We start from the raw sequence: 72,089 nt of genomic DNA on the forward strand, positions 1-72,089 counted from the left end.
TCTTCCTGGCATCCTTCGTCACATGCATGTAAACAGGAGAACCAAAAATCCTCAAATGGGAAATATCAAGCCTCTTACCAGAATAAGCCTCCTCGGGTGTACTCATGCCAAGTATCTTGTGAGGACAACAGTTCTGCACATATACTGCAGTATTGCATGCCTCTGCCCACAAGTGAAGGGGTAGGCCCTGATCATGCAACATCGCCCATGAAGCACCCACGATCGTTATGTTCTTATGCTCAGCAACCCCGTTTTGCTGTGGGTTATGGGGAGCTATGAGCTCCCTTCGAATCCCTTCTGCGCTGCAGAAGTCCTTGAACTCTCTAGAGATGAATTCACCACCATTATCGCTTCTAAGATCCTTCACCTTCTTCCCCGATTCCTTCTCGACTAGTGCTTTGAACTCACAGAACTTTGAGTATGTCTCGCTCTTCTTCTGCATGAAGAAGATCCATCACTTCCAAGAGAAATCATCAACAAAGATCACATAGTACTTGTGCTTTGCTATCGAAGCTACTGAGAAAGGTCCACACACGTCTGTGTGAATTCTCTCAAGGATCGTCGTGGCGTGACTATCCTTCTCGTGAAAGGTGGCTTTCACAAATTTTCCCAAAGTACACCCCTTGCACTAATCTGACTGCACAAGAGTGCCTTTAGGAAGCCCAGTAGAAATCTGCTGCAGTATCTTCAAGGCTCCATGGTGAAGGTGGCCCAATCTCCGGTGCTACAGCTCGCCATCATATTGGCTCACCAATCCTTCTGCCTTGCATGCCATCGTTGCGCAACCATCTACATGCAATTGATAAAGGTTCTTGACTCAAACCCCTATCTTATGGGTTTCTCCAGTTGTCTTACTACGTAGGAAAGCCTTTTCCTCGCTGAAAACAACATCATATCCCTTGTCTTCTAACATCGCCACAGAGATAAGATTCTTATTCAATCCTGGAACATGCATCACTTCCTTCAATACAAAGGTTTTACCAGACTCCCTCTCAAAGGAAATGGTACCGATACCGGTTGCATTGTATCTACCATCATCGCCCATCTCGATGTGCACTCCAAGATCTTTCTCATCCAGATCAGAAAACAAATCTCGATCTCCTGTCATGTGAAAAGATGCACCACTGTCCAAGAACCATAGTGATCCCATCACACTTGATACCAAGCATGTGATCACCGAAAAATCCAGCTCAAACTGCGATGCTAAGGCCTCTCCCACTGCAGATCTAGCAGCTTGCTTATTTTTTTCTTCTGCAGACAATTTGTGGCATAATGTCCGTGCTGGTGACAGTGAAAGCACTTCACCTTGGACATGTCCTACTTCTTGCCTTTCGCACTGGAATGAGAAGCTTTCTTTTTCTTCCCCTTCTTTGCTTTGGCAGCCAAAGCGCACTTTTCTTCATCATATGCCTTTGATGAAGATCCGTCCCTGGTATTCCGCCTGATCTCCTCTTGCACAAGATCAGACCAAAGTCTCTCCCATCCTAGCAATTTCTCCCAACCATTGACAGAGTCCTGATAGGAATGCCAACTCTTTGGAAGACCAAGGAGAGCCAAGCTCACCAATTCCTCATCATCGACAGTCACCCCCACACTTGCCAGCTCATCCCGGCATTAGGTGAACTTCGTGAGATACTTGGGCATACTGTCTCCTTTCTCACACTTAATGTTTCTGAGTTTATCCTTGAGCGCCAACTTCCTCTGGTCACTCTTGCTTTGGAATAAATCTGTCAACGCTTTCCGCATCAAGTATGGAGAAGCCTTTCCATGCAGGCTGGATACAATGTGATCCTTCACACCCTCCAACAGAATCCTTCGACACTTTGTTGTCTTCTTTTGCCAAGCCTCAATGTGAGCAGCATTAGTAGGCTTTGGGACCTCAGCCTCTATGAACTCCTTCAACCCATTGTCATCTAACACCGCCTCCATCCTGTCTTTCCATGCAATATAATTCGAGCTGCCTTCAAGGGCATACTCCAATCGCAATCCGTTGAAAGACATTTCAACTTTGACACCAAGAACACACTGCTGCAAATTCGAATTCCACCAGCTCAAAACTCAACTGCTTCTGATCTAAAATTCGTGAGAACAAAGTATTTCTCGTACAGAGATTGACTGTATGGGATTTTACCGGATATCTCACCTTCCAAAAGAAGGATGAATCCAGAGGCTACCTGGCCCGATTACAAACTCTGCCTGAAGAAATAAAATGTAATCACTTTCTGAATAATAGATCTGATGATCAACTTCGCTCTGATACCATGTAGAAACTTTTTCTACAAATCATCTAGCTCCAATACCATGTAGAAATTTTGAATAATATAACACTTATTCACAGAGATTATCCTGATTATACACTATTTGCAGAATGCATGCATAATACATAACCTCCTCTATGTTGATCATCAATTTGCGGAATTAAAACAATCGCATGCGCACATTGAAACACCTCAATCACACATATCAACACAGTATGTAATGGGGAAAGCATACAGCTGAAAACCCCCAACTATCTGTATATTATAATGATAGAGAACATGTAACAATACATAGTACAATACTCCTCACAAGTACTCAGTACTATCTCCACCTGTTACACACAAACTAGCTCAGATCTGAAACAAGTCACAGGTTCAAATCTCCTCCGCTGTTTGCCTGCCTCTACTACGCAATCCAATGTGAGAATAGATCTGATCCAAGCTCGTTTTCCCTTGGCTTGTACTGTGCAATCCTCATTGGCAATCTCCATCAATGATTGTGCAAATCTCATGCACAGCTATAGTCATAACTGATAGTAGTCTCACCCTTTCACCCACCTCTAACACTTGTCTCCACTGAACTGTCCATGCACTGAGTTAACTGATGTATTCTTTAGTATGCCCAATGGAATACTAGGCAATGATTTTAAGCTTGTTTTGTATGAAGGCATTGGTCTGCAATTCTTGAGACCTCACAGGGAGGATCTCATCTCCAGAAGGAGCCAGTGTTAGCTCTGCTATACAACGAGGATTTTCTATGGTCAGAGACAGGCTTGGTCTGCTCGGTTGTGCTCAAAAATGGATCCAAAAGTGCCCCAAAAGCCTTCAAAATCATCTTAAGGATCATTCAAAGTCAAAACCGTCGCAAGAGGAGAGCCCTTGGAAGAGCAGAAATACACTATCGGGAGGCTCAAAACACTATAAGATGGTGCAAAAGCATTTGCGCAGGCTTAAATGATGGTGGCACAACAGTCGTTATATCTAGCCGGTCAACTGTCCAAATCTAGTTGGCGGATCGCAATCGGCACAGGCAGGCAGTGTCAATTGGCGTGGACAGGAGAGGCATTGCGATCGCGATCGGCGATTAAATGTGAACCGTCGATCACGCGTACAGATCAATGGCCCAAAACACATCGGCGCTATCACAAAGGAGGACTTACGAAGGGGGCACAAGACATCGCCAATCAGTGATCGCCGATGATCAGATCGGCAGATCGCAATCGGGAAAACCAAAGGGTTAGGGCCTTTACATATGCATGCATAAGACCCGATGGGCCGGACCCGATAGCATTACAAATGGTTTCTTATGAAATTTCAAGTCCGCGCACAAGCCGTCTTCAATGTATTTGGTATATTTTTATTAGATAAATGAAAATATAAAGGGAACCTTGGAGCCTTGTGATTGCGATGAAGCTTGGACTCGAAAGGGTCTAGGAAGTGAATCCTATAATATTTGATGTCTGGATGGGGGCCATTTACAATGTTTTCTAGCATTTTTTAAAAGTTTCCAAACACAAAGGCCCAAAGACTTATTCCGCCATATAACAGCGCCCAGGGTACAGTTTGCCGAGAGACAAAGACAGAAGGTGGCCAGTATTCAGCATTCTGCGCTGGTAAATTTTCAACCACCGCATTCAACAAATAGGATGGCCGAGAAGGGAAAGGACATGCCTCAAGCAGATCACAAGCATTTATCAGTTATGGGGCTTGTTTCATATTACACTCCACCTATTCAGGAAGGACAACGGAGCATCCGGGAAGATCTATTTTGTCCATTGAAGCAGCAGATTGTAACAGAGACTCCATCAGAGAGTTAAAGCGGTTGGTGGCCCATTATGACCCCTCCACACATGGAACAACAAAATATCTTTGTAAAAGAAACTCTATATACACCCAGAAAAGAGATGTAATCAGGGTTGATGGTTGTAGCTTTGATGTTAGGTTCAACTTCTGGAGACTGTAACTACTTTGATACTTGCAGCGTCTGGTCTTCATTTTCAGCTAATACAAGCTTCTTTTGCTGTTAATTGCTCACTGTCCACTTCTATACTATTCTAGGTTGTGCCTGTTATGCATTTTTTCATGTGATCTTGATATTTAACATTAGAGGGGTTGTCATCCCACCTCTGTGTTGAAGTCTAGTATGTATCATTGAATGTGTTATGCAAGTTTCTATTTGCTTTGTGCCAGAGAGTTGTCATCCTGTCTGTGCATTAGGAAATAAATTTGCAGACCTCTTTACTGGTTGCAGCCGGCCATCACAGTGTCCTGTGCATTTGCTGGTGTGGTCAGTATTCTCCATGTTCACCTAATCCTCAAACTGTGAGTAATTGGTGGTCTAAAGCCTTGTAGTCTGGGGGTGTTCACCCATGTCTGGAGTTAAGCATAGTAGAGGTGTTTATCTTGCTTGAACAAGCATCGTTCCCTCCATTCATCCATTTCCAACATTTTGTTGAGTTTGTAATGTTCCCGAGCATTTCCGAGATACAACCTAGGAGAGTTTCTTGGGGTGATAACATTAATTGGCGCCTTTGCCGGGGAGAGGAGAATCAAAGCTCAGCTTCCCTGGGAGAACGACATGGCTTCAAACTTTGATGATAGACAAGGTTTGAACACATATTTTGGTTGTAATCATCTATCTGGTGACTCCACTTGAGGAAGACCATCCTTTGGCGACTCCACTTTGCAATTCTGGTGCAGTTGGTGAGGCATGTTCGAAGATATCTTCAGAAACCATCAGCTGAACTAGTGCCTGATCCTGAGAAGATCGTTCAGCAGAAGAAAATATCACAGGAAGGAGCATCAGGATCAGGTAAGCCTTACAATTTTTATGTATCTCTGTTAGTGTTGAAATACCTTTAGAGATTCATTCAGCTCCTTAGTTATTCATTTCCCTTTCGGACCTTAGATCAAAGAAGCACCCATGTTGTCCATCATATTACTTTGTTTCTATCATTCTTTTCATTGATTCATTTTACCCAGTCCACCAGTATCCCTTTCGTATACCTCATTCATGGCAGGCCAGCAAGCCCTCACAAAGATAGAACGAATAGTTGCTGCTAGGTATGGACCCTTAGTCTTGCCTACCCCTTTTAATGCCATGCCTGTAAGAGATTATCAAGAATTCATGCCAAAGTTTACTGGTGCAGAAGAAATATCAACTGAAGAGCATTTAGAGGCATTTTATAGCTATGCTGATAACTTGGATATCAATGAAGAGGATGTCTGGATGAGGGTTTTTGTTCAAAGCCTAGATGGGGAAGCTAGAAAATGGTTCAGAAATTTACCCCCTAGGTCTATTGCAGACATTGATGCTTTAGATGATGTATTTTTAAAGCACTGGGGAAATAATAAAGATCTGCTCTTTTATCATGATGAATTTGGGAACTTGCAGAGAGAAGATGGTGAGCTGTTGTCTGAATTTAACATCAAATTCAATCATATGTACAGCAGAATGCCAGCTGAAGTAAGACCCACCCCTGCTTCTGCCATGATTATTTATTCTAATGCCTTTGATTCTCAGTTCTGCCTGCTGTTAAGAGAAAGAAGATGCACTTCTTTGGCTGATATGCAATCTGCAGCCTTTGAAGTAGAAGCAAATATTATTGCTGCAGAGAGACTTGAAGGTGATGCCGAAAGCAGAAGTCAGGGAGATGAATCCTCATCATCCTATGATCCTAAAATAGATGAATTAGCTAGGATGACTGAGTTGTTGACCTCTGAGGTTTCCAAATTAAAAGCTGAGCAATATTCTAAGGAAGCAGGAGCTCATTGTTCCATTTCTTTTTCAACTCCAAATCTATACGATGGAGCAAATGAGCATTTGCAGATTTTGCAAAGAAATAAGGTTACAGATGAATATAAAGGGGTGAGGCCTCTTTTACAAAATATAGTCTCGGAAGAAGAGCTGCTTGAAGAAGAGGAGGAGGTCCATGGTTTGGAAGGTGCTCCTTTCCTAACAAGGGCTAATTATGAGAAAGAAATATCCAAAGGCACTGCTCAACAATTTGTTGTAGCTCGAGAACAACAAGTTGACTAGCAGTGGTAGCCAGCAGCAGATCCCTTCCTCCAAGAATTTTTGCCCAAGGCCAACTCATCTTCGCATGGCTATGCAGATCTGCAAATTAGTTAGCATGCTTTGGTCCCCAGTCCAGTGATTAAAAAGGGAGAGGAAAGCTCTCCATCATCTTATGTTTCTTTGTCTGCTCAAAAGACAATCCCTCACAATTGCCCCTTGAACATTGAGGTAGAACGAAATTCAATGATCAAGGCTGAGATTGATCAACTCAGTTTTGATATCCTGAAATCTGCTCAGATGGCTTCCACACAGAATGAAAGGGCAGCTTTACAGATGACAGAGGAAGAAAATGTTCAGTCATGGGACTCCTCCTTGGATGAGGATTGTTCAAAGAAAGATTCAGGAGCAGATGTTGTTTATGTGTCCCCTGCACAAAAATTCAATGGTGCCTCTTTCATATTAGTTGTGCAGGCTACAAAAGACACAGACATGTACACAACAACAGTGGCTATTCAGCAGGTGTACAAAGGCTCCTCTAAAGAGCATCCAAGGAGGAAAATACACAGAGAGGGAATGAAATTTGATCCCTATCTACCCACCAAGCTCAAATCTCCCAAACTGTTTGAGGTAGAGGATCAAATAAATCCTGTCTTGCTGATCTATGATGAACTGGATGACAGGCAGCAATTTTGGTGGCTCAGCAAATGGGCAATTTTTGAAGTTTAATTTTTTCAGGTTTTAGTGATTGTAAGCAGTTTCTTGTTCAGTTTTTAGTATATGCTTAGTTAGACTCCATGCCCAATGGAATACTAGGCAATGTTTTAGGCTTTTTTTGTATGAAGGCATCGGTCTGCAGTTCTTGAGACCTCACAGGGAGGATCTCATCCATAGAAGGAGCCAGTGTTAGCTCTGCTATACAACGAGGATTTTCTATGGTCAGAGACAGGCTTGGTCTGCTCGATTGTGCTAAAAAATGGATCCAAAAGTGCCCCAAAAGCCTTCAAAATCATCTTAAGGATCATTCAAAGTCAAAACCATCGCAAGAGGAGAGCCCTTGGAAGAGCGGAAATACACTATCGGGAGGCTCAAAACACTATAAAATCGTGCAAAAGCATTTGCGCAGGCTTAAACAATGGTGGCACAACAGTCGTTAGATCTGGCCGGTCAATGGTCCAGATCTAGTCGGCGGATTGCAATCAGCACAGGCAGGCAGTGTCAATCGGCATGGATAGGAGAGGCATTGCGATCGTGATCGGCGATTAAATGTGAACTGTAGATCACGCGTACAGATCAACGGCCCAAAACGCATCAGCGCTATCACAGAGGAGGACTTACGAAGGGGGCACAAGACATCACCAATCAGTGATCACCGATGATAAATGAAAATATAAAGGGAACCTTGGAGCCTTGCGATTGCGATAAAGCCTGGACCCGAAAGGGTCCAGGAAGTGAATCCTATAATATTTGAAGTCTGGAGGGGGGCCATTTGCAATGTTTTCCAGCATTTTTTAAAAGTTTCCAAACACAAAGGCCCAAAGAATTATACCGCCATATAACAACGCCCAGGGTACAATTTTCTGAGAGACAGAGACAGAAGGTGGCCAGTATTCAGCATTCTACGCAGTTAATTTTCAACCACCGCATTCAACAAACAGGATGGCCGAGAAGGGAAAGGACATGCCTCGAGCAGATCACAAGCATTTATCAGTTATGGGGCTTGTTTCATATTACACTCCACCTGTTCAGGAAGGACAACTGAGCATCCGAGAAGATCTATTTTGTCCACTGAAGCAGCAGATTATAACAAAGACTCCATCAAAGAGTTAAAGCAGTTGGTGGCCCATTATGACCCCTCCACACATGGAACAACATAATATCTTTGTAAAAGAAACTCTATATATACCCAGAAAAGAGATGTAATCAGGGTTGATGGTTGTAGTTTTGATGTTAGGTTCAACTTCTGGAGACTGTAACTACTTTGATACTTGCAGCGTCTGGTCTTCATTTTCAGTTAATACAAGCTTCTTTTGCTGTTAATTGCTCACTGTCCACTTCTATTCTGTTCTAGGTTGTGCCTGTTATGCATTTGTTCATGTGATCTTGATATTTAGCATTAGAGGGGCTGTCATCCCACCTCTGTGTTGAAGTCTAGTATGTATCATTGAATGTGTTATGCAGGTTTCTGTTTGCTTAGTGCCAAAGAGCTGTCATCCTGTCTATGTGTTAGGAAATAGATTTGCAGACCTCTTTACTGGTTGCAGCCGGCCATCACAGGGTCCTGTGCATTTGCTGGTGTGGTCAGTATTCTCCATGTTCACCCAATCCTCAAACTGTGAGTAATTGGTGGTCTAAAGCCTTGTAGTCTGGGGGTGTTCACCCATGTTCTGTGTTAAGCATAGTAGAAGTGGTTATCTGGCTTGAACAAGCACCATTCCCTCCTTTCATCCATTTCCAACATTTTGTTGAGTTTGTAATGTTCCCGAGCATCTCCGAGATACAACCTAGGAGAGTTTCTTGGGGTGATAACAGGTCCTCCTAAACCTCTAGTTTCCATTCTTTGTCCTTAGTCAGGTTGATGGTAATGTCTAGTCTGATTATATCCTAGTTGATTAAAGCCTTCCATTACAACATCAATTCCTTCAGGTCCCTATACCTTAAATGAATTAAATTTCCATTCACGCATCAATTCTAATGCGCAACAATCGTGGATATCATGCCCCACTGACTTACAAAAATCACAAAATAGAGTGTAGGAAATCACTTCATACATATGCATCATCACATAGTTATGTGGGGTGTGGCCCCATACTTAGAAACTTCACACCACAACCCTCTACCACGTGCAAGTAGATTCACTATGTCAATCGCCATATAGTCTATCAACAACTTGTAGTCATTTCAGTGGTGACCTTTTTTCCGGAAAATGGTGCACCACATTTCCTCTCGCTTCTCTTTCCCTTTGGTTAGATATTGTAGTTGAAGAGTCAATGCAGCTAGTTGTGACTACACTTGTGCCATCCCATCATTCTCTCCATTCCAAATTGTGAACCTTCCATCTTTAGCATGAACTCCTATGCTTCTAGCTGCGAGCCAACTCACTATTGCATCGACGATATCCTGATATGTGGTAGCAGTCCAATGATGAACCACTCCTTATGTTGTGCATCTAGAATCTCAAATGTTAGCCTATCCTTCAAAATCTTAAATTGCAGGTCAAAATCCCACACAGACTCGCTTGAACCTTACTTGATCTTCTTCTACTCAGTTTTACATTGAGATTTAGATTTTGGCTTATGAAAATCCCTGATGAAAGCCTGCTTAATATCATTTAACATCCTATTATGTCTATTTGATATCACGCTCTTAAATTTCATGTACCATGTCAATGCATGTTCTCTTAAGGTAGCTTCTAACTGTGCAATCTTTTTCACCTCATCCTAGACCTGTGTGGCTATCCATATGGCCTTAAAAATGAATAAATGTTATTATTCTCCTCATTCACAACACCATGGAACATAGGTGTACTTAACTCTATACCTACCATTATACTCTGCACAATACTTCTTGAGGAAGCACTCATAGTCATACCCACTAAACTACTAGAAGATTGTGCACTTGTCTGCACACCAAATTGAACTTAGGCACCTTGTGCTATTCTACCTACTTCTTGACCAACTCCACTACTATTAGGACCTCCACCACCTTAACTGTAATTTTCTACACTATTCATTACAATGTTTTGATTATTTATCTCTATATTTGTATACGCACACATGGCTGTGGTTTTGACACCAGGTATGGTCTCACTCTATTGTCCCAGGTCCAGTGACTTCATGCTACATGGACTTAGCTACCCCTCTTGCTTTGCTTCAGCGTGTGGGGTACCAAACTACATTCCCTCATAACTCTAGTCATTCACACTACTCCTTGTTCTTTGATGGGCCTTTCCTTTCCCCTCTACCCAGGATTCTCCTTTCAACAGGAATCTACGTTGACTGACCTTCTCTCGCATCACCCCATTGAAACCTTCATCCACTCCTCATGATGTCACCCTCAAAACCCTCTATCTCCATACTATCTTTTCTTTCTCACCTACACAGTCCCTTACTTACTATCATCCTCCACCGCATTTTTCCCACCCTTTCTCCTTCCTCTTCTTTCACACTACCTCTTATTTCTTCTCCACTTTCCCATAGCACACAAGCGATTTAGCCACTCATGCTATCTAACTCCATGGGAAAAACTATGTGGTCACACAACAACATCTTAATGGATAATGGCATTGACCATATAAATCTGCCTTTTGGTGCTTTAAGGAATTTCCTTCATGTTGCACTATAAGAGACTATCACTTCAATTATGAATTCAATAATATAACCTTCCAACGCACTTTCAAACTAGAAATCTATAACGCGTGAAACTTTGTTACTTACCACTTGCAACTATCATACCTCCTCCAAAGTCCACTTCATTGGTCCCTTGTGGCAATATGTCAGATTATTTTCCTTCTACTATTGAACCCATTTCATTAGAATATTCAAAAATTCTCTAATGAAGGTTTCATGAAGTTCAATAAACACATACTTCTACAACCATTTCTCTGTGCTTTGTCTTTTATCCTTGATTTCTTTTGCTACAAACTCATGCTTCTTCTTCTTAAAACACCGACTAAACTCTTCCTTGGTGGGATTCCATGGTTTCCACATCTCTATCACAAAACAACACATCATACAATGATCTTGGTCCCAACATCGAAACCATTTGTTGGTGTGGAGGATTCTTAAAAATTCTGGATTTCCTACGCAGTCAGCCAACAAACCCACTCAGAATCATCCCTTTCATCATCACCCACAAAGTGGATGAAGTCTCACCCAATATGCTACGGGGGACTACTGGAACCAGGTTTCTGTTGTTAGATGGAATTAATAGAATTTTGTGACACTAGAACTTCAGCTTACAGCGCAAGGCTTCAGACATCTATCAATGAGACACTTGGTTGTCATGATGGGACTACAAGCTGCATGGGTTTCACAACTTCTTGCACTCACTAGTTAGCATGCATCATTACCTACAACGATACTATGGCCGAAGTATATTATCCTTCTCATCAACTGTTTCGATATTAGTAAGGCGACTTAGCATTCATCACAAATATGCTTTAACATAATAAAACTAATACAAGGCTATTGATCCTCCCAACCATTCGAGACATTAGGAGACAGTGGTTCAACATGATATCATTAAACAGATAATGAAAAATAGATAGTAACAACAACACCACAACACATTTATACACCCATATAGAGGAGGCAATCCATTGTTATTTCCATTACTTCATCATCAAACAAAAAAAAGGTGTAATGCAATACAATAGAGGTCCTTCAGAACTTGGCTCACCAGCCTTAATTATTTGTTCAAGGCACAATACAATAACCATTACAATATAAAAACATAGCATACTCCACTATACATTGTTTCTCTTACACCTATGTTGCACAACAACTACAGACACATATAGTTAACATCTAGACTCCGACCATTGTAGCAAAAGACATGATCTCAACAACTCCTCCTTCTTCTCCAGCCCAACCCTTGAATTATCTCGCAGAAGTCCTCTTATTGATCCATCATAGCTTCTCAATCTTCTTCGACCAACTTCCCCACTCTTCTAGTTGTCCTCCACACTCGCTAACCATCTGTGATATTTTCAACAACTTCTCTCTATTTGTCCCACGCCACTTAACCATCTAGTTGAACCCACTGCAAATATCTACCACCAACTCGTCACCACTCTGCTGACTTCCTCCCTTCTGAAAATATCTCCAGATTCTCCTACCACAACATCCTTCCTCTCAAATTCGCCAACATCTGCAAAATCCTAACTATCAGTTTTGTTCGCACATGTCATGCCTATTGGACATTGTTGCCTCCTACATGTGGTACCTCTCTGAATCATGTCTCTCTCTTATGCACCAATCCTTACTACTACGCGTTGGATACTTCTCTCTTGTGCCCCTCTCTCTTTTGCGTTGTCCCCTACAATAATACTTAGTAAAATTTTCAAAAAGAATTGGCTTCCAATACTTAATGTGCACCTAAGAGGTTGGTAAGCTCTAAATGCACATTAATTCTCTTATTGTACGAAGAGGCACATTCTATCAAATGGATTGTGTTATAAAAAAATAAAGCTATCTATTCATGTGGTAAACATCCTTCATATTGTTAAAGTCCAGTGATACAAAAAGTCAATATTCTCATCAATTTAGAGCTTTATTCAACTTTTAGACAAGCTAAGTCATTTCAAAATGGACAAAACCCTTAACAACATTATTTCACCATATAGAGATATGAGACCATGTCAGAACTCTTCCCATACTTAAATTTTCTGTCAAATTCTCATCATATTTATGACTGGTAAAAAAATATCCATTCATTATTAAATTAACTTATTCCCAAAATAATAAACCAAAAATATAAACATAAATTAATAAATATATATATATATATATATATATAATTTAAAGTCCCAAATTACCCGGATAAGAAATTAACATATCACTTATGTGAAACAAGAAACACCTATTTTTTTAATAAAAAATGCCTCTAAACAGCTAAAAGACGAACTTCATTTAGGGATATATGAACACTTTATTAACTTAGTTTATGGATATGTAAATACCTTATCTCCTTGTTCAAACTTGAAACCCGAGAGCCAAAGAAAATAAGACAATTAGTTGTTACGACCAACTTTAAGTTCCAACGACACTATTGGTAATTGGCGCCTTTTGCATCATACAGAATGCCACGTGCTGTGGTAGGAATATAGTTCTGACGTGGCGCAGCTGCCTACTCGACACCCACGTGAGAGGTCTCATTTAATTAAAAAATGAAACCCAGTGGGATTTGATTAGGCAGCCGAGCAGATCGGGGTGGGCGATATATTCATTGATACGGTGCTACAATATCGGGAATCCATACAGTTTGCATGGAGAGAGTACCGGCAGATTAGTTTCGTGTTCTTAGCCTGAAATAAGGGGCTGTCGTGGCGAAGGGGTGGTTTCATTCTATTAATAATTGCGGTGCCTAATTTCAGACTTGGATGGACTGCCACGTAGTGCACAGATATCAAACTGTCCTCATTTTGATTTGGCGACAGCTACATAGGGTGATATTACACTTTCGCGTTGTTGGGATTTTGGGGATTAATGGGTTCACGGATTAGTGATATTACATTTTAGTTTAAGGGCTTTACTCAATGAATCTATGATATATCAGGGGAGTTCGTGACATATTAAACAACACTCTTAATTTGATTACATATTGGAAAATATTCTAAAAATCAAGTTATTTAACCCTTACTAATAAGAACTCAATACACTTTAATTTATAAAAAAAAAACTAATTTTACTAGATATTGTAGGTATCCATTTTTTATTAACATTTTTTATACCCCTTCATATTTTTTCAATAACTTTCAGCTCTATTTTTTATTTGTTGCCAATATAAAAACTCTTTACCCCCTATATATCCCCCAATATATTATGTCTTTTTCCTCAATATATATCCTCAATATGAAACTTACGTGGTATAGTATTTCTCATGCAGTGAAGCCCCGTGGGTTATATGCGCACAATATAAATTCATTTCTTGCCCAGTATTGGTCTGCGTTGCCCCTTTTTTTGGTTCCATTTTTTTCCCCGTTGGCAATCCCAATTTAGGACCCTGCTTTTCTACGATTGTCTATAAAAGCCCAAACTTTTGCTAGTGATAGAATGGTTTTGTGTCTTTTTCGTGATTTTTCGATGTTATAACAACATTACACAGTTGTTGTGACATACTTTATGGACATCTAGATGGGGTATGTACCTTAGAAAGGTAGTGTGGTATCACATATCAAGCCTCCCAGCATAATGCTCTTAAATAATAGAAGAGATTGTTCAGTTAGGCCTCAGGACTAGTGTTGGTCATGATGATGATGCTTACAATATGGCTTATCAATCTGACTCTTCTTGAGAACTCTTCAATTTGAGATGTGATGTTGTATTGGTTGTACAATTATGAATATCTCCCTAGTTAAGAGGGAGTGTTGGTCTTCATAATTGTTGTACTCATTTCACTATGTATCTTATGTAACAAATAATAATGGAAGAAAAAAATATTATTATCAAAGCATGGGTTCCATGCTCATTATTGATGGTCTTCTAGGTAAAAACATGTTCTTCAGGCTTCTAGGGTTTGTTAGGTCTTAGGATTTATTGTTATGAATCAACATCATGTTTATAAGACCCTTCCAGGTAATTTGTAATTGTAAAAAGAATTATTTTTTAGTCTAGAAAGTCCTGGAATCTCCAAAAGTACAAGTCGGCCCTGGGATCCTCAATTCAACCTAAAGGAGGGAATTTGACCCCTTGAGAAGGCTATAAAAGGAAGAAATTCGACCTCATTTGGACACACTCACTCACAAGTTTGATCTATCAAGGAAAGAGTTTGATATGTCGCTGGGAAGTTGGGAAAAGGAGACCGAAATTCTAGGAGAAGCCAGGAGGATGAAATTTATTGTTTTTGGGATCTATCTCTCACACGTGTGAAGAAGCTAGGGTTTATTCATCCAGAAAGAGGCCAAAGTTATAGATCTGAATTGTTGGGGAGCGAAGTTGTTGTTGGGGAGTAGAATTATAGGAACAAGTTGTTGGATAGAGTGAAATCCTTCTCTTGACCTTGTTGACCTTTGAGAGAGCTATTTTTCTCTAGGAAGGTCTCAAAAGGAAGATAGGTTAGGGTTTCTACAGCAATTGTTGCAACGAAGTTGATGGATCAAGTAGTTGGGTGGTTGTTGGCAAGTTGAAGTTGCAAGAAAGAAGTAGTTTGAGGGAAGGTCTTGAGGAAGGGTTCACTTGGTACTGGGAGAAGGACTTGGTTTAGGAATTGGGTCATTGTATCTCATTTGAAGCATATTCTGAGAAGAGAAGAGTTTACGGGTTTTCCCCTTGGAGGGATTTTGCCTTGTTTGAGAGCCTATATCTATGTCCTCTTTTGTTGTTATTGTTTCTTGATATTGTTTGATGAAAAGATCTAAATAAAGAACATAAAGAAGATACCTAAGTTTCACAAGCAAGTATAAAAGTTGAATAAAATAAGTTATAATTGCTGCCACTTTACATTTTCTAACAACCTGCTTAGGTATCCGATCCTTAAATTCCTGCACAAAAATTGTCACCTTAGACAATCCATCAAAGCGAAGCGTGTTATGCACCTTGATTCCTACCCAATGCACTACCCTGGTGATATGTGCACATCGTCGAGTGTTGACCTCATGCAGTGTATTCTACCAGTTTTCTAGCGCCTTTTTAGACTCAAAAGTGCATGGCCCGACACTATGCCAACTCAGTACTCCATTAGCAGTACGGTTCACATAATCCTCCCAACGAGTTGTCACATTGTAAATATATCCTAATTCTTCCCTACTCAACTCACCTTTAACTAGTTTTGTATATCGGTCTCCTTCCTGTGAATCCAAAAGGTGTTGTAACTCAAATATCCCCAGCTTCGAAGATCACCTGCCTCTTCTTCAAATTAATAATCATTTGATTATATAAATCCAAATCAATCCCCAATAGAGCTAGCTATGGATTGGTGTCGTCATCGATCTCTATAACTTCGAAATCAACAGTACTTGTAACTCCATCAATCTACCAATGGGGAAGATACGATGTTGGTTAGCTAATCTAGTTTAATAGAAGATCATGTTAACTTTGGTTTTCCCATCATTTCCCACATAATTTTTGGTAAAATATTCACATCAGACCCCAAGTCCAATAATATGTTATCCATTTCATATTTTTCTCCAGTGCGCCAAATCTAAATTCCTTACTTGTTCTCTTCCTGTGTGCTACCTGATTTACTATGCCACAGTGATGCTCACATGGTAGCTACTTCAATTTCCTTAGCACATTGTTCTACCATTTTCCTAAATTTCTCCAACACCCATTCATTCTTCACCAACTCAAGATAGCTTTGGAGCAGGTTTCAGAATGGATTTGCTTCTATCTAGGCTCCTTGTAGACAATGTCATCATAGATAGCTGGTATTGTTTCTTCTCAAACTATGTGTGATCTATCCCATTCTACAACAATTATCTCCCTTCGAGCTTCTTTGTAGGTTTCTTTCTCTCAGATAGGATCAACCTTCAGAGGAGGTTTAGTCTAACACCCTCCTCCCACATCTACCCAAGCAACCGGCCAGCCGAGGTAAACATGCGATGAGAGGCCACTATGATAAGATTCAACCTCCTTGGTGACTTTAAGGAAATGGAATCTACAGAATATCTCACACAGTCATCCAACATCATCCACATAACCTTCAGAAGACAAGTCAGCCACTTAGACTTCCTATCCCTGGGTCCCACTGCTATTTGAAAGACTTAGGGCAGGGTAACGCTCCCTAGACACTACCCAGGCGAGTTAGTTTCAGGACTAACGCTCCCCAAACACTACCCAAGTGCTTTATAACGCTTCCCAGACACTTCCCAGACGAGTTAATCTCAGCGCTAATGCTAGCGTTCTAAGATTTGAGCCACCTTTTTCACCCCAGAGCCCTGGACACTGCCCAGAATGGAATAATCATTTAGAATTAGTAAGGATATAAGGTGACAAGGATACAAAAGCAATAATATGAACAAAATCATAACCAGACCCCTACTAGACATGACAGGCATTTCGTCAAACATATCATCATGTAACCTACAGGTGTAAACAACATAATCAAGTGTAGGGATCTCATACTTATCTGAGAATTGCCATGAACCATTGCTTCCTCATGTCTTTTCTTGCCTTATCACTTATTGGGTCATAAATACAATATCCATTCAAACACAAGTAAAAACATGCTGAGAGCCAAACATGGCTGTTGCCATTAAATGTACATATAACCAACATAATAGGAACATAAATACAATGGACATATCAGCCATCAAAATCCATATATATATATATATATATATATATATATATATATATATATATATATATATATATATATATATATATATCAGTACATTTTCACATGAAAATCAAGGGAATGAATTTCTCATTAATAAATGCATTGAACCAAATGGTGATGGGACTACCACGTTCCACTCGACCATATATTGGCTGATCCAAGTCTCTCTTCAGCGAATCAGCCCCATGCCATATTCCAAGCATGGATGTGGGACTCATAGAACACATCAAAAACACCAATCGATGTGGATGCCACCGGAGTTCTCCGCTTACACCGTGAGGAATTTGAGTGCATCCTAGTCTCTCAGGCTTTACTGTGCATCCACAATCTGATCCAGGGATCACTAGGTCCTACACAGAGACATACTCTCCAGGATTTACTTTGCATTCCATACCAGAATCACTAGGCCCAACAGAGAGAAAATCCACCTCTTGGCTTTACCGTATATCCCGCCATTCACCGAAAAGGATTCCTAGGCCCACTGAGGCACACAATCTGGCTTTACCACAACCCACAGTCTGGTTTAGGGGTTACTAGGCTAGTGGCTTCATGCATCCTCAGTCTAGTTTAGGGACCACTACCACCATGTGTTTGTCAATTCAGAGATCCACCCCACTCAGCTTCGAATCCAATCCGGCCATCCCCCACAAAACGCATGAGAGAACCCATCTCATCAAAGCTATCAGGAAATGGCAAGGCTAGGCTGAAAATACTGTCACACCTGGAAAAACCCATGCCATGGTAGAAAATAAACACATGCAATCCCATGCATGCCAAATCTAGCAAGGAAAATACACATGCAAGTTGATACCTGCAATGAAGCTTGTTGTAGTTGCTTGATCCTGCCTTTCCCTGCTTGATATTTGCTTCCTCTTGCCTTCTTTGCCTTTCTTGCTCCAATGCCAAAGTGCTCCAAGAAAACTCTAAGTGTCCAAGAGTATGGGAGAGAGAGAGAGAGAATAATGAGATAGCTCCAAAGCTAAACTGACCAAGTCTTGCCCAATGATCCTTAAAAGCCTTTTTATTAATGAGGCCTCTATTTTCTTCATTTTCCATTATTTTCCTTCAATTTCCTCCTCACAAGCAACCTGTGACCTTTCACCTTCATTTTATCCTAATCTCCATTATTTGCATAAATAATTGTTCCAAAATACTTTTTTGCCTCTTTAATGCCTTAGACACTACCTTTGCCAATTTCCTTAGCCATAAACAACCAAATGAACACCCCCTAGGATGTCTTGCTCACCATTCAGCTTGGAATATGTGTCCCATCATCCATGGTATTTATATAATTTTACATGGAATTTTCACTAGGGATGTTACATTTAGGCACCTTTTTAACCCACTATGGTTTCAGAGTTCCAGGCATTGCAACATCCACTCCACTTCTGACACCTCCTCGAGTTACCACACCAAACTGTTGTTGGGCTCTATAGGGCTCGATGGCTATCATTTGTATGTTTGGCCCCTTCTTCTCTTGCCATTTGGAAATCAGTTGTTGGAAATTATTAGTAGAATGGTCCAACGCCCTACAAAATTTACGCGTACAATAGGGATTAGGGAAATCCTGTGCATGGTGTCCATGTTGACCACAATTGTAGAAAAAAATCATTCCTTGACCTCTTCCAAATCCTCCTCTTCCTTGGGTTGTTCCTCCTAAACCTCTAGTTGACATTCTTTGTTCTCGGTCGGGTTGATGGTGATGTCTGGTATAATTATATCCTAGTTGATTGAAGTTTCCATTACAGCTTCAGTTCCTTTGGGTCCCTATACCTGAAATGAATTGAATGTCCATTCCTGCATCAATTCTAATGCACGACAGTGGTGGATATCATTCCCCATTGAGTTACAAAAATCACGAAATAGAGTGTAGGCAATCGTATCATACTTATGCATCATCAGATAGTTATGTGGGGTGTGGTACCATACTCAGAAAACTTCACACCACAACCCTCTACCCTATGCAAGCAGATTCACTATGTTAGTTTCCATATGGTCTATCAATAACTAGCATTCATTTCAAGGGAAACCTTCTATCTAGAAAATGGTGCACCACACTTCCTCTCACTTCTCTTTCCCTTTAGTTAGATCTTGTAGCTGAAGAGCCAACTCAGCTAGTTATGATTATACTTGTGCCATCCTACTATTCTCTCCATTCCAGACTGGCAAACCTTCCATCTTTAGCACGAGCTCCAATGCCTCTGACTATGAGCCAATTCGCTATTGCGTCAACGTATCCTGATATGTGGTAGCAATCCAATGATGAACCACTCCTTATGTTGTGCATATGCAATTTCAAACGTTAGCCTATCCTTCAAAATCTTAAATCGCAAGTCAAAATCCCACACATACTCGCTTGAACCTTACTTGATCTTCTTCTACTCAGTAATACATTGAGATTCATATTTTGGCTTTTGAAACTCCCTGGTGAAAGTATGCTTAATATCATTTAACATCCTATTATGTCTAGTTGGGGTCATGCTTTAAATTTAATGTACCAAGTCAATGCATGATCTCTAAAGGTAGCTTCTAGTTGTGCATTATTTTTCACCTTGTCCTAGACCCACGTGGCTATCCATATGGCCTTACAAATGAATAAATGTTGTTTTGTGTCCTCATTCACAACAACATGGAACATAGGTGTCCTTAACTCTACACTTGCCATTGTACTTTGCACAATACTTCTTCATGAAGTACTCACAGTCACACCCGCTAAACCACTAGAAGATTGTGAACTTGTTTGTGCACCAAATTAAACTTAGGCACGTTGTGTTGCTCCACCTATTACTTGACCGAATCCACTACTATTAGGACCTCTGCCTCCTTAACTGTAATAATCTACACTATTCATTACAATGTGTTGAGTGCTTACCTTTATATTTGTAGACGCACACAAGATTGTGGGTTTGACACCAGGTATAGTCTCACTCTATTGTCCCAAGTCCAGTGAATTCATGCTACATTGACTTAGATTCTCATCTTCCCCTGCTTCAATGCGTGGGGTACCAAACTATGTTCCCTCATAACTCTAGTCACTCACACTACTCCTTGTCCTCTAATGGCATTTCCTTGCCCCTCTCCTCGGGCTTCTCCTTTCAACAAGCATCGACGTTGACTGACCTCCTCTCGCATCACCCCATTAAAACCTCCATCCACTCCTCCAGATGCTACCCTCAAAAAGCTTTGTCTCTATACTATCTCTTCTTTCTCACCTACACAGTCCCTTACTTACTATCATCCTCCACTGCATTTTTCCCACCCTTTCTCCTTCCTCTTCTTTCACACTACCTGTTGTTTCTTCCCCACTTTCCTATAGCACACAAGTGATTTAGCCACTCATGTTATCTAATTCCAAGGGAAAAACTTTGTGGTCACACAACAACATCTTAATGGGTAATGGCATTAATCGTATAAATCTTCCTTGTGGTCCTTTCATGAATTTCCTTTGCGCTGCACTATAAGATACTATCGCTTCAATTGTGAATTCAACAATATAACCTTCCAACGCACTTTCAAACCAGAAATCTACAATGCATGAAAATTTGTTACTTACCGCTTGCAACTGTCATACCTCCTCCAGAGTCCACTGCCTTGGTCCCTTGTGGGGATACGTTAGATTATTTTCCTTCTACTATTGTACCCATTTCATTAGAATATTCATAAATTCTCCAGAGAAGGTTTCATGAAGTTCAATAAACACATACTTCTACAACCATTTCTCTGTGCATAGTCTTTTATCCTTGAATTTTTTTGTTGCAAACTCATGCTCCTTCCTATTAAAACACTGATTAATATCTTCCTTGGTGGGATTACATGTTTTCCACATCTCTATCACAAAACAATCCATCATACAACGATCTTGGCCCCAACAGTGGAACCATTTGTTGGCGTGTGAGATTCTTACAAACTTGGGTTTTCCTGTGTAGTTGGCCAACAAACCTGCTAAGCATCATCCCTTTCAGCATCACCCACAAAGTGGATGAAGTCTCACCCGAGATGTTACGGGGGATTGTTGGAACTAGGTTTCTGTTGTTGGATGGAATCAATAGAATTTTGTGACACTACAACTTCAAATTACAGCGCAAGGCTTCAGACATCTATCAACCAAACACTTGGTAGTCGTGTTGGGACTACATGATGCATGGGAGTTCACAGCTTCTTGCACTCACTAGTTAATGTGCAGGTCATTACCTACTGTGGGACTATGGCTGAAGTATAATTTCCTTCTCATCAATTGTTTCAATATCAGTAAAGCAACTTACCATTCATCACAAATATGCTTTAACATAATAAAACTAATACAATGCTATTGATCCTCCAGCCATTCAAGACATTAGGAGACACTGGTTCAATATGATATCATTAAATAGGTAATGAAAAATAGACAGTAACAACAACACTACAACACATTTATACACCCATATAGAGGATGCAATCCATTTTTCTTTCCATTACTTCATCATCAAACAAAAAAATTGTGTAATGTGCTACAATAGAGGTCCTACAAAATCGACTCACTAGCCTTCAGTGTTTGTTCAGGGCATAGTACAATAACCATTACAATATAAAAATATAACATACTCCACTATAGATTGTTTCTTTTACACCTATGTTGCATAATAGCTAAAAACACATATAGTTAACATCTAGACTTCGACCCCTATAGCAAGAGACATGATCTCAATAACCCCTCCTTCTTCTCCAACCCAACCCTCGAAATATCTCGGACAAGTCCTCTTATTAATCCATCATAGATTCTCTATCTTCTCCGTCCAACTTCCCCACTCTTCTAGTTGTCCTCCACACTCGCTAACCATATGTGATATTTTCTAACAACTTCTCTCTAGTTGTCCTACACCACTTAACCATCTAGATGAACCCACTAAAAATATCTACCACCAATTCGTCACCACTCTGTTGACTTCCTCCCTTCTGTAAATATCTCTAGATTCTCCTGCCACAACATCCTTCCTCTCCTTCCCCATCATCTGCAAAATCCTAACTATCGATTGTATTCATAAATGTCCTACTTATTGGACATTGTTTCCTCCTACACGTGGTACCTCTTTGTGTTGCGTCTCTCTCTTCTATACCAGTCTTTACTACTACACGTTGGCTACTTCTCTTCCGTGCCACTTTCTCTTCTATACGATGCCCTGCAATAATACTTAATAAAAATTTCAAAAAAATTGGCCTCACTTGATGTGCACCTAAAACGTTGGTAACCTCTGAATGCACCTTGATTCTCTTGTTGTACGAAGAAGCACATTCTATCAAATGGATTGTGTTATAAAAAAATAGAGCTATCTATTCTTGTGGTAAACTTCCTTCTAATTGTTAGAGTTTAGTGATACAAAAAGTCAAAGTTCTCATCAATTTAGAGCTCTATTTGACTTTTTGACAAGCTAACTCAATTTGAGAGTGGATATTTCCACTATTATTCATATTATTTGAAACTTTTGGATATGAACTATGTGGAAGTTTTCCTTGTCCGACGTTTCGAGTGGACACTCCACCCATCTTCAAGGACTAAAAAGTAGATAGATATTAGCGTGAGCGCTAATCAACCTTTTAAATAATGAAACACTGGGATAACAATCAATGGAGCAAAAACATTAAAAATATTAAAAATTATTAAAAATTAAAAATTATGAAGAGAAGGGATGGAGGGTCAACAAATTTTAAAGGAGATGACAAAGATTAATGGTCAAAGAAATGCATACCGGAATAAATAAATAAATAAATGAGAAATTAGACGAAAAATAAATTAGAAGTTATATTCCATTGATAATTATTATTGAACCGTAAAAGCTTTTAAAACATGGTAATTACTATTAAGGGGAATGGTATAGAAATTTAAATTTAAATTTAATTCTTGATAAATTAAGTCAAAGTTTGAAGATATATTATTATATATATATTTATTCCATTAATTTCATTTTTATTAAATAAAAGAATTTCCAAATATTAAACATTATTAAATGGTTAATAGTTTAGATAAATTATAATAAAAAGATTCAATGGCCAGGGACAAAAGAGAAAGTTTTATAAATAAATTTATTTATAATAATCTAAAAATATATATATTTAGATTAATAGCCTAAATTATATATATATAGAAGTACTGAGTCAAGTCTAAAAATATTTTAATATAAGAAAAAAAATTAATTTATATTAATATAAGAGGAATTTTAATTTATTTAATATTGTTTTTTTGAATTTTAATTTATTTAATATTGTTTTTTGGAATTTTACTATACGTATATAAAAACGTTTTTTATTTTTATTTTATTCGGGATACTAAGTAAAATTTTGTCTATAATGCGACTTTTTGAGATTCCGGTGACGGAATCCGGCGGAAGAAATTGAGATGAAATCATGATTTGTTGCAGTTAAAATGGTTTTTTAACTGCATATTCGGATTCAGCACCCTGAAAAACCCCTGGGACGGTTTCATTGTGCAGAAATTAGCTATCAAACTTGGATTCCAATAAATTACTGCTGGATTTTCACCGGAAAAAATCGCCGGAAAAGCTTTCAAAAAGTCGCGTTAAAGACTACTCCAAAAAAAAATGGGGGAATTATATTATTTATAGGATTAATAGCATAAATGATTTAGGGATATATATTTGGACATGGAAAAAATAAAAAATTCATCCTTATAAATGAAATAATAATAAAAAAAACAAATTTAAGGGGTTTAAAGATAGAGGGGGAAAGAAACATAGAAAAAGAAAGGAGGGAGGGAGGAAGGGCAGGGGGGTGACGGACGAAGAGGGGGTTAAGAAGAAGAAAGTTGAAGGATTATAGGATTTCAAGAGTGGCTAAGCTTATAGCCATCTTCCCTCAGCTTATAGCCATATTCCCTGTTGAAATTATTGGGATGCTTTTCAATTTCTAAAGCTTCCCTAATGATACAAGAGTTATGAAAAGGGATACAAGCTAGGGGACGAGCCTGATCAAAGAAAATGAGGTGCTTGGTATTATGAGAGTGCTCAGCTATGGCAGATTTAGCCACTCTTCGATGGGTGTTGTCTGCAATGTGCTCCTTGAGGCAGGTAGAGATTGAACGACCAGTTTGGCCAATGTAAGACTTCCCACATGAACAAGGGATTTGGTAGACACTTGATCCTTGCATGGGGTTTGACTTATCTTTGGCTGATCGGAATAACTCCCTAAGGGTTCTATGGGGTTTGAAGACGGTCTTGATGTTCTTTTTGGATAGAATCTTGGCAATGACATCGATGGTTCCTTTTATGTAAGGGAGAGAGACTTGGTTTACATGCAGGGAGGGGTCAGAGGGGTTGGATTTAGGATGAGAGGTGGCAAGGAAAGCCTTATGAATTTGAGAGGCCGAGTAGCCATAAGGTTTGAAAGCTTAGATTAGATAGGAATTTTTTGAGGGAAGGAATTAGGGAGCCGAGATTTGAAGGGCTTGAGAGATAAGGGTCTTCAACACACCAGACTTTTGGGAAGGGTGGTGGTGAGAGCGAGCATGGAGATAACAATCAATATGGGTTTTCTTTCGATAAAATTGGTGAGAAAGGGTACCATCGAGCAGACGAGAAACAAGAACATTCCAAAAAGTCTAGTGTACTGAAGACCCTTATCTCTCGCGCCCTTAAACTATCATCTCCCAAGTTCCTTCCCTCAGAAAAAGACCACCTAACCCAAGCTTTCAAAGCTAATGGCTACTCAGCCTCTCAAATTCATAAGGCTTTCCTTGCCTCCTCTCATGCTAAATCCAACCCGTCCTTGCATGTAAACCAAGTCTCTCTCCCTTACATAAAATCAACCGCCGATGTCATTACCAAGATTCTATCCAAAAAGAACATCTCATTGCTAAAGCACCTCACCATTGGGAGGTTACAGGGTCAATTCTCTTCGATGCCCTTTGGGTTAGGCGGGTCAATTTTCTTCGATGCCCTTGGGGTTAGGCTCTCATGGGTTACTTTAATTGGTCGACATCCCATTGCTAAAACACCTCACCATTGGGAGGTCACAGGGTCAATTCTCTTCGATGCCCTTGGGGTTAGGTGTGTCAATTCTCCTCGATGCCCTTGGGGTTAGGCACCTCACCATTGGGAGGTCACAGGGTCAATTCTCTTCGATGCCCTTGGGGTTATGTGGGTCAATTCTCCTCGATGCCCTTGGGATTAGTCTCTGATTAGTTTGAACAACATGATGTAATCCCTTCCGGTGGATTTCTCCTAATTTTCCTTGTGAAAAAAAAATAAAATTAATATGAACACTCTAATTAACTTAATTTATGGATGTATTTACTAACTTAGTTTATGGATGTGTAAATACCTTATCTCCCTCTCCTTGTCCTTGTTCAAACTTGAAACCTCACAGCAAAGGAAAAAAACACAATTAGTTGTTACGACCAACTTAAGTTCTTTTTCCGATGAATTGGCACCTTTGCGCCACGTAAGTTCCAACAACACTATTGGTAATTGGTGCCTTTTGCATCATACAGAATGCCACGTGGTGTGGTACGAGTACAATTCTGAGGTGGCGCAGTTGCCTACTCGACACCCACGTGAGAGGTCTCAAATGAGTTAAAAAATGAAACCCAGTGGGATTTGATTAGGCTGCCGAGCAGATCGGGGTTGGCGATATATTTATTGATAAGTGTTAAAATATCGGGAATCCAGACAATTTGCATGGAGAGAGGACCGGACGATTAGTGGTCGTGTTCTTAGCCTGGAATAAGGGGCAGTCGTGGCGAAGGGGTGGTTTCATTCTATTAATAACTGCGGTGCCTAATTTTCAGACTTGAAGGACTGGACTGCCAGGTTGTGCACAAATATCAAACTCCCCTCATTTTGATTTGGCCACAGCCAGATAGGATGGCATTACACGTCAGTGCTGCCTGGACTTCGGGGATTAATGCATGGGATGGTTATATGCGCACAATATAAATTCATTTCTTGCCCAGTATTAGCCTGCGTTGCCCCTTTTCCTGGTTCCAATTTTTTTTTTTCTTTCCGCGGGCGATCCCAATATAGGACCCTGTGCTTTTCTGCTATTATATGTAAAAAGCCCAAACGCTTGCCGTAATAGAATGGCCTGTGCCTTTTTTGAGATTTTTCGATGTTATAGCAGCATTATATAGTTGCAGTGACCGTCACTTTCTTATGCTTTTCTTTGTATTTTTTTTTCCTCCAGAGTTCGAACTTAGGAAATTTGAACAGCATCAGCGATGACGTCTTCTCGTCTTGTTGCGGCTGCCATTGCAGCGGGCAACTTTTTACAAGGATGGGACGGTGCTGCTATTGCTGGTAAGTAGCAGGAGACCCTTTTCTGCATTTGCATGTTTCGTGCTTTAATTTAAATGTCTTTAATGGCGTTTCCATATGTGAGGTTTACGTTGGGATCTGTGGTAATAGGGATTTTTGTTTTTGATAGCTTTGGTTTGGATTTTGACACTGCCTGGATTAGCCTAAATCAAGCACATTGCATGTGCTAGTGGACGGACCTAATTATGGGAGAGGTTACTTACAGGTTCTTGTATTGATATGTGTTACAGATCAGCTTTCTAGGATCTAATTTGAGTGAATATAAAAAATTCCATTGATTTCTCTGTCTGAAAGTATCAGGCATTCCCTGATACTTTTGTGATGCAATCTTTTATGAATTTGTAAAGTTTAAGTTGAATTTCATTAATAATAATAACTTTATATTAAATTTATGAATTAGCTACTAGCTCTATGATTTTTTTCTGTGTAGCCACGAATTCTTCTCCTTTTAGATTTGAATATTTTCTTCGTATGAGAAAGATCACTACTTTTTAGATTTAAATCTACTGTACTGAACAATATTATCAGTTATCTTTTGGATTTTGAAGTGATAAAGCTTGGATTTCAAACTTCTTGGCGTGAGAATTGCAGTTAGCAGAGGCCCTATCCTTTATATTTAGGGTTTAAATCCATCTTTTCAAACTATCCATTCGATGTTTACTTTTTGCCAAATCAACACTCTTTTGTCAATTGATTCTTTTAATTCCATTTTTTATCATTATTATTCTTTGGTGGTAACAGTGTCCCTTTTCATTATGGGCGTATCATAATGAAATATCCTCTTTCAATTTCGCAAAAGTTTATAAGTAAAGTTTATGTGATTAGTGGGTATAGTTTGAGTTGGTTAAGAATATGTGTTTTTTAGAAGTCATTTTTCAAGATGAGCATACATATGTTAATGAAAATTCTTTGGTGGTAACAGTGTCCCTTTTCATTATGGGCGTATGATAATGAAATATCCTCTTTCAATTTCGCAAAAGTTTATAAGTAAAGTTTATGTGATTATTGGGTATAGTTTGAGTTGGTTAAGAATATGTGTTTTTTTAAGAAGTCATTTTTCAAGATGAGCATACATATGTTAATGAAAATGCAATTTTTATTTTTCAAGATGAGTCATAGAATCATCTCTGTTTTAGAAGATAAATTAATGTTAGCCTCTTGTGACATGGTTCAAGAGATAGGTATCCTTAAAATATGACCTAATGTTTGGATGTAGTCTTTTGCCCAGTCACAAATTACTGTTAATATTGGTGGCATTCCCTAAATCACAAATTACTGTTAATATTGGTGGCATTCCCTAAAATAAGATATAATATCTCTAGAAGTCCAGACCCATTTCAGCTGTATATACTAACTCCACCCATTTTTTATTAATCTATATATATATATATATATATTATAACCTTACTGCATTGTAAGAATTGTCACAAATTTCCCAGTAGGGGAAATTTCACATCTAATAAGCCTGAAGTTTTCCCCTCAGTTACATCTAATTTGTGATTAGACATGACACACTGAAAGTTGGTATATTTTGCAGGAGCTTTGTTATATATTAAGCCAGAGTTTCATCTGGAACATGCGCCAGCGATCGAGGGCCTGATAATATCTTGCAGTGTTATTGGAGCCCTCTGCAGCACATCGATAGCAGGACTTTTGGCTGACAAATATGGCAGGCGAACAGTCTTATTCATAGCCGGAGTTCTGTATTGGCTCGGTGGTTCTGGAATGGCTGTAACACCAAATATTTATGCACTCATTGCATTTCGCTTTGCGGTTGGCTGTGCCTATGGTTTATCTGCAACTGTTGTTCCTCTTCTTATAGCCGAGACAGCTCCTCCAGATATTCGAGGGCAACTAGCAACCCTTCCACAGCTAAGCAATTCAGGAGGAACTTTCTCTGGTTATTGTATGGCCTTTCTGTTATCTCGCGGGAATGCACCTAGTTGGAGGGTTATGACAGCAGCCTTGATGGGCCCTTCAATAATCTATGTAGCCTTATGTGTGTTCTACATTCCAGAGTCTCCAAGATGGCTTGTAAGCAAGGGAAAGATGATTGCTGCTAAAAAAGTGCTGCAGAATCTCCTCAACAAAGAAAATGTTGCAGGTAAAGCTTAGAAATATTGCATAGATTGAACTAATAGAATAGAACCTTGTGCTATATTTTCATATAAGACATCGTGTAACTAATGCTTTGAGTTTGGCTTTTGGTTATACAGCGGAGCTTGCCTTGTTGGTAGAAGGACTAGGCAGCGGATCCGAGGCTACCATAGAGGAGTATGTAGTAGAGCATGCAGAAAACACAACGGAAGTTGTAGGGCAGAAGCAAGAAGGCCAAGGAATTCACTTGTATGGTATTGAGGATAACGAATCATGGATAGCAAAGCCAGCTTCTGAGATGGAATCAGAACAAATTTTGTCTAGATATGGAAGCCAGACAATGTCTAGATTTGGCAGCCAACTTGAGCCTCAAGCATTATACCCTTTAATGGACCCTACAGTGGCTCTCATTGGAAGTTTCCAGCATCCACATCCTCCAAATATTAATGAGCCTGATCAATCTGGTAACAATGGTGAATATTCACGGTGGGATGAAGAGAATCAAGCAGATCATCATGATGCTGAAGGTGATGAAGAAATTGCGAGCAATATGGAGGAGTCAATGCCTACTACTCCCTTGTTACAACATGATTCGGGACTTGATATGGCTAACAGTAATCAGGCCGATAGTCTAAGGACTCCTTTACTCTCCCAAACCAACTCAGAGTATACTCCAAATAGATCAGGCAGCAGGGGAAGAGTTAATTGGGGTGGTGAATTACCTACAAATATGAAATATCCCAGTAGGAACAGTGCCAATATGAACAGTTGGCTTTCCAGCTCAGCTGAGCAAGGCATGGGATTGGGAGGTGGCTGGCAACTGGCCTGGCAATGGGAAAAGTCCGATGAACCCAATCAGACTGGTAGTCTGAAGAGAGTTTTTCTTTTCCCTGAATCTGGTCCTCATCCACCCTCAGCTATTAGCTCTATGAGGTCAATATCCAATCTAGAAGGAGGAGAAGCTGTTCAGGTTGCTGCTTTGGTGGGTGAGCCAGCCTTGTGCTTGACAGAAAGAAATGTGGATCCCTCTGTGTCTGCAGCAGAAGGAACCATCTGTGGACCTGCAATTCTGCACCCGTCACAAATGGCTGAAAAGGGTATATCATGGTCTGATTTCGCTGACATCAGAGTAAGAAGAGCGCTTATAGTGGGGATGTCTCTCCAACTACTCCAGCAGGTAAATTCATTCTTTTATGACATAACATAGCCATTTTTAGTCTTACAGCATGCTATTGGTTATGTTCGATGCATGTCTAAGTGCAGACTTTGTTTCGGTACAGCTTTGTGGCATCGGTGCAGTCCTTAATTTCACACCTCAAATACTTGAACAGTCTGGAGTTGACACCCTGTTAGTTCAAGCAGGCATTAAGGCAGAGTCTGCTTCACTTTTGGCAAGTGCAGTTACATGTCTGCCAATGTTGCCCTTTATAATGCTTGCAATGTTTCTGATGGACCGTGCTGGAAGAAGGTAAATGCTAATGCTTCACGTACATCTAATAGCGTATTGAAAATTTAAATCCTAGTGTACACAAGAATGAAATCATGTCTTGGTGCATATCTCCATTATCTACTTGGATTATTTCATTTTCAGCTTAAAGCAATTTGTAGTGTTTTGGGAAAAGTATATATATAGTGTGAAGCAATGTCACATGGTTTGGGTTTGAGTTAAGGTTTGGTTATGATTAGGTTCAGTTTGAGTTGGAATTTTTTTTTATGAAGTTCAGATAAGGTTAGCTATTAGGTTCGTGTATATATATATATATATATATGATAAAATAGTAAGAAATCAATCAGTAAACATCAAAATGTTATCACGGACATGCAAATCGTAAAGATAAATTTCAAGTTTGAGTTGTGACATAAAATTATGCGTCAGCTTTGAGGTGCGATAAGGTTCCAGAACCTCAATTTTTTTTTTAAGATTTACCAAAATTCGAACCTCAAAATTAAAGTTCCAAAACCTTCTGACATATCTCTCAAAAAAATAGAGTTGACATATCTAAGCTCTGAATAATATATTGCTATGTTATCGGAAACCGATTTTAAAGGGGCTGTTTCTGGCAGAAACCCATCCCAATCCCGAACCACTCAAGAAACCTGTTGCTGGCATCCGCTTCCTTTTTCTGGTTGGGAACTTGAGAGAAATGCACATAGAAACCAGAGATTTGAATTAGGCGCATTTCTGTTGGCCATTTTTGTATTCTGGTAATATAGATATGTAGTATGAATGATTTCCCTGTTCTGGTTATACGAAGGTTCTTAACTGGATTTCTACCATTCTTTTTATGTGGATGCAGGCAAATCCTCCTATCCACCACTCCGGTACTATTCATTACATTGCTTACAATTGCCTTGGTAAATAAATTGCTTCAACCAGGGATTGTCCAAGGAGTTATATCAGTTGTAGGCCTGATGGTATTCTTTTGTGCCTTCAACATGGGATTTGGTGCAGTGCCAAACATTTTCTGTTCGGAAATCTTTCCAACAAGAGTTAGAGGAATGTGCTTGGCTCTGTGTGTTATAGTCACATTTTCTTCAAACATGCTTATCATATTCCTTTTTCCTACCATGAACAAGGCCTTGGGAACACCAGGTGTTTTTGGATTTTTCTGTATTATGAGTGTGTTTTCTTGGATATTTATCTTCCTTAAGGTTCCAGAGACCAAAGGATTTCCTTTGGAAGTTATCACAGAGTTCTTTGCTGTATCCACATCTCCAGCTGTAAAGGAAGGTGCATAGATCAACCAGAAACTCGGCACTAAATGATGGACCTAGATTTGCTGATTGTAAAATATTATGGGCACGGTTTTGCGTAATTCAAAGCAAAAGCAGAAAGTTGAGCGAGAATAATGTTCAGCGCTACTCTATTTCCTTTTTTCCAAATTGCAGCCTCAGCTTCTCTGCAATGACTGGTTCAGAAGCAGCTTTTGGTATTTACCTTATTCAATGTATTTTATCTTAGGAGGTTTTAGGTTGAGGGCAATTGACTTTAAATTTCTTGTGAAGGCAAAGGGCAAGGGCAGACCAGTATACGATCAGTCACTAGTAGCATACATTACCTTCGAAGACTTTGAAGCTTTTATTGACAATTGCCATACGGCATTTGGATTTGAATTGTCCAGTTCTGTAAACGTGATCGAAGCACTATAGGCATCATTAGATTGAGAAAAAAATTGCTTGAATCTGCAACTTGGATTGCTATAATGTATTCAATTGGCCAAAGAATTAAGAGAAGGCAGTAGGCAGTTTGTTTGAATCTGGATACCTTCTCTACAACAGACAAACGTGTCTATTACAGGTTTCCTGCAGACTTGCCCATAAACAAGAAATATATTAACACCCCTAATTCACATGGAACGGAAAGATTGTTCAGCTTGCAATAACACGAGCTTGGAATTTGAAGGTCAACCATGTCCTCCAGCTAAACTTTAATGCCATTGTTTTAAATGCATTTTACACAACCAAAAAAATAATCAAATACATACACCCCCAGTCAATCTTTATGTAGTAAACCTTGTCAAAATCAATTTTGTAAATGTACCATTTGACTAGTTTCTTGGTTTCCCTTGCTCTTTCCTTGTTTGATCATATTGCACAATCTTAGAATCATATTGCACTCTGTTATTGCAAACTACTCTTACGATATTTTTCTGATGAAAAAGATTTGGTTCTCTTTGGCTTTGAGACGTTGATCCTTAAGAAAATTCTCTTTTGCTTTTCACCCATGTGGTATTCTTCCTGCCTTAAGAGATTTCCTTGACTTTTGCTTTCCACATTATTGATATGTTACAGAGACAAATTTCTAATTCTAAAGGTGAAAAATTAAGGTTGTAATGATTATTTCAGTGGACTCCACAAACTCCTTTCAAGGACCATGGTTGTGAGGATAAACTCCTTCCAAGAACCATGGGAAGTGAGGTTCAACAAGTCGTTTGACTTTGTTACTGAATTCCCCTTAAGATAGAACTTCTAGAGTTGCTCATGGAGGTAGCGAATTGCAATACCTTATAAAGAGATGCAAACTTCAAGGTTGCAGGGATTACAAACACATTCAATAACATTGTATACATATTCACATAATTTTCTCTCATAATATAAACAATTTAAATATAAAAATCCATTCAACAATTGACATTATCGTAAAGAATAAGATTAAAATTCTATGATATTCTTTGAGTTTCTACACTATCAGAGCTAGAATAACATAGTTATTTATGACAGGCAGGTTTGCATAACATAGTTATTTTAGTCACAATTGATGACAGACAGGTTTGCATTATTCTTTATTAGTAGCCATCGAAGAGAGAGGCAGGCTTGTATTATTGTTATTATTATTCTTTTCTTATCTGCATTTTACAAAGATCGTTGCCCGGAAGAATGTCTGATAGCTTGGAACCTGAAAGAGTGTTCTCTGGCACCAGTAGGTTTTCACAGATTTGATTATCCAAATGTTGTCAAATTGGAAGTACTGGTTACTTTGAAGGTATGTCTGATAGCTTGGATCCTGAAAGAGTGTTCTTTGGCACCAGTAGGTTTTCACAGAATCGATTATCCAAATGTTGTCAAATTGGAAGTACTGGTTACTTTGGAGGTATCTTGTACTCTGTAAATTGTGCTGTTTGAGTACATGGAACATGACCTTGTTATATGCTTTGGGATCAAGTTCATTGAATGAGCAACTAATGTAGCCATATCTGATCCGATTGATCGATCAACTAATGCAGCCATATAAATTGAATGGATGGTAAACATTGATAGGCATCAAAATACATATTCCATTATACATTTCACATTGATAGAAAGTATCAAAGCTTAAAAATCCAAGAATACCTTTTTGAAGAGTTTAGAAGTGACCATAGTGGTTAAATATAGGTGTGTTAATGCTTCTTAGTGTTGTCTTTTGAGATAAATCTAGGTCAATTAGTTATGCCAAAGCATCTATAATGTTTTGTTGTTTTAAATGGTTGGATGACCAGTGAACAATTTATAAACAGGTGCTTCAAACTTATAGATTTCCAAATAAAATAAAAGGCTGTTCTTTAACTGCACATAGTTAATTTGATTTTAATGGGGTGGAAAAGTAGAACATGAAGTATAATTCATTTAATATTCAAATTGAATACTTAATCAATTATAAGAAGAAATTAAGAAAACAATGTTTTCTTAATCACCAAAATATAATTAAACTGTTTACATATATCTAATGTAATTTATAATTAAAGAGGAACTTAGAATAACAAACAGTTGTAATTTTTTCATAGAGGATCCAAAATGAGAGTGAAATTCAGTTAAATTTTGAATCGGATAACTGTAAAAGACTTAATTTATATGAAGAAAACATATTGAAAGAACAACATGAAATATAACTCATTGAGAAACAGACCATATGAGATAAATCCAAAATCTTTTATTATTCCAAAAAAATGCTCCAGCTTAATACAAATATGCTTGATAGCTTGTTCAAGGGTTCAACCTATAATAACTCAAAGAATGAGTTATTTATACAAAAATATGAAAAAGATCTATATTCTGTTGGAACAGTCTACCAAAATAGGATAATATTACAAAAATAGGACAATATTGTAGGAACCAAGAAACTACTGAAGAGGTGGCTCTATCTTTTTGGAATCTGCTGATGATCTGGCCTGAAAAAGCTGATGAGCTGTCATATTGTTAGGATCAGAAATCACTCAATTGTTTCACACAATTGATCCCATCTTTGTTCACTTGGGATTTCCACATTCACCATCTTTCTAAATGTTTCATTCACTTTAGTATACATCTCAAAATTTGGCTTGGTGAGAAATAAATGTCTAATTTCATGCATGATGGTTAAATCAAACTCTAAGGCTTCTAGAAAGGCTTTCCCTGTTATCTGTCCTTTGATTCCTGCAAACTTGGCTATGTCTACTGCAATTGTATATAATTTCTTGCAATAATCTTTTAATTTGATCAACTTATCATTTAGATCTATCAATCCTGGTAGTCCCTTTCGATTTAAAACATTAAACTTTGAATGAAACCTTTGGACAACAATATCCGGGGTTTGACATTTTGTCTATAACTCGTTAATCAAATTCCTATTTTGTAAGACCTTCTTAATTTCTAAGATGGTAGTTGTTATGTCAGAAATATTTATCCCTTCTATCTCTTCTTTGCTTTTTGAATTTAACACTTTGATCATATGTGTGGCTTCTGCTGGCTTGGTCTTCAAGGCTGTTTTTTGTTTTTCTATCACTGCTCTGCGTTTGGGGATGAGTTCTTGTTGTTCAAAAATAATTTCTATGGATGGCCATACATCTATCATTGATTGGCTGATATGTGTCCAAATAGTTTCCTTGGCATGGGCCAAAGTATCTGCCATTAGGGACTCACTTTCCAACTTCTGGATCTTAAGTTCCAATTTGTGCGACTTCTGCATCCCCTGCACATACAAAGTATCATTTTTGACTTTTTGCAATTCTAAACTCTAGAACTTTTGCAGTAACTTTTCATTCCCCTGTTCCTATATGGCCAATTCTTGTGATAATCTTGTTGGATAAGTTGTTGTTGATGTAGACTCAATGGTTGTTGATGATGAACTAGGCTTTGTACCTACAACTACTATTGGGATTGCTGTGACTGGAACCATAGCAAGTTGTGTTGCTTCCTTCTCCTTTAGTAACTCTTCAATATGCTCTTCCATTTTCTTTAGCTGTATATTTTGCTCTGTAATAAGTTTGAGCATGTCCTCCTTTTGATGTTCATTTTTTGCTATGTCCTTTGTTAGAGGATCTTCTGTAGAAGGAAACTTCAACTATTTTTTGAGGGCAACAATGTCTGCATCTTTCTTTTTGAGGAGTAACTCTACAACTTTTACATCTTTGGGATCATATCCTGCTTTAATTACAAAATCTTCTAATGCCTTTACTGTTATCTTTGGCTAAGGAAGGAATCTTTTCTAACTTAAGTTGAGACTGAACATTGGATAGGATAGTCCTAAGTTTAGAAAGAGACATAGTTGTAGTTATCATGGTGGAAAACAACATCTCACCACTCTGTCTATGAATATCCATCTGGTCAATTGGATGAATTTGACTGGTATCAAATGAAAACACAATCTTTTTATAATCTGATGGTGATTTAGGAAATGGAATTTGAGCTTGCAAGAAAGCCATTTGCATTCTGCCTTTCACTATCAAAAGCAGAAAGAAGCCTATGCTGGGAAGTTTATGTTTGTTTCCAGAATTCGCCGTATACATTAGATTTCAAAGTCTCATTCTTTTGTTTAATCTCAAGGAACCTTGAGAAGATGCTATGATCATCTGAAGCACTAGTTCCTGTGGACTAAATGATTTCTAGAGGTTCCCTAGAAGGTGAAGTTCTAGGAGGAGTGGTTGAAACACTAAATCCTGCTGATATAGAAACTTCTGAATATCCTAGATCAATTATTACTGGTTGAGTTTATTTTGTTGAAGTAACCAAGCCACCTTTGGCTTCTTCTGTTGAAAAATGAATCCTTTCATAATCTCCTCAGTGGATGAAGTCTCCTCTCTCACCCTTTTTTGTTGCTTGCTCCGAGCAACTGGAGTTTATTCAGTAGGGTTGGATACAACCTATTCATCTGCCTCTTGAAGTGTCCCATCAACCCACTGCTCTTGATTCATGAACTTTTCTATTTCTAGTCTTCGAGTATGATTATAAGGAGTAATTTTTAAATCAATTCTCAAGGCAGAAATAATACCAAAAGGATCATAAGACCAGGTGAAGCTGGGCTGGAAATTCATCTTCTTTAACAATGTATCTGCCTCAACACCAGTTGATCTAGTATTGCAAATGAATGATCCAATATTTGCCTTGATCTTGAATTGAGATTTCCTTTTGCCTGAGACAAAGTGCAGGGCGTCAATGTTGATCATCTGCCTAATATATTCCAGAGAAAAGATTCTCATGAGAACATACTTGGGCAACTTTTATGATGCAAGCTCACAACCATATACTCTTATCTCTGTATAGTTATGGTATAAATGCCAATCACCAGTTTTAGTCTGCTCACTTAAGTGTAAAATCCTCTTAATTTCATCTCCAATCCTTGGCTCTGTCTGATTGTTGAGGAGTTGTGCCATTGGATGTATGAATGTATCTATACAATCTGATAATAAAGAGCTGGTAGAAGTTGTCCTACTTATTTTGGTGCAATGAATCACTGATTTATTCACTCCTTGTTCATCTTGTTTGTTGAGTTTGATAGGTATAAGATCTCCCGCTAAAAAAGAATCATGTGAACAATTACAGAGTTGTAGATGAACACTCCCTGTGCAGTAAAATTCATGAATTGTTCATGTATATTATCAGCCAGGAATTGACTATAATTATACATGAATGTTGGTTGCTGATCTTTGTTAAAGATGGAAAGGAATCCAAGGATAGTTTCATCAACAGACTGGTCATCTAGATATTCTAATAAGTAGGAAAGCATAGAAATACAATGTTTGGAGGCTTCAGGAAACATGGAAAATGAGTAGGGTGGATTTCTTTTTGGTAATTCGGCATCCTCAGGTAAAAATATTTCAAAGATTTGGGCTCTCTGTGGAAAGGTTAACTTATGGTACAGATCCATAAGTGCTGCTGGTGAAAAATGGCTAAGAGAGTCTAATTGAGGGATTAGGAGCATCTGGTTTATGGTTTCAACAAAGATGGTGATCAAAATGTCTCCATTCTGAGCCACCACTACTCTTTTTACAAGGTCATATTTGGCTTGGCACCAAGTAATTAGGTCAAGGAAATCATGTGTTTTTGGGAAGCTGAAGAAAGGTAACAAATATTCCCAAAATCTGATCAGGTCTTGTTGATCAAGGTATTTTTGTTTTAGCCATAGGTGTAGTTCATGGAAATCGAACTCACACTTGGCATCTGCAATCTTGAATAAGGAATCGACAAGGGGAACATGGTCAAGATCGGGCTGGGTGGTAGTAACAATGCCTTCTTATGCACTCTGCTTTTAAGCTTTCCCTTTAGGGGCCATGCTGATAGACAAAAGAAAGAGTGATCAGCCGAATGGATTGGCCAGACAACAAGAAGTTCCGAGCAGGAAACTGTTTGACCTACAAATGACAGTAAAAGTTAGAGAAAAGTGACAAAAAGATGGGTATGAGTTTATTTATAACATGTCAAGATGGGCTAATGGTTTTATTTAAGACCATAGAGGCTTTAATGCATAGGAGTGGAGCTGCAACGGGCGAATAGAAACAAGTATAGCGACAGGGCGATGGGCACGTGAGGTGGAAATGGGTAGGATGACTTGGCAATGGGAAAATGAGGTGGCGGCATTGGATTGGTCAAGGGATAACGGTCAAGGCACGGGATGGGGGATCGTTGGCGGAAGAAAACCGTGAGCGGATTGCAGAGGGGGTAGGGAATGGTTTGTGGTTTTGAGCGTGGGGGGAGGCGCGAAGCTATAGGGGGGTGACACATAGGGTTGGGGCGTCCGCCATTAAAACCACTTCGCGGACCCCCCCATTGCGTTAATGTGAAATGGTCGAGGTGGGTGCAAAGTTCCTCTCCACCATTGATTTGGGCGGGGAGTAGATCGGCCATTGATTGATGTGTGCTCTCTATTGCAAGCGAACATGATATTTTGTCGCTTAGTGACTTTGGCTTATATCAAATATATGCATCATATACAATAAAGTCTAATGTCATAAGATTATAACAAGGAGTAATACCTTATTAAGTAATTTAATCAATATTTAATAAAAAAATTAAAATTTTTCTGATGTGACGCATTTAAACGAGCTTCCCTTGCATTTATTCTATTTATTTGAAATTGAAGCCTTTATTTCCTTTTGCTTCCCTAACATTTTTTATTTTCTTTTACCTTCTTTCTTTAGGGCAATTAACTCCTAACATTTTATTGATATGGATGCATATAAAATATATAATTGTCCTAACATTTTTTTTTCTTTATTTTTCATCCATGTCTTAACTTAACATTTTGAATTTATTTCTGACTAATATACTAACTTATCAAAACCAAATAATGTTACAACATCAGCTCTAGCTGGGGACTACTTCCCCCTGTGGGATGCAGATAACAAGCAGATCCAATTGCCTTCTCTTCGGGCTATGGAGTCTCTGCTGAAACAATTACACACTTGCAATTTTTTCAAAATATAATTAACTCTTTGGATATTCATAGATGATGAATTAATGGATGGAAATCTAATACTGGATATAATGTTTCAGATATTTCCCATTGACTGGCAATGAGAAATATTGTCCTTCCAAATTCTGTAGGGTGAATGTATTATTTCCTTTGACTTCTGCAATGCTAAATGGACCAAGCTAGAGGTTGTCAAATTTTGCATGCTTGCCTTTATCCTCCTTCCTTGTATCCCATCTAAGCACCAGGTCTCCTTTCTTGAAATTTCTTTCTCTGGCTTTTATGTCAAACAAATCCTTCATCTTGTTTCGATATTTCCTTAGCTTGTACTGAATTTCATCTGTGTTCTCATTTAATTCAATGATTTGATTAATCCTTCTTGAGAAATCATCTTTTTCTTCCTAGGATTCCTGAAGGAACCTCATAACTGGTAAAGCCAAATGAGTGGGAAAAACTGCTTCCTTACCATAGATTAACTGGAAAGGAGATTTGCTTGTCGCCCTCTTAGGAGAAACTCTGTTTGCCCAAATTGCATGGATCAGGTGATTGCCCCAACTCTTTTTATGGTCTTCAAGAGTCTTCTTAATGACCTTAACTAAGCTCTTGTTGGAGGACTTTACTAGCCCATTACCCTGTGGATAGTATGGTGTAGAATGATGTAACAAGATTGAATACCTTTGACAAAACTCACCATTTTAACACTGCTAAAAGTTGCTGCATTGTCTATAACAATTTGTTGAGGACATCCAAATTTTGATAAAATATTTTCCTTAGGAATTTAATTACAACAGTATTAGTTGCATTTTTAACAGGTATAGCCCCTACCCATTTGGTGAAATAGTCTGTAGCAGTTAGAATCCATCTATGTTGATTACTTGATTGTGGATGAATCTCCCCTATGAAGTCCAATCCCCATTGTAGGAAAGGTGCTTGAACCAATATAGGAACAAGAGGGAGTGCTGACAACTTCTGTTTTCCTGCAAATATTTGACATTCTAACTCTTTCTCCAACTTCTTTAAACAGGGCGGGCCAATAGAAATATGCCTTTAAAACTTTGTAAGTTGTTGCTCTCCAAGCATAGTGTCCACCACAAAACCCTTCATGGAACTGATCTATAATTCACTCTGTTTCATTTTCAGTCAAACAGAGAAGAAGGATATTGACAAGATCCTTCCAGTATAGATTACCATTGATAATACATTATTTAACTGCTTTAAGCTTCAGGGCTTTACACTGCTTCCAGTAAAGTTCAGATGGACATTGAAAATCTCTAAGAAACTGCACAATATCAGAATACCAATCAGTGAGTAGATATTTCTGATCTATATGAAAGAGAATTGTTTGATCTGAAGAAGGAGGTTCTTGTGGATTCTCTTCTAAATTTTGAGAAGGTTCTTGTGGATTCTCCCCTTCTGCATTTAAGGAAGGTTCTTTTGGATTCTTCTTAGATGAAAGTTCTGAAATGAAATTATTCCCAATACTTTGCAATTAGATTCAACCAACAATTTGGCCAAACCTTGACCTTTCATTAACTTTGTGGCCTTGATCTCAAGATCAAATTCAAGAATTTTGGCAATCAATTTGCCTCTTCTTGCATCAGTGTCAGGTTGGGTCAAAACAATTTTGACAACATGATTAGGGACATAGGTTGTAATGTGTGAATGCAAGACATAGGATCTAAAGGCTTTGAGGGCTTGGATTAAAGCATAAGCTTGATTTTCAATAATGTCATATTTAAGCTCAGCATCCCTCGTAACTTTACTAAAGAAGGCTATGGGCTGGTCATCACCATTTATATTCTTCTGTAAAAGTACAACTGCTCAGGTTGTCTCTGATGCAAAAGAAAATATGCTAAAAGGGGAGGAGTAATAAGGACTGACTAATGTAGGGGCTTCAAATACTGCATTTTTGACCTGATCAAAAGCATATACGACAGAATCTATCCATTTCACTTCATTGTTCTTCTCTAACATATTAGTTATGTCTTTTACTATCTCTGTATAATTAGGGATAAACCTTTTGAGAAAATTAATTTTTCCAAGGAAGGTTTGTATCTCCTTCTTATTTCTAGGCAAGGACAAAGTTTGAATATCTGAAACTCTCTTTGGATCAATGACAACTCCTTCCTTGGAGATAATATTCCCTAGTAATTTCCCTTCCTTTACAACAAATAAAGACTTCTTTGGATTTATGGATATGCCATATTTTCTGCACCTGTCAAAAACCTTGCTCAAGTGTTTTAAATGACTTTTATTAGAATCAGAGAAAATAGTTAAATCATCTAGATAAATGATAGTAAATTCAGATGTCTTACCAAAAAATAATAGATCCATGGTTCTCTGGAAAGTGGCTCCACCATTTTTCAGTCCAAATGGCATCCTGGCATACATGAATGTACCCCAGGGAGTAGTAAAAGCGGTTTTGTCTTGGTCAGTTTGACTCATCATAATCTGGTTGTAACTAGAAAATCCATCTAGCATAGAAATCCTATTTGCACATGAAACTTTCTGAAGTAGATGGCCCATTTTGGGCAATGGGTAATTATCCTTTAAAGATGATCTGTTCATATTTCAGAAGTCTACACATAACCTAATTTCACCATTTTTCTTTCTGACATGAACTAAATTAGCCACCCAGTTAGAATACCTCAAAGGCACTATGATATGAGCATCAAGCAACTTTTTAAGTTCTTTCTCAATGGTTCAAAGAAGTATGGGATTGATTCTTCTTAATTTTTGTTGGAAGGGCTTTGCTTATGGTTTTAAAGGAATTTTATGCTCAATCAAGGATGTATCATAAGTTTTCAACCCATTATAAGACTAGGCAAAAACATCTTTGTAATTTTTAAGAAGATTCAAGTATTTGTTTTTGACATCCAAAGGCAAAGATGATGATAATTTAACATTTTTCACTTCATCTAAAGTCCCGATATTGCACTCTTCAATTTATTCTTGAGGTGAATTAGAAAAGGGGTTCTTAGAGATATCATTATTATCAAATAGCTTTTCCAATGGAACTAATCCTTTGGGAATAAAATTATTAGATAAATGAATGATATTATGATCAAGAATCTTAGGACTAAATGAAGTTTCTGAGCTCTGTTGATTTGATTCTTGGACATCTTTTTGATCTTCTTCGATTTGCATATTTGAAAATTCATCAATGACTTGAAGAAAATGTTTTAACTGTTGATCATCCTCAAAAATCTGCCCATGTTTAAGGTTATCGGGAATTGATATTCTGTACTTGACTTGAATATGATATTCCAACAATACTGGCTCAGGGATTTTGAAAGAGCTTGCTGAAACAACAAGTGAATCAACATGCATATTCTCATCTCTGGGTATAGTAGTTATGTTAAATCCTTGAAAGAAATTTTCAATTGTATCCCAAACTTCATTTCTATAAGATCTAAGTCTTGGGTGCTTTGTTTGACACAAGTTTCTAACTTGCTTGACTATTAGTTCGGAATTAGAAAAGACACTCAATTTTTGAACCTTTAGACTCTTAGCTAGTTCAAGACCAAGAAGAAAAGTCTCATACTCAAACACATTATTGGTGACTCGAAATTCAATTTTACATGACTGAGTAATATTTTCTTTATTTGGTGAGATTAAAACAATCCCTGCTCCTGCTTCTTGTTTTGAGCAAAAACCATCAAAACAAAGTTTCCAAATATTTGATTTTACAATTTTAGGTTTGGAAACTGTATTTTCAATGGCAAGTTGAGTGTTTGATGAATTTTGTAATGACAATTGAAAGCAACCAAACTCCTGATCTACTGTATAGATGGGGTGATTTTTTTCTTAATCAGACCTGCAAACAATATGGAGGAACCTAACTTCCCTATATAACCTTAAATATTCACCTCCATAGACTGGAATAATAGCAAAAGAGATGTCCATCTGAAGTGATCCTCCAAGTTTAGCACAACATGATCTAGATAGGAGCATACCAAGCTTGGTTGGAATATTAGTGGCAACTATGTCTAAGACTATACTCTTAACAGGTATTTGGACTAGGGTGACAACTAGGTCTTTGATTAGTCTTAGGCATGGTACTTTCTTTAAATCAAAGGTGTAGAGGTCATGATAGGAACAAGTAACTTCTAACTGGAGCCGGTCCATAATTAACTTTGGCATAAGGTTATGAGAAGCTCCAGAGTCCAACATGCAATTATACAAGAGAAAATCACGGACCTTTAAAGTTACATAAAAGGGTGGAAAAATCTCATCAATCATATCAGAACGAGGGCCAAAAAATACTGAGGGTTTTCATCTTGTAAACTAATAATATCTCCCTTAGCATCTACAATAGAGGATTGTATCTATTTAGACACTTGATTTTTGTAACTAGGGTTCTTGGAAATTTAGCTAAAGGAATAGGAATCTTGACTCTTTCCAATTCATTCTCAATATTAAAAGTTGTCAAAATGGTTTTATCAGAAGAAAAGGTTTCAGTAGATGACTCTGTGGTTTGACGTGATGAGGTTTGTGTTTGAATAGATTTTATTGCAGGTTCAATTATAGTTGTAGATTTTGAAGGTCTACCTGGACCTTCTAGGTCTTAGATCATATCTCTTATTTAAATCTGCAATCAAAAATTCAAAAAGTGCTTGATATTTAGAAAGTTAAGGATCTTCTTGCTCTTGTTCAAAAGACTAAGGGTAAGGAGCAGGCACTATTTTCATTTGTACTGCTGAAGAATCAAGATTATTTATATCCTAAGTAATTAAAGGGCCTACATCCTGAGGTTGTTGATCATCAATCAACAAAGGTGGTTAAATGTTTTGATCAGAACCTGGTCTTTGAAGGATCTGCATTTGAGGAGCTCTTCGAAATTGAGTTTGAGCTTATGGCCTAATAGCAGTTTGCTGAGTAGTTCTAGGTTGTGCTTCAATTTTAGAAATCCTATTGGAAAGATTTCTAAGTAAAGATGTGATTTCATCAATTTTATAATCTTCAAGTTTAGATTTGGAAGAAGATGAGTCATCAATCCTAGCCTTTAATTTTCTTTCTTCTTTTTTTTCTTTAGCTTTAAGTTTGCTAGAAGCAGACCTATTAGCTTTGACCTATATAGGATTTGTTTGCATATCTTCTAATGTATTAAATACTCTTTCTCTTAGCACGACTGCAAAGTCATCTTCGAATGCTTTGGAAAGTCTAACCTTTGTAGCTGCTAATAGTGGCTTACAATCAACAGGCATTTTATGATAGAGTTGATTAAATCTCTTCATAAATTCGACCACTAGTTCACAAGGGTTTCTCTTCAATTCTTCAAACTCAGTGAGAAAGTAGACAGGTTCCTTCTTTACCCTCCATTGATCCTTAAAGATAGTTATGAGCTCATTCCATGTTCTAATAGAGTCAGTTCTAAGTTGTCTAAACCAGATCCTAACATTTCCTTCTAAGGATTGCACAAATAATCCCATATAAACATTTTCATGTTCTATGTTCATATTATCAGCAAAATCTAGGAAAGCAGCTACATGATCTTCTGCTGAAGGACCAGTTTCACCATTGAATCTTGGTAAATGCTTTAGATATCCATCAGGAAAATTTGCCAAGTTTTGAGGAAGGACTAAAGCAGCATATCTTTCTTGTATAATGGGTTGAAAATCCATAGTGGAAGGTGAAGTCTAGGGTGATTGAGTAGATGATGACGAAGAAGAGGAAGATGATGAAGATGAAGGTGATGAAGAAGAATCAGTAGGGGTATTAATGTGTGGAGGAGAGAAAGGAGGAGACCTCCTTGAATATTTCAAAGGGGTTTTAATAACCAACTTATGAACTCCTGATGGAAAGTCTTCCTTATTTTCAGACAAAGGATTTGAATAGACAGAGAATGTTTCTTCAAGATTAGTAGTAGTTGATGGAACATAATAAGGAGTTGGAGAGATGAAATCTATAGACTTGAGTTCAGGTAAATGTAAACCCAATTCTTCCCCAGATGAAGGTTATTTTAAAGGAATGGATGACACTTGATATGAATAAAGTGATTGGATTAAAAAGGTGGATGGAAGATCTACTCCTTTTGAATGGAGTTCAAAAACCCTAGGAGGTAGTTCAGTCCAATCAGGATAAGATGGAACAAATGAAAAGGATCTAAAAATGATATATCTTCTGAGTGTAATGCTGAAGAAGAAGAAGAGATTTGACGTCTTCTCCTTAAAAAGGCTCCCCTAATAAGTCTCTCTGGATCTGGTAGAGGGTTAACAATCTTGGAATCAGAGTGTGATATAGTATCCTTAAAAGGAGCCAGCTTGAAATAGTGGAACTGTTAGGCGAAGGTTTTTGACCTATATCTAATCCTTTATTCACCTTAAATGAAAAGAGAAAAATCGTTGCCCCAGGGAAAGGTAAATCTTTCAATCCTTCGCTCCCCGACAATAGCGCGAATTTGATGTTGTCCTTTGAGATAACTCTAGGTCAATTATTTATGCCAAAGCATCTATAATGTTTTGTTTTTTTAAATGGTTGGATGACCAGTGAACAATTTATAAATAGGTGCTTCAAACTTAGAGAGATTTCCAAGTAAAATAAAAGGCTATTATTTAACTGCACATAGTTAATTTTATTTTAATGGGGTGGAAAAGTAGAACATGAAGAAGTATAATTCATTTAATATTCAAATTGAATACTTAATTAATTATAAGAATAAATTAAGAAAAAAATGTTTTCTTAATCAACAAAATATAATTAAACTGTTTACAGATATCTAATGTAATTTATAATTAAAGAGGAACTTACAATAATAAACAATTTTGTAAATTATTCTCTTTTTATAAACACAATTTCACAGAGGATCCAAAATGAGAGTGAAACTCCGTTAAATTTTGAATCGGATAATTGTAAAAGACTTAATTTATACGAAGAAAACATAATGAATGAACAACATTAAATATAACTTACTGAGAAATAGACCATATGAGATAAATCCAAAATCCTTTATTATTCCAAAAAACTGTTCCAACTTAGTACAAATCTATTTGATAGCTTGTTCAAGGTTTCAACCCATAATAACTCAAAGAAAGAGTTATTTATACAAAAATATGAAAAATATCTACATTCTGTTGGAATAGTATACCAAAATAGGACAAAATTACAAAAATAGGACAATATTATTGGAACCGAGAAACTACTGAAGAGGTGGCTCTATCTTTTGGGAATCTGCTAATGATCTGGCCTGAAAAAGCTAATGAGTTGTCATAATGTTAGGATAAGAAATCACTCAATTGTTTCACACAATTGATCCCATTTTTGTTCACTTGGGATTTCCACATTCACCATCTTTCTAAATGTTTCATCCACTTCAGTATACCTCTCGAAATTTGGCTTGGTGAGAAATAAATGTCTAATTTCATGCATGATGGTTAAATTAAACTCTAAGGCTTCCAGAAAGGCTTTCCTTATTATTTGTTCTTTGATTCCTGCAAACTTGGCTATGTTTACTGCAATAGTATATAATTTCTTGCTATAATTTTCTAATATAATCAACTTATCATTTAGATCTTCCAATCCTGGTAGTCCCTTTTGATTTAAAACATTAAACTTTGAATGAAACCTTCGAACAACAATATCTAGGGTTTGACATTTTGTCTCTAGCTCGTTAATCAAATTCCTCTTTTGTAAGACCTTCTTAATTTTTAAGATGGTAGATGTTCTGTCAGAAATATTTATCCCTTCTAGCTCTTCTCTGCTTTTTGAATTTAACACTTTGATCATATCTGTGGCTTTTGTTGGCTTGGTCTTCAAGGCTGCTTTCTGTTCTTCTATCACTGCTTTACATCTCGTGATGATTTCTTGTTGTTCAAAAATAATTTGTATGGATGGACATACATCTGTCATTGATTGGCTAATATGTGTCCAAATAGTTTCCTTGGCACGGGCCAAAGTATCTGCCATTAAGGACTCACTTTCCAACTTTAGGATCTTAAGTTCCAATTTCTGGGACTTCTGCATCTCCTGCACATACAAAGTATCATTCTTGACTTTCTGTAATTCTAAAATCTAGAACTTTTGCAGTAACTTTTCATTCTCCTGTTTTTGTATGACCAATTCTTGTGATAATCTTGTTGGATCAACTATTGTTGATGTAGACTCAATTACTATTGATAATGAACTAGGCTCTGTACCTACAACTGCTTTTGGGACTACTATGACTAGAACCATAAAAAGATGTGCTACTCCCTTCTCCTTTAGTAACTCTTCAATCTGCTCTTCCATTTTCTTTAGCTGTATGTTTTTCTCAATGATAAGTTTGAGCATGTCCTCCTTTTTCTATTCATTTTCTGCTATGTCCTTTGTTAGAGGATCTTTTGTAGAACACAACTTCAACTGTTTTTTGAGTGCAACAATGTCTACATCTTTCTTTTTGAGGAGTAACTCTGCAGCTTTTACATCTTTGGGATCATATCCTACTTTAATTACAAAATCCTCCAATACCTTTATTCTGTTATCTTTGGCTAAAGAAGAAATATTTTCTAACTTAAGATGAGACTGAACATTGGATAGGGCAGTCCTCAGTTTATAAAGAGACATAGTTTTAGTTTTCATGGTGGAAAACAACATCTCACCAGTTTGTCTATGCATATCCATCTGCTCAATTGGATGAATTTGGCTAGTATCAAATAAAAACACAACCCTTTTATAATCTTATGGTGATTTAGGAAATGGAATTTGAGCTTGCAAGAAATCCATTTGCATTTTTCCTTTCTCATTGTCAAAAGCAGAAAGAAGCCTATGCTAGGAAGTTGATGTTTTTTTCTAGAATTGGTTGTATACATTAGAATTTAAAGTCTCATTCTTCTGTTTAATCTCAAGGAACCTTAAGAATATGTTCTAATCATTTGATGAAATGGTTCATGTGGAATGAATGGTTTCTAGAGGCCCCCTGGAAGGTGAAGTTGTAGGAGGAGTGGTTGAAACACTAGTTATATGAGGAGTGGTTGAAACACTAACTCTTGCTGATGTAGAAACTTCTGAATCACCTAGATAAATTATTACAGGTTGAGTTTCTTCTATTGAAGTAACAAAACCAACCTTTGGCTTCTTCTGTTGAAAAATGAATCCTTTCATAATCTCCTCAATAGATGAAGTCTCCTCTCTCACCCTTTTCTGTTGCTTTCTCTGAGCAAGTGGAGTCTATTCAGTAGGGGTGGATACAACCTATTCATCTGCCTCTTGAAGTATCCTATCGACCCACTACTCTTGATTCATTAAATTTTCTATTTGTGGTCTTGGAGTATGATTATAAGTGGTCATTTTTAAATCAACTCTCAAGGTAGAAATAATACTAAAAGGATCATAAGACCATGTGAAGTTGGGCTGGAAATTCATCTTCTTTAACAATGTATATGCCTCAACACTAGCTGATTTGGTATTGCAAATGAATGATCCAATCTTTGCCTTGATCTTGAATTGAAATTTCCTTTTGCCTGAGAAAAAGTGCAGGTCATCCATGTTGATCATCTACCTAATATATTCCAGTGAAAAGATTCTCATGGGAACATACTTGGGCAACTTATATGGTGCAAGCTCACAACCATATACCCTTATCTCTGTATAGTTCTGGTATAAATACCAGTCACTAGTTTTAGTCTGCTCACTTAAGTGTAAAATCCTCTTAATTTCATCTCCAATCCTTGGCTCTGTCTGATTGTTGAGGAGTTGTGCCACTGGATGTATGAATGTATCTATAAAATCTGAAAATGAAGAGCTGGTAGAAGTTGTCCTAACTATTTTGGTCCAATGAATCACTGATTGATTCACTCCTTGTTCATCCTGTTTGCTGAGTTTGATAGGTATAATATCTCCCGCTGAAAAAGAATCATGTGAACAATTACAGAGCTGTAGTTGAACACTCCCTGTACAGTAAAATTCATGAATTGTTCATGTATATTATCAGCCAGGAATTGGCTATAATTATACATGAATGCTGGTTGTTGATCTTTGTTAAAGATGGAAAGGAATCCAAGGATAGTTTCATCAACAGACTGGTCATCTGGATATCCTAATAAGTAGGAAAGTAGAGAAATACAATGTCTGGAGGCTTCAGGAAACATGGAAGATGAGTAGGGTGGATTTATTTTTGGTAATTCTACATCCTTAGGTAAAAATATTTCAAAGATTTGGGCTCTCTATGGAAAGGTTAACTTATGGTATAGATCCATAAGTGTTGCTGGTGAAAAATGGCTGAGAGAGTCTAATTGAGGGATTAGGAGCATCTGGTTTATGGTTTCAGCAGAGATGGTGATCAAAATGTCTCCATTCTGAGCCACCACTACTCTTTTTACAGGGTCATATTTGGCTTGGCACCAAGTAATTAGGTAAGGGAAATCATGTGTTTTTGGGAAGCTGAAGAAAGGTAACAGAGATTCCCAGAATCTGATCAAGTCTTGTTGATCAAGGTATTTTTGTTTTAGCCATAAGTGCAGTTCATGGAAATTGCACTCACACTTGGCATCTACAATCTTGAACAAGGAATTGACAAGGGGAACATGGTCAAGATTGAGCTGGGTTGTAGTAACAATGCTTTCTTCTGCACTCTGCTTTTAAGCTTTGCCTTTTGGGGCCATGTTGACAGATAGAAGAAAGAGTGATCAACTGAATGGATTGGTCGGACAACAAGAATGTATGAGAAAGAAACTATTTGACCTGCAAATAACAGTAAAAGTTAGAGAAAAGTGACAAAAAGACGGGTATGAGTTTATTTATAGAATTCCGGGATGGGCTAATGGTTTTATTTATGACTGTAGAGGCTTTAATGCATAGGAGCGGAGCTGCAACGAATGAATAGAAATGGGTATAACAACAGGGTGATGGACACGTGAGGTGGAAACGGGTAGGATGACTTGGCAACGAGAAAATGAGGTGGCAGTATTGGATTGGTTAAGGGATAACGTTCAAGGTGCGGGATGGAGGACTATTGGAGGAGGAAAACCTTGAGCAGATTGCGGAGGGGCTAGGGAATGGTTTGTGGTTTTGAGTGGGGGGGTGTGAAGCTATAGGGTGGTGACACGTAGGGTTGGGGCGTTCACCATTAAAACCACTCTGCGAAACACCCCAATCGCGTTAACGTGAAATGGTCGAGGGGGGTGCGAAGTTCCTCCCCGCCTTTGATTCGGGCAGGGAGTAGATCTATGTTGATAAATGCGTGCTCTTTATTGAAAGCTGACATGATATTTTGTCGCTTAGTGACTTTGGATTATATAAAATATATGTGTCATATACAATAAAGTCTAATGTCAAAAGATTATAACAAGGATTAATACCTTATTAAGGAAATTAATCAATAATTAATAAAAAATTTAACATTTTTCTGATGTGGTGCATTTAAACGAGTTTCCCTTGCATTTATTCTATTTATTTGAAATTGAAGCCTTTATTTTCTTTTGCTTCCCTAACATTTTTTATTTTCTTTTGCCTTCTTTCTTTAGGGAAACTAACTCCTAACATTTTATTGATATGGATGCATATAAAATATATAATTGTCCTAACATTTTTTATTTTTCTTTCTTTTTCATCCATATCCTAACTTAACATTTTGAATTTATTTTTGACTAATATACTAACTTATCAAAACCAAATAACAAAAATGATTTCTCGTTGAAGAGTCAAAGTGAGATTACATATAGCTCATAGAAGAGTCTGGTAGAACAAACTACCCAATGATTGAGAGGATAATCTGCCTTACCTAGACCTTTGATGTCTACATCAAGAGTGGATAATGATCAATATGGAACTTCGCTAGAGAGGATATCATGACCCAAAGCATAAGATGTTTCCCTCACAGTAGATGATGATGGGGGAATAGATTAGGCGTGCACAGGTGGGAATGATTCTCCCCAAAGGTTGTGTATGTGGCATTCAAGGAGCATTCCCTAGATGGTGGCCATACACATATGTATTATGGGTTCCATTTTGGAAAAAAAAATGTGAGTGAAAATGTGGATGTGTCATTCTATTATAATAATGCATGCAAGGATTAGAATGTATAATCTCTAATGCCTCCTTCCTTCTCCTATTGTGTCATATTTGTACATCCTTCAATCCTATCCCAAGTTCTTCTTGGGGGGGGGGGGGTGTTACGATATTCTGACACATAGGAAATAGTTAAGTATAACTTGGTCTACTGTAGAGTAGGTAAAGTGTGTTTCTTTACTATGTACTTTTGTAACTTACAACCTGATGGTCACGATATGTTCTAGACATGAAGTGATCCGATGGTTCATTCTTTCCTCGGTATTACCGACACTTGATCTATGGCTTAACACTCGATTTGTCCATGATCTATATTTAAAGAACATCAAGGGTTATTTGTAAGGTGACCATTCATGAGAGAAGCTTATGTAAATTTTCTTTCTTTTACATTAATAAATTGCCTGAAGTGGTTGCGTTGGCTAAGGACGTGGACTGTTTACCACGTCAAGAATATTGGTGTACTGATCTGTGATCCTTTTTTTGAGTGGTGTCCTTTCATGTTCTGTTTGAGGAACTTACCCTGTAAATTCCTACATGGCATCAGAGCTATTTGAAGGCCGTATCCATTGGTGATCCAAATCCGAAGCCGGGACAACTGCATCTAACTGTAATTTCCTAGATCTACTGTTTGTGACTGCTTTCGAGTTGAGAGGACTGCTCTATTGTGTTAGGAGCATCTGTTCCAGTGATGAACCCCTCTTGTTTCATGCGAAAAGGTTTTTGGTAGACCTAGCTACGTCATTTTTAAGATCTGAGGTATATAGTCTTTATTTGCAGTTTTAGTTATTTATCTCTATGTTTATTTCGGTTTATTTATCTCTTTGTTTTTTTATCACCAGAACTATGCCTTTAATTTCTTTGTGTGCTCTTTGCTCCGTGACTCTATGCGATTTAGGCAAATCAAAGGCATAAAGGAAGGATTTCTCTCATGCATATGCTGTTTTTCACTGCGCCTTAGTATGATCTCGGAAAATCAAAAACTGTTAAAATTAGGTATGTTCTATGTTAGAGCAATTTATTTAAATTTTCACAGTTAGCAATCACATCAGCATTAAGATAAACTGCAGATAGAACATAAATATAAAACGCAAAAGACAAGCCAAGACAAGAGGACACAAGATATGGCGCGAGCCAGGGACAAACCCCACAATGTGTGGGGAAACCCTTTGATCAAATCTTCCCTTATCTTCAAAGTTCAGCAGAGAAAGAGAGAGATAATACAAATACATAAAACTGAGATTTTATGACAGCAGTTGAAGGCACTTCATTATGACAGTCTTCAATCATGCTGAAGCATATCCTGATGCAACATTCCTCCAATTGCTAGCTGCTCCAACAATTCTGGTTGCAGCCCCAAACTCCTTGACTGTGATGAATGGCTGATCTGAACAATCTCCAAACAGTCCTAAGATAACATCCCCAAGGTAACCATTGCTATGGCGCTATGGCCTGTGGCCTAGCACATTGCAACACGGAAGAGAATGTCTTCAAAACATCAACGCAACAACACTTGCAATCATCCTAACTGTGTATAAATACTGATTTATGGAGCAGACTGTGATACTGCTCCCTCTCATTGCATCGAGATTGTGATGGTCAATGAGATTAGGACTGTGGCTTTACTTTCACCAATATTGTAACCAGGAAGGAGCACAGATACACACACACACACACACAGATATATATATATATATATATATATATATATATATATATATATATATATATATATATATATATATATATATATATACTGAGACTATTAGCAGAGCTATTGTGATATCACTGATATACATATCAAGATTGCAAGGAGGCAGATCCATATACTGTGAGACTAACTGTGCCAATACGGTAAGACTCCATTCACAGAAATGCTGAGATTGACATCACAAGAATTGTGACTATGCCGAGAATGAATCTAGCCCAGAATGCATATTAATACAGCGTCCTCATCCGAAGTCTTTTCTACTCCATCCATCCAAGATCTATCTTGACTGCACCTTTAATTTACAGGTATGCTGAGAATGATACTAGCACAGAATTCCTTGCGTCCTCTTGTCATGCGTTCCTTAGATCTGAGATCATACGTATTGCCATGACTCGACTTCCCAGCGTATCAGCATATCATGATCTGCGTGGTATATTTGACTGCCCAGCATAGCGTGGTATATCTGCATTGATCTGCATGGAGGTTTCATGACCCAACGTTCTACCTGCGTGTTAGGTCTTTGATAATGCGTATATATATGTGATTCCATATTCATATGACTGTGTATAACCATTCCTCATATGACTGCGTATAACGATTCCTCATAAGACTGCGTATAACCATTCCTCATATGAATGCGTATAACCATTCCTCATAAGACTGCGTATAACCATTCCTCATATGACTGCGCATTACCATTCCTTACTGCGGCTAGGGTTTGTCTGTGTTAGGATTACAGTAGCGAGCGTATATGAGCTTCTTCATGACTGCGTGTAACATGTTTCATGATGTGTGTTAGGATGGCTCCCTGTCTCCTTTGCATGAAGAAGATTATGTTGTAGAAGCGTTCAGGAAGCCTTCTTGACTTGCATAGATGAGGGCTACTGATTGACCTGCAGTTAGGGTGTGGCTAGATCAGCCCCTAGGACAGCGTAATCTCCTCTAGATCTCTCTGTCCACAAAACCCAAACAAGTGGAGAAGAGAGATCGCATGAAGAGTGTGTGTAATGACTTAAAGTATTCTCTTATTTATACTAAAAATGAGGATGATGAATAGACACGTCGGTTGGGCTTCTAGAGCCTACATAAGTGCTGGTCAGCTTGATAATAATTACATAAACAAAATAAATTCATATCTCCATAAATACTTATCGGAAGCGGATGATCTTTGGATCAATCCTACACCTCTCGACGAGAGGGATCCAATAAAAATATCAGCTGCCATAAATAAGCCGACCCACATGGAGTTTGGCCCTAGTTGCCAATTTAACACTCCCTCTCAACTAGGGGGAACTCCATCTGTTGATCCATATGTCCGACTGTACTATCTCTGCCATCAGTGCCCTGCACTGCTCTGCCTAGCTCTGCTGGCTCTACTTAGCTTTGCTGGCTTTGCTCTGCTCTGCTCAGCTCTGCTGGCTCGGCTCTGCTCTGCTCAGCGCTGCTGGCTCTACTAGCTCTACTCTGCTCAGCGCTGCTGGCTCTGCTGGCTCTGCTCTGCTCAGCTCTACTGGCTTTGCTCTGCTCAGCTCTGCTAGCTTTGCTCTGTTGGCTCTGCTCTGCTCTTCTCCGCTGAACTATGAAGAAGAAGAATTGATCGAGAATGAGTCATATCATTCTCCACTGACCTGAAGTCAGTCTCAGAGTGCATACCATTGGTCCCAGATCAGTGTCAACCGACCCAAAGTCAACGTCATAGTATGTACGACTCTCACTGGTCCCAGACCAGTACTGCACTGACACGAAGTCAGTCTCAGAGTATGTACCACTGGTCCCAGACCAGTCTCAACCGACCCGAAGTCAGCGTCATAGCATTTACAACTCCTACCACTGGTCCCAGACCAGTATCATTGATCCCAGATCAATGGAGGACATCCTAGCATAGGGAGTATGGTAGATATAACGATGCATCCATCGGTACTACTATGGTCCCTAACTTCATTTCCCTGCTCATTGATCAGATGAGAGGTACTTCCCATGAGTCCCAGACTGCATGGGTAGGATGCCTCGACAGGAGAACTTAATCAATCCTGTCCTCATAGGAGAACACATCAATCCTGCTAAAATCGCCATGGAGAACACATCAATCCAGGCCTCACAGGAGAACACATCAATCCTGCTACAATCGCCATGGAGAACACATCAATCCAGGCCTCACAGGAGAACACATCAATCCTGCTACAATCGCCATGGAGAACACATCAATCCAGGCCTCACAGGAGAACACATCAATCCTGCTACAATCGCCATGGAGAACACATCATTCCAGGCCTCACAGGAGAACACATCAATCCTGCTACAATCGCCATGGAGAACACATCAATCCAGGTCTCACAGGAGAACTAATCATCCTGCTACACAAGAGAGCGAATCATCTTGTCCCACAAGAGAGCAAATCATCTTGTTTCAGTGCGCACCACCAGGGGAGGGTGAGTCACCCTGTGGTCGTATGTTGCTCCAATAGAACTGCAAGCCCCCCAAAGCTCCTAGAGCTCAATGTATGCAGCATGTAGGACCCTTTTACAAAGGTCTCTTGACGACTCCAATTCGTTCGGGAAAATCACAAATTTGATCTTTCCTCAGGGCTCTGTCCTGTACATCATCTCAGTGTGATGGAGCCTCCCAGATAAAGCAGTAATTGATGTCTATCTGCTGGAGAAATTGTCAAATACGGGATTCCTCAATAATCGAATCCCATCTCTGGTTGTCATAGAGATTCACAGAGGTATTCATCATTGTGTACAAATAACACACTGAAGAGCTTCAACAACCAGACTGCATCACTGAAGGCCATACTATCAGCAATGTATTCTGCCTTGGTGGTGCTCAGAGTCACCGACTTCTACTTCCTCTGCTCTTCTAGGATATCGAGGCAGACAGCACTGAGAAGTGCTCTAGTGATCCTCCATACTGCCTGCCCACTCATCATTCGAATAATCATGTGGTTTCATATTTCCAGCAGTGTATCTCAATTCATGAGAGATTGTGCCCTGAAGATATCTTAGAAGATTCTTGGCACCAATCTAGTGAGGCTCAACCAAATATGAGCTCACCATGCTAATTGCAACATAGATGTCCGGGCGGAGGTTCTCCAAGAACATCAATGCGAATGAGTTTATGAAACTCAGAGGCATTTCCCAAATCTGGTCTGACATCATTACCATATAACTTCCTCGAGGCAGTCACAAGCTTGCAGCTTATCTTCTCGCATACAGAGTTCAACTCCCTCTGTCTCCTATAAATGAGAGGGTCTGCACCTGTCAGACATAGGGGCTGGTACGAGAGGTCTATCATCCACAACCTTCGAGTAATGGTTTGGATCGGTTTCACTCCTAGTGAATCTTAGCTGCATTAGACAACTATCAATCCTCTCATACTATGCACGAGGTGTTTTTCTTCAAGCCATAGAGGGCTTTCTTCCATAAAACTCCTCGGGTTGTTCCAAACCTGTGAAATTGCTGCATGAGGGGAAAGGTCCCCCTTATAATATTTTCCTTCGGTACATTTCAGACATGTACTTCATGCTTCTTTTTGAATTCAGGCATCCTAGTCACCATCTGACTCACAAACCTCTAGTGCTGAGTCAATGGACATGGTCCCCAGTGGACTTCCTGCAACTTGATACAACCCTGAACTCAAAACATCTTTAAAAGATCTAAAACACGTACCTTTCCATCGATAAGTGCCACCCTGCAACCTTTGACTTCCATTTCGAGATGGACATCAGGTTCGATCAGGTACATAAAAGAGATTTTAGGGTTCCTTGCTTTCCTGGAAGAGTCGACCATTTCCTTGATGACCTGCATTACCAATCATTCTTTTGATCATGGAAGATGTCCCATGAATGATTGTTATCTTCATCAAGAGATGTGTCTCTGCCATTCGAACACTCCTTCACATAACGACCGAACTTATTTCAACAAGGCATCCGCCTTTCCTTCCACCCTTAGATCCGAACTTCCCAATGAAGTGATCATAATCTTCCGCTGCGCTATTCTGATAACATTCTCTGCTTTGACTTCACCCTAGGTGAATTATGAGGAACCCATTGATCCTTCTGTCTTTTCACAACTGTCTTCAGTGATTGCTCTTTCACTCTTGCTTGGGCATTGTCTTCACCTCAGCTCTGATACCATGTTAAGATTAGGTATGTTTTATGCTAGAGCAAAACATTTAAATTTTCACAGTTAGCAATCACATCAGCATTAAGATAAACTGCAGATAGAACATAAATATAAAACGCAGAAGACAAGCCAAGACAAGAGGACACAAGATATGACGCGAGCCAGGGACAAACCCCACAATGTGTGGGGAAACCCTTTGATCAAATCTTCTTTTATCTTCAAAGTTCAGCAGAGAAAGAGAGAGATAATATAAATACATAAAACTGAGATTTTATGACAGCAGTAGAAGGCACTTCATTATGACAGTCTTCAATCATGCTGAAGCATATCCTGATGCAACATTCCTCCAATTGCTAGCTGCTCCAACAATTCTAGTTGCAGCCCCAAACTCCCTTGACTGTGATGAATGGCTGATCTGAACAATCTCCAAATAGTCCTAAGAAAACATCCCCAAGGTAACCATTGCTATGGTGCTATGGCCTGTGGCCTAGCACATTGCAACACGGAAGAGAATGTCTTCAAAACATCAACGCAACAACACTTGCAATCATCGTAACTATGTATAAATACCGATTTATGGAGCAGACTGTGATACTTCTCCCTCTCATTGCATCGAGATTGTGATGGTCAATGAGATTAGGACTGTGGCTTTACTTTCACCAATATTGTAACCAGGAAGGAGCACACACACACACACACACACACACACACACACACACACACACACACACACATATATATATATACTGAGACTATTAGCAGAGCTGTTGTGATATCACTGATATACATATCAAGATTGCAAGGAGGCAAATCCATATACAGTGAGACTAACTGTGCCAATACGGTAAGACTCCATTCACAGAAATGCTGAGATTGACATCACAAGAATTTTGACTATGTCGAGAATGAATCTAGCCCAGAATGCATATTAATACATCGTCCTCATCTGAAGTCTTTTCTACTCCATCCATCCAAGATCTATCTTGACTGCACCTTTAATTTACAGGTATGCTGAGAATGATACTAGCACAGAATTCCTTGCGTCCTCTTGTCATGCGTTCCTTAGATCTGAGATCATACGTATTGCCATGACTCGACTTCCCAGCGTATCAACATATCATGATCTGCGTGGTATATTTGACTGCCTAGCGTAGCGTGGTATATCTGCATTGATCTGCGTGGAGGTTTCATGACCCAACGTTCTGCCTGCGTGTTAGGTCTTTGATAATGCGTATATATATGTGATTCCATATTCATATGACTGTGTATAACCATTCCTCATATGACTGCGTATAACCATTCCTCATAAGACTGCGTATAACCATTCCTCATATGACTGCGTATAACCATTCCTCATAAGACTGCGTATAATCATTCCTCATATGACTGCATATTACCATTCCTTACTGCGGCTAGGGTTTGACTGTGTTAGGATTACAGTAGCGAGCGTATATGAGCTTCTTCATGACTGCGTGTAACAGGTTTCATGATGTGTGTTAGGATGGCTCCCTGTCTCCTTTGCATGAACAAGATTATGTTGTAGAAGCGTTCAGGAAGCCTTCTTGACTTGCATAGATGAGGGCTTCTGATTGACCTGCAGTTAGGGTGTGGCTAGATCAGCCCCTAGGACAACGTAATCTCCTCTAGATCTCTCTGTCCATAAAACCCAAACAAGTGGAGAAGAGAGATCGCATGAAGAGTGTGTGTAATGACTTAAAGTCTTCTCTTATTTATACTAAAAATGAGGATGATGAATAGACACGTCGGTTGGGCTTCTAGAGCCTACATAAGTGCTGGTCGGCTTGATAATAATTACATAAACAAAATAAATTCATATCTCCATAAATACTTATCAGAATCGGATGATCTTTGGATCAATCCTACACCTCTCGACGAGAGGGATCCAATAAAAATATCAGCTGCCATAAATAAGCCGACCCACATGGAGTTTGGCCCTAGTTTCCAATTACCGGAACTATACCTTTAATTTCTTTGTATGCTCTTTGCTTTGTGACTCTATGCGATTTAGGCAAATCAAAGGCATAAAGGAAGGATTTTTCTCATGCGTATGCTGTTTTTCACTGCGCCTTAGTATGATCTCGGAAAATCAAAAACATTGAGGAAAATATTTAGTTTCCGGTGAAAGCTAACTTCAAGTCATAAGGTTTGGGTTTTTTTCGGTAGACCTAGCTACGTCATTTTTTAGGATCTGAGGTATATAGTCTTTATTTGCAGTTTTAGTTATTTATCTCTATGTTTATTTCGGTTTATTTATCTCTTTGTTTTTTATTACCCGAACTATACCTTTAATTTCTTTGTATGCTCTTTGCTCCGTGACTCTATGCGATTTAGGCAAATCAAAGGCATAAAGGAAGGATTTTTCTCATGCGTATGTTGTTTTTCACTGCGCCTTAGTATGATCTCGGAAAATCAAAAACATTGAGGAAAATATTTAGTTTCCGGTGAAAGCTAACTTCAAGTCATAAGGTTTGGGTTTTTTTTGCATGTTCGTGTTTGGTTGTGTGGTTTTTTATTATGTAAGCAAAAATGACTTTTTCAAGTAAGCATGCACCCCAAAGATTCAGTGACTAAAAAAAAAACCCTTCCTCTTTTCCAAAAATTACTAACTTTTTAAATTAGCTCACTTAGTCCAAAGTTACTTTATGAGAATAGAGGTCTTGGGTTCAAGTCTTTCTTTTTGTTGAGTTACTTTTTCAAAAAACACATGTAACTTATTTTTTAAAGTTATTTTATGTAAAAGTGTTCTCACTCATTATAAAAAGTGAGTCACTTATAATTCAAAAGTCAATTTATCTTTTAGTCACTTATAATTCAAAAGTCAATTTATCTTTTATTTAAGTTACAATTTAGTGGGTAGCTCATAAAGTACTATTGTAAAAGAGACTTTCACTTATTTATAAAAGTGGGTCACATAAAATGATTTTTTTAAAGTGAGCTAATTAGATTAATTTTGGAAACGGGGGGGTGGCAGGGGGGGTATTTTTTTTAAATATAACATTAACATTCACTTCCACACATTCGCGCACTTCGTCGGCATCTTCAACAACTTTTCTTCAAAAAGCCATAACTCCTTCATTCAGAAGTCGTTTTTAGAGTTGTTTTTTTTAATCGGCTTAATATTTCGAGATCTTTCCATTGGAATGCTTAGTTTCAACATCTACAACTTCAGTTTTTGTTAGAATGGAAAGTCCATGCCAAATTATTCTTGACAACACCAACTACTTCCAATGGTGGTTCTACATTGTAGGTTTACTTAGAAGTAAAGGTCTTTACAGAATAGCCTCAGGCTAAGAAACTAAATCTAAAGATGAAGATAAGGCAACCAAATGGGAAAATAGGCAAGATCAAGCATGTGGGTTGATAGGGATGTCTATTTCTCCATACCTTAGATTTCATATCATAGAAATTGATACCCCTAATGATGCAATGAAGCAACTCAATAAAGTTTTTGGAATTAAAAATGAAATTAGAGCCCATCAACTCGAAAATGAGTTGCTTATGTTGGAACCCAATAATTTGTGTTCCATTGAATATTTTTTGTCCAAGTTCAAGACCCATAGACTTCTCTTGGAAGGTGTTAAGGTTAAGAAAGAAGATGGTAGCCTTATCTATTCCATTCTTACTAAGTTGGGACCAGCCTATTTTGTGTTTGTTTCCACCGTCCATTCTACTAGAGAAGCTTTTATTTCTCAAGGACAAGACTGCAAGTCCCCCTCTTTTGATGCCTTTTGTGATTCTTTAATAAGAGAACAAGAATCACACCTTAAAGGAAATTGTTAATTGTATGCTTCAATCTAAAGGACTTAGTCTTAAGTTTTGGGCAGAAGCAATTAACTGTGCAAATTACATAGTAAATAACACTCCTACTAAGGTTTTAAAGAATATCACTCCAAAAGAAGCATGGAGCTCAATTAAACCATATGTAAGTCACTTTCGTGTTTTTGGAAGTGAAGCATGGGCCCATATTCCAGATGAGAAACATAAGGCTTTAGAACCTAAGAGTGAAAAATGTATTTTTGTTGGATATTCTAAAGATGTCAAAGGATATAGAATTATTCCACTCAAGTCAAAAATTGTTATCATTAGAAGAGATGTAAAGTTTGCTGAAAATATATCGGCCTACGAGCCTAGTTCGGCGGATGTGCCACCTCTCTTTATCGCTTCTACTTTTAAAAATATTTCTTCTTCAGATGATGACAACGAGGATGACAATCCTCCCCCACCTTCTTAGGATCCTACTTCATCTCCTCAACTTCCAAAATGGGTCCGTGCTACTTGGGATGCAACAAGTCCTCTTGCTGGTGATCCCATAGATCAGTGATATACACATTCTTAGTTTGATAGACCCTCTTCTTTACTGGCTTAAGCTTCAAGGAATTATGATCCTGACACCTTTGCAGAAGCTTTAGACCATCCAGATTAGGATGCAGCTATGAATGAAGAATATCGTTCATTATTGGAAAATGATACATGGGATCTTGTTCCTCTTCCAAAGGGATGAAAACTTGTTAGATGCAAATGGGTTTATAGAACGAAGTTTGGACCAGATGGAAAAGTTGATAAACATAAAGCTCGTCTTGTTGCTAAGGGTTTTTCACAAGTTGAAGGCATTGACTATACTGAAACCTTCTCCCTTGTTTCCAAAATGAACTCTATCTTCCTTGTTCTTTCCCTTGCTGCCTCTTTCAAATGGGAAGTCCATTAGATGGATGTTAAATCTGCCTTATTGCATGGGGACTTGCATGAATAAATCTATATGGAACAACCTCTTGGCTTTATACAAATAGAATCTAGCCTTGTATGTCAGCTTAAGAAATCCCTTTATGGTCTCAAGCAGGCCCCTCGGGCTTGGTATGCCAAAATGGAGAGCTTTATTTTAGATATTAACTTTTCTAGGTGTCATTCTCACAATACTGTCTACACCAAGAAAGTGGGTAAGTCCCTTATCATTCTTGTTCTTTATGTTGATGATCTTATCCTTACTGGTAATGATCCCAACCTTATAAACAATGTGAAGTCCAACCTTAAAAATCAATTTGAAATGACAAACTTAGGACACTTGCATTATTTTCTTGGTCTTCAAGTTTTGCAATCCAAGGAAGGTATTTCCCTTTCCCATTCCAAGTATGCCTGTGATCTTCTACACCAATTTCACATGGAAGACTGTAAGCTAGCCCCTTCTCCCTTTCAGTCTGGAGTCAAAATTCCAGTTAATTTTACTTCATGCTACCTTATACCGTCAACTTGTAGGAAAAATTTTGTATCTGACCCATACACGTCCTGACCTTTCCTTTGATGTTGGCCTTATTGCTTGGTTTATGCAAAACCCACATGAAAGTCATTGGAAAGCAGCTAAAAGAATACTTCGTTATGTTTGTGGTATAATTCAGTTTGGGATTCATTACAGTGCAAAAGCATCTTCTCTATTAGTTGGTTTCACTGATTCCGATTGGGCTGGTGACCCTGATGATCGGAAGTCTACTGCAGGTTATGTGTTCACTCTTGGTTCTGGACCTATTACATGGGCTTGCAAGAAACAAAGTGCCATTTCTCTTTCTTTAGCAGAAGCAGAGTATCGTGGTGCCGTAGAAGCTAGTAAGGAAGCCCTGTGTCTTTGTCATATCCTGTTAGAGTTTGGCTTTCAGCAGTAGCATTCGACTACACTTTGGTGTGATAATCAAAGTGCCATTCAGCTATGCAAAGATCCAGTCCAACATCAGCGTATCAAACACATTAAATTATACATGCACTTCATCAGAAAGATCATTCATGACCATGTTCTTGAAGTGAAATATTGTTCAACCGATGATCATGTTGTAGACATCTTTGCAAAGGTTCTCACAGAGGCAAAGTTTACTAAACTTCGATTTATGGTTGGAGTTCAAGAAGTTGTCACTAAGGGAGGATAGGCTCTAATGCCTCCTTCCTTTTCCTCTTGTGTCATATTTGTATATCCTTCAATCCTATCCCAATATGTTCTTAAGGGGCGATGTTAGGATATTCCGACACATAGGAAATAGTTACATATAACTTGGTCTAGTGTAGAGTTAGGTAAAGTGTGTTTCTTTACTATGTACTTTTGTAACTTACAATCTGGCGGTCACAATATGTTCTAAACATGAAGTGATCCTAAGGTTCATTCTCTTCTCGGTATTACCGACACTTGATCCGTGGCTTAACACCTGATTAGTCCATGATCTCTATTTAAAGAGCATGGAGGGTCATTTTTAAGGTGACCATTCATGAGAGAAGCTTATGTAAATTTTCTTTCCTTTACATTAATAAATTTCCTGAAGTGGCCGTGTTGGCTCAGGCCATGGATTGTTTCCCTCTTTGAGGGTTTTAACCATGTCAAGAGTACTGGTGTATTTATCTGTGATCCGTTTGTGAGCAGTGTCCTTTGGTGTTTTGTCCGAGGAACTGTTGAAGCCCCGAAAATCGGGTCAACAACAAGGGGGATACCCACCCGGTCCGGACCTTGGTTGGCAGCTCCTTATCCATTTGGTATAGCGGGTCCGACTGGGGATAATGGGACCCGTTTCCCAATCTAAGGGTGTGTGTGTGTGTAGAGTTGGATGATGCTGACCTAAGAGTACTTAAAGATAATTTAATTCAAACTTTTAAACTAACTCCATGCTATTGTAATCTAATGAGAAACAACACATCTAATCTACGCTAACCCGGGGTGTATTTCTTCTATTATGTGATCTAAAGAGATTTCAAACAATAACTGGTAATAAAGATCATTCAACTATCATAAGAATAGAAATCAATTAAGATAAACTACTTTGCATAAAAATTTAAGCAAAACAGTTGTGAACATCATATCACATAATAAGTTATTCATATATCAAACACAAATAAATGACTCCACCGTACAGAAGTGCCAAATGGTAACCCATACATTCATGCAGTAACATATAAACAACTGAAAACTGTATATCACTTTAAGAATATAAGCAGAAATGGTCAAGAGATAAAAGTACCATTTATGACTAATCCTACTCATAAGCTTCAAGCAAAAAACGATTTATCTCTACTTGTTCTAACATCTACTAAGAGTACAAAAGTGCAACATCAGTAGTAGACATCAAATGCAAACATTAATAAATCTCGATCCATCCATTCATCAAAACCTCCTTTGAGGGTGCAGAAGTGCATGTTCCGAGGACAAGTTTTTGACAAATTTCTGGACCCTTCTCTAAATGCATGAGAAGGGTTAAAATACTACTTCCTAATTCTAATAATAGTGTTTTTACAAAATTTAGGATGCGGTTTTCAAATGACCGTCCTTTTTCTAATCTAATTTAAAAGAAAAAAAACAACATTCTAAAATAAGGCTACTTCTGAATTTGGTCCTTAAAGTTGCAAGTGTTCATCATGGGCTTGAGGAGAGTCGGCTGGCTGACTTCTGCGCTGAGCTGGGCTGTGAAAACAACATCTATGAGAGTCGGAACTACTTTTTCGGCCACGTTTGTGATGCATTTCACAGTCATCCATTGACTATGCGACTTGACCAAGTATGTCTAGTAACATTCCCAATTCAACCTGTTTAATGCTTGGATCGCTTTTCCCTTTTCCTGCGCTTTCTGCTCCCAGTCTTCTTCCAGTTGTAGCTTATTTGGTAGGTACCCCGGGGTGGTCTCTGTGATTAAATTGGCCCTGTGTAAATTCTCATTTACACAGTCGATAAGAATACTTGCTTGTGTAGCCGCTGTCTCCGCTGCTCGCTCCGCCTGCCTGATTTGATCGTCCCATTTATTAAAGAGCAATTCTTTATGATTTTCGTTTATTCTGGGTGCACCTGCTCTTTTCCCTTCATCTTCATCCTGCCAAGTTAAGTATTCCGTCACTCGTCTGTCACTCTGATCATAGTCACTCCGCAAGTCTACCACTTGATTGGTGATTTTATCGCTCAGCTCGCAATAGTGACTCCACTGTGATATTTTACGTCCCAACTCTTCCTGTTGCTGCAGTAGTTGCTCATTTAAGCCAATAGATTCTGAAATAAATTCCGCCAGCTTAGGCTCATCTTTATGCATTTCCTGTAAAGTTTGCAATTGTTTTCCTTTCTCGTCTAGACTTCTTTGATAGCCTATCTGCATCTGCTGAAAGTCTTCCTGCAGCTTCTCGAGCTGTTTGGAAGCTTCAATATTAGCATTGGCTTGTTGCAACTATCGTTGTAGTAGCTGTATTTGATCTTCTTGTTCCTTTAACAATTGCCGAACTTCCGATGCCTTGTCAATAGTACAACTTAGTAAGATTTTCAGTTGGGTTATTGTTGGGATCTTTCCATAAGACGTCCAAATGTTCAGCATCTTGTGACAGTGTATTTTCTAGTTTTCTTTTCTTCCTCTGTCTCTTTACAACTGCTTTATGTTGGGGACTATAGAATACATCCAGTGGGGGAATTTCTTCTACATTAAGTAGAAGCTCAGAAGGTGGAGTGATAGGAATGTGCTCCGTTTCTGTGACACTGCTTACTATGGTCGAAACCACTTCTTGCGCTACCTGTGTATTGTTCACAGGTGTTCTTGGGGCTTGCCCTTCAAGATTTATCAGCTCATTGAAGGTTTCCCATTCTTTGTCCAGTTCTGTTGTGACGAGTGGCGCTTCGATGACAGGAGGGGGGACATCTCTTGGCGGGGAAGCGATAACTTGCTGTTGCGACATTGCACTTGACTGAGCTGTATCTTTCGCTGTTTCTTCATTTTTTTCTTGGTCGCTTCCAGACCCTTTAGAATGTTCAGGCACTCCTTGCGCAGTGTTAGATTTAGATCTGGAAGTGCTAGAGTTTCCACTGAGGCTAACGCTTGGAGTTGGTTCTCTGACAGGTAGTCGCAGCTTCTCTAGAGGAATACTGGCCAGGCTTCTTTCCCTGAATAACATGAATCTTTGGAGGTCATGTGGAGACAACTTCGACCGAGCTTCCCGCAAAATTTCCTGGAGTGAGTTTCTACTCTGAAACAAATCGTCAAACAAATCTTTATTTCCAGCGAATATTTTTATTTTGACGTTCGTTGTGAAATCTTGGGCAACATCATTTGGGTCAAATGGCCTTGCTGGGAATTTAAATAATTGTAGACACGTCACATTCTCCACTTCGGTGAAAGCGTGTCCTACATCGAACAATGAGAAGACCCCACAAGATACAGGAAACTGAGACCATATGGCCTTCTTTTTATCTTTTAGGTCTTTGGTCAGGCCGCCTTCTGAATAGGTTTGATAAGCAATTTCTCGAGCCAGCAGTTTGTCAAGAATATACAAGGGTAGGACATGAGGGGGGACGGTGCTTCCAAATACTCTAATATAGGAGAACCATTCTTCCCCGAACCATCTTGCGATGGGAGTGATATCAATCTGTGCCTCTGGTGAGCACCTAAGGGGGTCTTCATCATACATCATCCTATACAAGGGTAGGATAAGCCCGTGACAAATCTGGTAGAAATTTGGGATGAACTGAGAATCCCACAGTACCTTATGATAGACATGGATAGGTAATGGGTCCTGGGTAGTCCATTTCCAACCCATAATGGGAAATTTAGACACATAACAAATAGAATCCATAACATATGCAGATAGATAAAAATGCGGATAGACCCTTTGAGACAAGGATCTCTTAGACCGGTAATTGATAACAGCCGTGTATAGATTATCAGAAAGGATCTTGGCCCAATCCATAATATCGGCGTTTGTGGCAGCATCAATCAATGGTAACCATTCAGACAAAAAATTATTGATATCCGGCAACCCAAATAACCTACAAAGCATGGCCGCAGCAAAACAATACGGAGAGGTGAGGGAACTAGTGCTGTACATACCGTTTTTGTCCTTTTTGAGCGGCTCCTCTTTTCTGGACCAATCTTTGGTGGTCTCTGATAGGTCTGGGTTCTCCGCCACAAATTTCTTGACGAATTGTGCATTGTAAGTCGCCTGTGGTTCAGGAAGATGATACATAAGCTTTAAATCTTGAGCAGCGAATGATCCGATGAGCCCTTGCCCTTGAATCTTGAATTGTCTGTTGTCCATGTTTGCATTGTCAAGTATCCACTTGATCATATCTGTATATGGTAGGATTTTGGGTCTTGCTGCTATCCGATGAAGAAATGAGCATGCTAGCTCTTCTAAGGACGCTTCAGAAGGGCGTTGTGAGCCCGCGATAGCATTAACCTTCATTATCCTGGGATTCTCTTCTTCAAGTAATCTGTACATGCTTTCCCACGTCGATATCCCTGCGTCTTTGTTACAGGCTGTGTCTGTATACAAAGGCGCCATTTCCTTTGTCTTTTCCTTAGCCTCAGAGCCCTGAGCTCTGTTTTTCTTCCCCATTTCTACCTGCGTATGGCTGTGTATCATCTTTGGCTCTCTGTTCCTGCAGCTCGAAAGTGAAATAGAAATGACTGATCAAGAAAGGTGATGGGAGAGTTTTAAATGCAGTAGATATATCAAACATGCCACCTTACGTGAAGTAATTCTTTACAAAAGCACGCGTCTACATTTCATTTAATAGATGACAACTAATCCCTTTACTATCATTAAAAGCGCATGATCTTGAGTCAGATTATGGTAAGTGGCCTTTCTTAAATAGCGTGCCCGTAGGATTCGTGTTGAAGTGATTTATGATTTGCTTACGTAACGTCGCAGATCGCGCCATCGCAAATCGCACCATCACAGATCGCACCATCACAGATCGCACCATCACAGATTGCGTGAATATAATATCGCAGCGATCGCAACATCGCAGGTCGCAGAAGTTTGATCTTTGCCAAACCTTTCCAGTTCATTTCAGCGATATGCGATCTTGCGATCAGTGTTATCATAGACCGGTAAATCTTTAAGTTTTTCTTTATGAGTATTACTTTATTGCGATGCGACGATATGCTTAACACGAGGGTCTTGCACATACCGATATTATAGAGAAAGGGAGACATTTCCTATCTTTTTTGCAATGCGACTTTAAAGATTTTCTCCTCATCATAGACTTAGGTTTAAAATATTCTAAAGACCTACCTAAGCTCATGATGGTAACCTTATTTTGAGGAAAGGAAACTCTTGTTCTTCCTAAAAATTAACTAAGGGTCCCAATTCATTTAGTATCTTTGGTCAACACTTAAATGAACAAAGGGGGGGGGGTTGTTGCTGGCCACAACAATTGGCGATTCACTTGGAAGAACCAGTTATCTCTGATTTTCTAATGAATTTTTTAAACTTCGGAAACAAAATTTTTTCTCAGAAAACTTAAACTTTATTATAAAAAGATAAAGCATATCATACTTCAAACTGTCAATGATATTTTGTCTCAACCTCTTTTTATTTTTATTACTTGTTTCCTCAGCTTATCCTTGTATTTACATCAGCCATTACTTGGTCTTGTAAAAAATAAAATAGAGTCTCCCCTGTGTAGCAACCTTTTTTTTTTTTTAAATATGCTCTTTTGCCACAGGTAGAGCCTCTGCTACCAGCAGGCGTCCATAGCCTCGACAGGGTTACCTATTACCCAGTAATGATCCTTTATCTTGCTTAAGGCGATCTACAACCTTCGGAGAAAAACCCAGATTGACACTTTTTCCTTTTTTTATCCCCAAAGAACAATGTCTTGGTTTGGTAGCCAAATTATGACATAGTCATTCACTTGATTACACTTTTGCTGAACAAGCTGGCTCGTGATGAGACCCCTTGTCTTTTGATTTCAACAACCTTGAGTCATTGCCTTATTTTGGTGGACAATATTTGGCAAAGTCAGCAAGTTATAATATCTGTGATCATGATAAGCCGGCTCGTGATGAGACCTCTTATTCTTTGAGATATAATGTTTCTTGGATTGTCTCTCTGAATGCTGCAATTTTCTCTAACAGGGAGGATATCATTGCTTTCCTTAAGAAAGCTCTGGACGACCATAATAGAGTTTTTTGGAAATGGTTGTTTCTACAGGGAATCTTTATTTTGTTATTGATACTTTTCATTGTACTGATATAAAACAATTTCTTCACTAAGATTACTTTTGTCAAGTTTTTGGAAGTTGACACTAGTATCGTATCTGGTTTAAAGTTTTTAACTATATCCATTAATAATAAAGATCAAGTTTCTAAAAGATTTGCTATTTACACAAGCAAAAGTTCAAAATCTGATAGAGAAATGGTGTATTTAGTAAATGTCAAATGCTGTTAACCATAGCAAATTTTATTATGGGGAAACATATTTAACGAAATGAGAGGCAAAAATTCCCTAGGATTGTGTACAGAATAGGGATAATCTCTTTTCTTATTTTACCTACCAACTATTAAAAGTAAACCTAAAACCTAATTAAATTACTCCTACTCCTATTCTAACTATATACGGAAAATTAACTAGGTGAAATGATATTTCCAGTGGAACCATCTTTTCATTTTTATTCCTACCTGAGTGTAACTTTCAAACATTAGCGTTAAGAACAAAACTTTTCCTAGACTGTTAATGTTGGATGTGGAATAAGAATGTGTAACTTCAGTTGGAATTTTGTCTGATATCTCTTTCTCATGAAAACTTCTTTCCAACTGGACACCTATTGGATCATAAAAATCAGGATGAATTTCTGTTATGGATTGATGATCTCGTAATAGGAAAGATGACAAGCCAGGCTGTGAATATGATTTTTCAGTTTCAATGGCTTGTAACCTACTGTGCGTTAAAGTTGAGCTTTTAGCGATTTCGTGTAAAAGGAAAGTTTCCATATATAAATCACTAAATAAATCAATGCATAATAGATGGAAATTCCTGGAAAGATTCTTATCAATTGGTGTGAATTGTCGACAAGTTTCAAAAGGTACTTTCCTTCGTTGGTGATGTTTTGGATGCCAAAGAATTTTTTTAAGAAAGTCTGATATTGATTGATCTTGAAATTGAAAAGATTCTATACTTCCTTGACACAGTTTGGCCTTCCAAAATGGTAGCATACCTTTCGAATGTTTTTTGATAAGGTTCTCAACATACCACAGTAATCTATCAAAAGTGTGAAAATTTAAAACACAATTCGATTTTGTACAAAATGAGTGCAAGTGAGAAAGAAAGAAATGATTATCTGTACAAATAATATTATAGCACAACTGGGATTGACTTGGAATATCTTGCTTTTCACAAGAACTGGCCAGAATTATGGGATCCGAGCAATTTCGAATTCCGTCTTGTGAATCAGAAGACAAGTTATGATTGTGAATAGGCATGGGGGTTTTCTCATGATATGAATCATAGATCGGGGTATTGTCTTGGATAGTAAAATCATGCAAATGATCTTTTACTTTGAAATGAGGATTGACTGATATGATTTCTGCATTAGAATATCTCTCATTATCTGAGTTTTGTTGAGTTACTTGGGATAAATCAACAACATCATCGTTGTCAGAGTAACTATCATAAATGATTTCACAGGTTTCCCTAGATTTCTCTTTTTCGTCATATATTTTCAGACAAGAAAGGTCAAGTGGTTCTTGTTTGAAAATGGTCAAAGGATGTTCTATAGCTATCTTTTTATCTTGAAAACCTAATGATGACTCATTTGAATAATCCTCTGTGCTCTTTGAGATATCTTTAATATAGAGAGGGGAAAAATTATCATCACTAAAAACATCAGGATAAAGAGAAAAATGCGATTCTGGAACAATGCATTTGAAAATATCATCATGGAAAAATCTTTGTTCATCAGATTCATCATAGACATCGGGTTTTAGATCATACCTTTGCGTACTGATACTTTTTAGAAGAGAAATAGTTTGCTTTTCTAACCTTGGCATCTGCATTTGTTGATTTGCAACGATATTATCTGACCTTGTATCAAAGTCATCTCCTAGTTCCAAGGTAGGCTTTCCTCCAGTATTCTCGCTTTTGTCTTCTTGCGTTAGGGCATGCATGACTCCTAGGCTTTGGGGACTTTCTTCATCTTGGCTGATTTGTATATTCAAATTGGAATTCTCATTCACATTAGAAGAAAATGAGACAAAGCTTGAACTAATTTTGCTTGATCAGACATAGGAGGTAGGGAATACTCAGCATAATCTGAAGATTCTTCATCCATGAGTTCACTTTCAAGATCATACTTTAGACAATTAAGATGAAATCGCATATTAAAATCCCTAACAGATTCATCTTGTTTCCGTAGATAATCAATTTCATCATATACCTGGTCATAGTCATAACAATCAAATTCAAAAATGAAAGTCTTGACGAATTGGTCCCAGCTGTGAATTGATGCAACTGGGAGGGTTCTGCACCATTTTCTAGCTTCCGCCTTGAATGTAAGAGTAAAAATTCTGCATAAAACGCCTTCATCAATTCTCTGAATATCAGAACTTGAAACTCTTTGAATAAATTGAAGAGCATGATTAAAAGTAGAAGAATTATTCTTACCATTGAATTTTACCTGAGACAAGAGTCTTACCACTTCAGGTGGAGTGTTGGAAGAGGTAGGAACATGGATGCAACTCCAAATGGGAAGTTTGTGAGCAGCCATCCTGATTCAAAATGTTACAATTGAAAATCATTCCAACAGACACTATGTTCAGGCCCTCCTTCTAGCGCCAAATATGTTGAAGCCCCGAAAATCGGGTCGACAACAAGGGGGATACCCACCTGCTTCGAACCTTGGTTGGCAGCTCCTTATCCGTTTGGTATAGCGGGTCTGACTGGGGATAATGGGACCAGTTTCCCAATCTAAGGGTGTGTGTGTGTGTGTAGAGTTGGATAATGCTGATCTAAGAGTACTTAAAGCTAATTTAATTCAAACTTCTAAAATAACTCCATGCTATTGTAATCTAATGAGAAACAACACATCTAATCTACGCTAACCCGGGGTGTATTTCTTCTATTATGCGATCTAAAGAGATTTCAAACAATAACTGGTAATAAAGATCATTCAGCTATCATAAGAATAGAAATCAATTAAGATAAACCACTTTGCATAAAAAGTTAAGCAAAACAGTTGTGAACAACATATCACATAATAAGTTATTCATATATCAAACACAAATAAATGACTCCACCGTACAGAAGTGCCAAATGGTAACCCATACATTCATGCAGTAACATATAAACAACTGAAAACTGTATATCACTTTAAGAATATAAGCAGAAATGGTCAAGAGATAAAAGTACCATTTATGACTAATCCTACTCATAAGCTTCAAGCAAAAAACGATTTATCTCTACTTGTTCTAACATCTACTAAGAGTACAAAAGTGCAACATCAGTAGCAGACATCAAATGCAAACATTAATAAATCTCGATCCATCCATTCATCAAAACCTCCTCTGAGGGTGCAGAAGTGCATGTTCCGAGGACAAGTTTTTGAAAATTTTTTGGACTCTTCTCTAAATGCATGAGAAGGGTTAAAATACTACTTCCTAATTCTAATAATAGTGTTTTTACAAAATTTAGGATGCGGTTTTCAAATGACCGTCCTTTTTCTAATC

The 72,089-nt window shown here is 38.3% G+C and overlaps 1 protein-coding gene across 1 annotated transcript; it reads left to right on the top strand.

Moving 5' to 3' along the window:
- Positions 1 to 26,453: 26,453 nt before the first annotated feature.
- On the top strand, positions 26,454 to 32,080 carry LOC149258253 (monosaccharide-sensing protein 2-like). The gene is made up of 5 exons (XM_089371111.1): positions 26,454 to 26,558; positions 28,114 to 28,680; positions 28,793 to 29,850; positions 29,954 to 30,141; positions 30,971 to 32,080. Exons 1-5 carry the CDS (start codon positions 26,480 to 26,482, stop codon positions 31,410 to 31,412), a joined length of 2,334 nt encoding a protein of 777 aa, XP_089227237.1. The 5' UTR covers positions 26,454 to 26,479; the 3' UTR covers positions 31,413 to 32,080.
- Positions 32,081 to 72,089: the final 40,009 nt, after the last annotated feature.

The sequence above is a fragment of the Pinus tabuliformis genome, chromosome 6, assembly GCF_031772625.1.
Source record: "Pinus tabuliformis cultivar Carrire ecotype Pingquan chromosome 6, CPIR1, whole genome shotgun sequence".
NCBI classification, from domain to species: Eukaryota; Viridiplantae; Streptophyta; class Pinopsida; order Pinales; family Pinaceae; genus Pinus; species Pinus tabuliformis.

Bases quoted from the DNA above. Each gene is read 5' to 3' on its own strand.
- LOC149258253 (XM_089371111.1), top strand. From the start codon at position 26,480: ATGACGTCTTCTCGTCTTGTTGCGGCTGCCATTGCAGCGGGCAACTTT. The intron at 26,559-28,113 runs GTAAGTAGCAGG...TATATTTTGCAG, and splicing joins GGACGGTGCTGCTATTGCTG to GAGCTTTGTTATATATTAAG. The intron at 30,142-30,970 runs GTAAATGCTAAT...ATGTGGATGCAG, and splicing joins ATGGACCGTGCTGGAAGAAG to GCAAATCCTCCTATCCACCA.